The 67,594-nt window shown below is 53.6% G+C and overlaps 2 protein-coding genes across 2 annotated transcripts; both read left to right on the top strand.

The window, feature by feature from the left end:
- The first annotated feature begins 19,005 nt into the window (after nucleotides 1-19,005).
- Laptm5 (lysosomal protein transmembrane 5) lies at nucleotides 19,006-44,733 on the top strand. Its single transcript, XM_052718070.1, has 8 exons — nucleotides 19,006-19,144; nucleotides 35,578-35,671; nucleotides 36,078-36,154; nucleotides 38,270-38,398; nucleotides 39,084-39,206; nucleotides 40,361-40,456; nucleotides 41,334-41,426; nucleotides 43,394-44,733. The coding sequence occupies exons 1-8, from the start codon at nucleotides 19,058-19,060 to the stop codon at nucleotides 43,481-43,483; spliced, it is 789 nt and encodes a 262-aa protein (XP_052574030.1). The 5' UTR covers nucleotides 19,006-19,057; the 3' UTR covers nucleotides 43,484-44,733.
- An 8,693-nt stretch (nucleotides 44,734-53,426) lies between these two features.
- On the top strand, nucleotides 53,427-62,731 carry Matn1 (matrilin 1). The gene is made up of 8 exons (XM_052716548.1): nucleotides 53,427-53,550; nucleotides 54,852-55,198; nucleotides 57,401-57,623; nucleotides 58,816-58,941; nucleotides 59,391-59,807; nucleotides 60,375-60,527; nucleotides 61,693-61,773; nucleotides 62,335-62,731. Exons 1-8 carry the CDS (start codon nucleotides 53,442-53,444, stop codon nucleotides 62,382-62,384), a joined length of 1,506 nt encoding a protein of 501 aa, XP_052572508.1. The 5' UTR covers nucleotides 53,427-53,441; the 3' UTR covers nucleotides 62,385-62,731.
- The last annotated feature ends 4,863 nt before the right edge of the window (nucleotides 62,732-67,594 follow it).

Here is a 67,594-nt window from a genome sequence, read left to right as displayed (position 1 = left end):
TTCTGATCAAATAACACCCCCTTCCACATGTCTGTCCCCATTCCACCTGTCTGCTGTCTGTCCCTCGATGGAGACTGGGTGACTCCCACACCTGGAGCAGTTGTAAACCTGGGGCTTTAATGAAAGGAGCCAAGTTCCTGTTTCTGCTTCCCTTGGGTGTGTCCTGGGAAGAGGACCTGGTGGGTAGTTTCTGTGTTTGTGTTTCCAAGGCTCACCACACTGTGTCTACCAACGGCTGTGGCAGCTCACAGTTTGCAGCCACATGCGAGTCACCGATGGCTCCTGTCTCCTCTTTCTCCTTCTCCTTCCTCTGTTCCAAAACAAACAAAAACCCCACAAAAACCACAGGAGCCATCCTAATGGGTGGGATGCCGTATCTTATTCTGGTTTTGTTTGTGTTTCCCCGTGATTAATAATGATGGTGTGTGTTTTCTCAAGAGCATATTGATCTTTTTGTTGTTTTAAAATTATCATCTATTCTCCCCTGCTAGCATCTCTGCCACAACTACTACCACCACCAGCACCAGCACCGCCAGAACCAGCACCAGAACCAGCACCACCACCACCACCACCAGCACCACCACCTGGAAACTTGTTAGATGTGCTGAGCACGGTGGTACACATCTGTAATCCCAGAACTTAGGAATATTTCAAGTCTGGGGCTAATATGGGCAATATAGAAAGATCCCATCTCAGGCCCCTCTAGGAATGAACTGAAATGGACCCTCTGGGCATGTCATCTGAGAGACTGTATGCCACAAATCAGAGAGCCCCTGGTCTGGATGTTGTGCCAGGCGCTTCCCAGCATCACTTGACTGAAGACACTGTTATCCACACCTGGAAGATGAAAACGGAAGCTCAGAGAGGTGGAACCACTTGCCTAAAGACACACAGTTTGGCTCCCAACTGCCTTGTCTTCCCACTGCGTTTCCTTGGGATTTATCAGGTGCCTGGGTGAGGGTCCCTGAATGGCCAGCAGGGGGAGCACTTGACCTAGAAACTGAGCTGGGTTTGGAAGGCAAGTGTAGACATTCACAGCGAGGTTATTTCAACCACAGCCCTATTTCACAGGGGTGGGGACTGAGACACATGGTTCGTAGCTGGTGAGTGGTGGGTTTGAGATGTGTGTATGTGTAGCCAGGGTTTTGGGGGTTTGTGTAGCCCTGGCTGGCCTCAAATTCACCTGTAGCTGACGATGATCTTGAACCTCCGATCCACCTGCCTCCCTCCACCATCTGAATGCTGGGGTTGTAGGTGAGCACCCATGTGCCTCATTAGTCCAGGCTCTCAAGTCTCCTGAAGGGAGGTGGCAGTCTCAGAAGCAGGAGGGAAGGACTGTGGCACACAGCTGGAACTGGCGCCTTATTCCACACAGTCCCTGATTACAGAGAAAGTACCAGCCTGGGTCTTACACATAGTAGGCTTTGTCTCTAAGGAACCTGAGGGGCTTGCCAGATGGAAGGTGGCCGATAACCAGTGCACTCTAGCTGAAAAGCTGGTAGAGGTTGTGGGTATACCCCTACTCCACCCCCCCACCCCCCCACCTCCCCACCCCCCCACCCCACCATAGAGACTCTCAGTGTGAGGAGCCTTGAGTATGGGGGTGGAGGGGGCGCCTGTGAGGAGTGTAGGGGTGGAGGGGGCCCTGTGAGGGGTGTGGGGATGGAGGAGGCCCTGTGAGGGGTGTGGGAGTGGAAAGGGCCCTGTGAGGGGTGTGGGGGTGGAAGGTGGCCTGTGAGGGGTGTGGGGGTGGAGGATGGCCTGTGAGGGGTGTGGGGATGGAGGGGGCTCCTGTGAGGGGTGTGGGGCTGGAGGGGGCCCTGTGAGGGGTGTGGAGGTGGAGGGTGGCCTGTGAGGGGTGTGGGGGTGGAGGGGGCTCCTGTGAGGGGTGTGGGATGGAGGGGGCCCTGTGAGGGGTGTGGGATGGAGGGGGCCCTGTGAGGGGTATGGGGATGGAGGGGGCTCCTGTGAGGGGTGTGGGATGGAGGGGGCCCTGTGAGGGGTGTGGGGCTGGAGGGGCCTCCTGTGAGGGGTGTAGGGGTAGAGGGTGGCCTGTGAGGGGTGTGGGGGTGGAGGGGGCTCCTGTGAGGGGTATAGGGGATGGAGGGGGCTCCTGTGAGGGGTGTGGGATGGAGGGGGCCCTGTGAGGGGTGTGGGGATGGAGGGGGCTCCTGTGAGGGGTGTGGGGTGGAGGGGGCTCCTGTGAGGGGTGTAGGGGATGGAGGGGGCTCCTGTGAGGGGTGTGGGATGGAGGGGGCCCTGTGAGGGGTGTGGGGATGGAGGGGGCTCCTGTGAGGGGTATAGAGGTGGAGGGGGCTCCTGTGAGGGGTGTGGGGATAAAGGGGCCCTGTGAGAGGTGTGGGGATGGAAGGGGCCCTGTGAAGGGTGTGGGGTGGAGCCTCCCCACCCCACCATGCTCCTTCCTGGTGTTATCCTTGGAGTTGGGCTCTGGGGTTCATCTCAGGGCCTGAGATGGGCAGGGTTGGGTACACAAACACCAGGCACACTGGAGGCTGGGAACAAGGCTTTCCCTTAGCAGTGTACAAGGGCTTCCAAAAACAAGAGGGTGCATTCCTGCCTCCTGCTGCAGCTGCTAATTTATGGTAATCAGATGCATGAAAACCCCAAGTCCCCAGTGGTACCTGGGCCTAGGGAGGATGGAGCTGGGTAAAGAGAGGATGAAGTGGTCCTGTGTTTCTGAGGTGGCTCTGCTGGCCTTTACCTGGGCTCCAGGGCAGTCTGCTTCCCATGAACCTTTGCCATGTGAGGCCAGGGTAGGGGGCTCTTCCCTGGTGCCTGGATACTGAGGAAGATTGAGGGGCTGCTCTCTTGTCTGGTAGGAAAGGGCAAGGACTAGAGACCATATCCTAGCCAGGTCATGGACCTGTGTGAATTCACAGACTCCCCTTCCATGGCAGGGGTCACTGTGGCCACCTCAGGGGCACAGAAAAGACAGAGAAGCACTCGGGGCCAGCTTCCATGTTGGGTAGCCGGGGCTGAGAGCCTGTGATGGTCACGTGGCTGCTGTGGGGCTAGACAAGTGGTTCAACCACTCTACCTCAGTCTCCTCAAGTGAGGTGGGGACTGCTTCCTGCCACAGGATTTGAGGCCCTGAAGGACGTGTCACATGCGTCACATGCGGGGGCGGGGGGGGGGAAGAGCACTGTGGAGGAAGCTGGGACCTGTAGCAGCCCTGAAGCTCATCTGGAGTCTGGACTCATGTGTCAGGATGAACTCTCCTTCTCTGGCTCCTTCCAACCTGACGGGATTCTCCAGGCCTTCCCCTGTAGATGTAACCAACTTTCTTATAAAATAAGAAACACAGAACCAATGCAAAGAAGAAAGCCAAGAGGTCAGAGCTAAGAGCTAAAACCTTACCCTTCCTCCTGCAGTGGTCCTACCTCTCTGAACCAGAGCTACCCCTGTGTTAAAGTCTTTATATAGAGTTCCTGTTCTGCCTTCTCATTGGTTGTAAACCCAACCACATGACCACCTCCTCACGGCCTGTCTGTATAGGCCTCCAGGTTTTCCATGATTGATATTGAGATTAAAGGCGTGTGTATCCAATACTGGCTGTATCCCTGAACACACAGAGACTTACCCAGCTCTGCCTACCAAGTGCTGGAATTACAAGCGTACGCCACCACTGCCCTGCTTTCCTATGGCTTGCTAATAGCTCTGACCCCGGGCAACTTTATTTATTAACATACAAATAACATTTTAATACAAATAAAATATCACCATATTCCCCTCTGCGGGCTGTACTGTAGCAGCTTGGCCGGCTCTTCCCCTTCCATCCAGGGGTCCTGGGATGGCTTTTCCGTTGTGAGTGTGTGTGTTGCGTGTGTGTATGGATGGTGTGTAGAGTGTGTGTGTTGTGTGTATGTGTGTGTGGCACACTCTGCATGGTGGATGACGGCGCTCTGGTTCCTGTTTCCTCAGTTTGTCTGGGTGGGCTCAGCTACAGAAGGGGCTTCTCTCTGCCTCTCCCTCTGCCTCTCCCTCTGCATGTGTGAAGTCCTGGGGCCCAGGCCAGAGCAGTTCACTAATTGCCTGGGCCACTCCTTGACCTGTCTCAGCTGCTTGTGCTCATTCATTCAGGAACTGGTTTACTGGCCCCCACTACTCCTCACCTCCTAGAGCACTCTCCCTCTGCTCTCCCTCATCTCCTGGATCATGTTCCTCCCTCATCCCCTGGAGCACTCTCCCTCATCTCCTGGCTCATTCTCTCTCCACCATCCCTTGGAACATTCACTCTTTCCTAAATCCTGGAGCACTGTTCTCTCCCTCATCCCCTGAAGCATTCTCCCTTCCTCATCCCCTGGAGCACTTATCTCTTCCTCATCCCCTGGAGCACTCTTCTCCCTCATTCCCTGGAGCACTTATCTCTTCCTCATCCCCTGGAGCACTCTTCTCACTCATTCCCTGGAGCACTTATCTCTTCCTCATCCCCTGGAGCACTTCTCCCTTCCTCATCCCCTGGAGCACTCTCCCTCCCTCATCCCCTGGAGCACTCTCCCTCCCTCACTCCCTGGAACACTCTCCCTCATCCCCTGGAGCACTCTCTCTCCCTCATCCCCTGAGCACCCCCTCAATCTTCTGCCCTCTTCACTAATTTGTAGCCTTGCCCAGTCAGAGGCCATTCAGGTGGCCACTGGGGTGGCAGCTGCCCGTTAGTTTGTGTCTTTTCACAGGAAAAGACCACTGAGCCTCCTCCCTTGGCAGACATATCAGGAGGAGAATGATAAAGATGTCCGACTGTGAGGAGCTCAGGAAGGCTGAGGGAACAGTGTCAATCTTCAGAACTGTACCGGCCCGCCCTTACAGCATTGCTGAACCAAAGCCTGAGGCCTGAGGCTTGGTGCGTTTCCTCTTCTTGCTTATTATAACATCTGACTGCATGTGGGATCTCAGAGGCAGGGGCATGGCTCCCTTGGGCTTCTGGTCACATCAGAGATGGCTTTGGGATTGGATCCCATACTCAGGAAGAATTAATTTAAATTTTCCACGGAGGACTGCTGTCAGCTCTGGTCTCTGAGTTATTTTAGGACACCCTGGCTAGGGCACTGTGCCCTCTACTGAATAAACCAACCTCAACAAGTAGTCTTAGAGCCCCCCTTCTCCTGATGGCCCCTGTGGCTGGCAGGGGTCCAGGCTCAGCATACTGCCTACATTCCCTGGGCCCTACGTGCGGAGCACACGGGTGACCCAGCTGGCTCTTGGCTCTGTGGTCTCTGGGCTGAGCAGGGCATTTGTAGTCAGCGCGAACAGCCCAGGTCCCGCTTGCAAGGCCTCCAGAGCAGTGCTCCACAGGACCTGTGACACAGCCTGAGACCAGGAAGAGAAGCACTTTCCTGTCAGCTGCTCACACACACACAGCCCTTGTGACCCGGCAAAACAGCTCTGAATTTTCCACTGAGCCTCGCTTCAGCCCCTGTAGGGTTGGGTTGTAGGGTTGGCAGCGGGGGGCAGGGTCCAGGTTCCTGAGCACTCGCCCAATTCTCTACTGCTTTGTGTACCCCACCCCGCCCCAGACTCAAGTCCATCTGCCCATGGCCTGGTGTTCTTGTCTTCTGGGAGGCCCCCCCCCTCAGTGGACATGGCCTGAGAGTGAAGCTCCCTCCTGATAAGGTTTTCTCAGAGTATAGGGGTGTGTGTGTGTGTGTGTGAGAGAGAGAGAGAGAGACAGAGACAGAGACAGAGACAGAGACAGAGACAGAGAGACAGAGTGGCTCTAATGACATACAGGGCTAAAAGACACTCCCCCCCCCCCCCCCCCCCCCGCAGAAAGAGTGGCTGTGTCAGGAAGATGCAGGCATGCAAATTCTGCTAGCACAGCTCGTGGGTACCGTGGGTACCGCCCGGGGGGGCTGCTGCTTTTGCCTGTATCCCTTTTGAAGTGTAACCAGTGAGAACTCCACTTTCAAACTTAGGCATTGGGTGGGGGTGGGGGTGGGGGGATGGCGCTCTGTGCTCAGCTCTGAACTCACCTTTCCATGTTACGAGGGCAGCGGCAGTATAACACATCCAAGCCCAGAAGTGCTTTTAGGATGACCATACCGCCGCTGCCGATCTGGGAAGGAACCCACACTTGCCCTCCCTGCCTTGGGGTCCCCAGAGCCAGACAGGAGAACTGTCAGCTCTAAGGGGCTTAGGACCTCCAATCCGGGGGTCTCTCTAGCTCCTTGCAACCTTTTCTGGCATCCCTGGAACCCTGGCTCTGCAGAGGATGGGGGACCTTGATGGCTGGTTATGTTGGCATCCATATCTCTGCTGTGGCAGGGCAGGTTTGTTATTTTCTGTTTCTTTTTGGGGGGTTTCAATTTGAACTCAGGGTCTCATGAATGCTAAGCAAATGCTTTGCCACTGAACTATATCCTAGACTTGTTTTTACATGCTTTCTCTGTGTAACAGCTCTGTGTAACAACTTTGTAGACCAGGCTGGCCTCAAACTCACAGAGCTCTACCTGCCTTTGGCTCCCAAGGCTTGGGCTGATTTGATTTCCAAATGAGCCCTGCCATGCAGCCCATACATGCATGCTGGGTGTGAGTTACAAGAGTTGAGTTATGAAATGCAGCAGTAAAGGAAAATGGAAAAAAAAAAAAAGACAAAACCGGAAGTTTTATGAATGTGGTTGGTAGTTCTTTCTGTTTGAAAATAAACCAGATGCTCTCAGAGTGGTGGTGGCACAGGACTGTGCAGTCGCCCTCTGTGGATCTCTCCCCTCCCCCAACCTATGAGGCACTGTCTGTCCCTGACCCTGTTGCCCACTTTGGTCACATAGCCCAGAAAGCACAGGCTGGGGACCCATGGAGCAAACAACAGTCACTGTTGCGTCCCAGGAGCTGAGGCTCATCCTAGGTCTCTGGAGGGAGGAAGCTCAGATGCTCCTCCAGAGTAGAGTGGATAGGGGACCTGACTTGATCACATCTCAGAGGCTCTCTCTCTCTTTCTCTCTCCCTCCCCTCCCTACACACACACACACACACACACACACACACACACACACACACACACTTTCATTTTCTCTACTCCTTCTTTGGGGCATTTCTTCTCCCACCCTGCCCCGCCCCCTGATTCTGGGGACAGCTGTGGTGAGGCAGGGAACCCAGCATGGATCTTTTATCTCTCTGGTTCTGCTCTGGGGCTCTTAGAGGTTATGGACACCCCCTGGGGGGCCTTTTATTGCAAAGACCCCTGAAGCTGCCCGCTTTGACTTTCCGTGAATCTGCTCTGGCTAAGTCAGGGCCACAGGCTCTAAGTTTTTGTAATAGTTCTTTGAGGCAGGGTCTCACTATGTAGCCCTAGCTGGCCTGGAACTTTCTATCCAGACTTAGGTTCACCTTGAACTTGTGGTGAGCCTGATTGTGCCTCCAAGTACTAAGATTACAGGTGTGCACTACCACAACTGGTACAAAATCAAAATTCTTTAGAGTTTGGGAATGTGCATGTGATCGGTCAGGTATGAGACAATAGGGAGCGTCGGCGGCGTTCATAGTTAGACAGGGTTGAGATTAAAGTACTGTGTGTGGGTATGGGAAGCACAGCCCCGAAGGCCCTGTTGGCCTGCTGTCCTCTCCTGCCATACACGGCTCCCACACCTGTCGCTGGTGGACAGGAGGCCTGGCAGGGGCTGTGTGGCACATGGTGCTGGGTCTGACTTTCTTGTTTCCCTTCTGAGATTGTGTCTACCTTCTGCATACCCCTTGCCACCAACTCCTGCCTCATCCCTGTCCCCACCCCCACCCTGTAACCCAGCTCCTACTTCCCACTTTAAGGGGAAAAGGGGTTGGTTTCAGCTCACAGTTCAAGGGTACAGCCCATCATGGCAGGGAAGTTGAGTAGGCAGGGGATTTGAAGCAACTGGCCACATCACATTCCCAGTCAGGAAGCAGCGAGAGATGAACGTCTGTAGCTCTAGGCTCCCTGTCTCCACACACAGGCCAGGATCCCTGCTAGGGAATGGTGCCGCCCAGCGTGGGTGGGTCTTCCCACCTGAATGAATGAGATAACCCCCACAGGCCTGCACAGAAGAGTGACTATGCACTCTGTCAAGTTGACAAACTAGAGCTAACTTGACGACACTCAAACTGGCAGGGGGAAAAATGCATGTGCAGAGATGCTTTTTGCTTTAGTATTTTAAGTGCAAAAGATAGGAAGTAATCGCATTCCTGCTATGGTTTGAATGTGTCCCCCAAATGTTGGAAAATTAACACCCAAAGTCTGTGCTAATGGTATTTAGAAGTGGGGAGGGGCTCTTGGAGGGTTGGAGCCCCATGGTACAGTTAGTGGCTTTGTAAAAAGACTCCAGCTAATGGCCTGTCTTCCTCACAGGATAGCCTGTATGGCCCAAAGGAGGCGGTGCTTCTTGCCATTGTACATGACCTCTTCTAAGAAGTTGGAGACGGGTCACATGCCCCTTCTCCCTGCTCCTGCCTTGAGGTGGATTTGCTCCCGTTCAGATCAGAGGACGACTTCAGCTGTCTACTCCGTTCAATTTATATTTTAAATTCTGTTACCCATTTAATAGACTCACGTGGATTGGTCATAACAGAACGATCCTCTGTACCATCTTTCTCCAGCCTCCCCCCTTCCCTTACAACAACAGAAGATAGGCAATTTCACTGGCTCAGGGGTGTCTACCTGTGACACCGTGGCTTGAAAGAGCATTTGGCAGCCAGAACAAAGGGTGGCTCTGTCCCTTCTCATCACTGCTGACAAAATACGTGAGGGAGTCACCTGCTAGGACTAAGTCCAAGCAGAGGGCAGCAGGGAGGAAGGGCATGGGACGAGGGCTAGGGTCCACAGTACCCGAGGGACCCCTCAAAGCCCTGCTCCCTTCAGTGAGGCCCCCGCTGAATCCCACACTTCTCAGGAGCCCAGCAAATTTAGAATGCAGCCCTGGATGAACCACTGATGAGGAAGAGCCCCTTCCCACAGCCACCTCAGCACGGGGCCTTTGTGGGACATTTAAGTCCAAACCGTGAAAGATACTTAGCATTTTCCCTTACATTTTAAGTATTTATTTATTTAATATGTATGTGTGTGCATGTGTACGAGCGCTCACGTGCGTGTGCACACACATGCACATGCATGCCACAGTGTGGATGTGGAGATAAGGGGACAATCTGTAGGAGTCAGTTGTCTTCCATCATGATACGAAACTGGGGATTGAATTTAGGTTGTCAGGTTTTGTGACATGAATTTCTAAAGGTCTTTTAATAAAAAAAAAAACCCAGAGCCAGAACATTGGGGTAAATGCTGAAAGATCAGAGAGACAAAGGGACAAGCCACTGCCATGTCTTACCTCTAGGACTCCTCAGCCTGAAAAGCCTCTAGCTGAAAGGGATGCTTCTGCCCAAAAGCCTTTAGTTTTTGTCTCCTCAGCCTTATACACCTTTCTCCACCCAGCCATCACTTCCTGGGATTAAAGGCATGTGTGCTTCCCAGTACTGGGATTAAAGGAGTGTGCCATCACTGTATGGCTCTGTTTTCTCTCCTAGACTGAGTCAATCTCATGTAGTCCAGGGTGGCTTTGAACTCACAGAGATCCAGATTAAAGGTGTGTGCCACCACTGCCTGGCCTCTATGTTTAACCTAGTGGCTTGTTCTATTCTCTGATCTTCAGGCAAATTTTATTAGGGTACACAGTATATTACCACAAGGTTTGACGACAAGGGCCTTTTCCTGCTGAGTTATCTCTCAGGCTCAAAGACACTGCCCCTCACCCCATGCTCTGGGCCAGGAATATGCTAGATAAATGCTTGCTTTCTTTTCTATTGCTATGATAAAACACCATGACCAAAAGGAACCTGGGGAGGAAAGGGTTTATTTCAGCTTACACTTCCACATCACAGTCTATCACTGAGGGAAGTCAGGGCAGGAACCTGGAGGCAGAAACAGGCAGAATGTGGAGGAGTGATGCTTACTGGCTTGCTCCTTGTGCCTTGCTCACCTGCTTCCTTATAGCACTCAGGACCACCAGCCCGGGGGTGACACTTCCCACAGGGACCAGGGCCTTCCATATCCCACAGGCCATTCTGGAGGGGGCATTTTCCTAGTTGAGGTTCCCTCTTCCAAAATGACTCTGGCTTATGTCAAGTTCACGTAAAACTAGCCAGCACAGAGCTCTACCACTGGATCTACAGCCCCAGACCTTTTGTTCTTTTTTAAGACAGAGTCTCACTAAGTTGCCCAGGCTGAACTTGAACTCACTCTATAGCCCAGGCTAGCCTCCTGCCCCAGCTTCCTGTGGGCCTGGATCACCAGGTCTGGCTCAGCCCTACTCTTTGTTTTTGTTTTTTGAGACAAGGTTTCTCTGTGTAGTTTTGAGCCTTTCCTGGAACTCACTTTGTAACCTAGGCTGGCCTCGAACTCACAGAGATCTGCCTGACTCTGCCTCCCAAGTGCTGGGATTAAAGGCATGCGCCACCACCGCCGGCCTCAGCCCTACTCTTAATGTGGTTAAATGGAGCAATATGTTAATCTACTAAGCAAAGTCGTATGTATGAAGTACCCTCCCACGTGTGATCGTGGTGTCAACAAGAACGTCCTTGTCTGTTCATAAAAATCTCTAGAAAGTGGCAGAAGAATCCACTCAAGAGTGTTGTCCCAGGGAACAACACCATCACCCAGTGGTACATTATCTTTGTGGTACCTCTGAGTTTGTATTTCAGTCTGGTACCGTGTGCATCTGTAATTGATTCAGAAATCCATGTGGACCAAAGAGCTGAGGTGTAACTGTGTGTGGGAGATCGGCGTCCAGATGTCACCTGGGGCTTGTGGGGAGGCAGGGAGGCTGAGAACAACTGCACCCCACACAGGCCTTAGAATGCTTCCGTATTCAGCAGCGTGAGGCAGGCGAGTGGTATAGTGGGGATGTCTAGGATCCCATGCCTGAACCCCTGTTCTCACATTTCCTCTGTGATGCCGTCTGCCACTGTGACATAGGAACAGCCATCATCTCACAGGGGAATGTGAGATGATAAGTGTGAAAGGCCCACTGTCCCAGGGTCTCTTCTATGTGGTCCCTCCCCATCCCTGGACAGCATGTCTCCTCTGTATGGAGACACTGTGTAGAGCAGGGCCGGTGCCCCCTTCCCGGGCAAAATGCCAGGCCACAGATGCCATAGACAGCTAGGGTGGGTGGAAAATGACAGCCTCAGATAGGCTGTCTGGGAAATGGCATGCCTCTCCAACCACAACCACCCCCGCATTTCCCTCCAGTGTGAGGAGGCTTGGGGGGGGGGCAGGGGTACTAATGTCATTTTTGGCCTGTACCCCAGGTCCTCTTGGACATGATGCCCTGGAGGTGGAGACTGTTCCTAGGGAGAGGCCTGTGCCTGTGAGAGATTCACCAGGAGGCCTGACACCAGAAAACACTTGCTCTCGATGGTGCCAAATTGAGCCTGCAGACCATAGGGAGCCATTGAGAGCTCTTGAGCCAGACAGGGCTTGTTCAGAACCAGCTTTCGGGAGCACAACTGGCTGAGGGGACGGTGACAGGTTGGGGGAGGAGTGGGTCCTCACAGGCCACCTGCCCAGTCCAATTTCCCCAGCGTTTTTCTTAGTCGCCACAGTAATTCCGTAAGCAGGACAGGGTTATTGTCACCTCCTTCTTACCACCGAGAAAACAGGGCCCCAGGGAGGTGCCAACAGACACCAGGCTTTGTCATCCAGCTTGCCTGGGTAGAGGTAGGATAGGAAGGCAGGCTGTGCCCTCCCCAGGAGCTGCACCTGATTCTTCTCCAGGGAGGTATTTTTAGCGGGCTGGTGTCCTTTTGATTGTGCCTTTTACTAAGTGGAGGCCTTGGTACCTGTCTCGGGAGCCATTACTAAAGCTGAGACTGTGGTCCCCACTCATCCTTGTAGGGTTTCTGCTGGGTCCTGGCGGATGCCACCTGGGCCCTGCCAGAGCCCTGTTGACCTCTGTTGGTGGGGCTGGGACCTTTGGGCAGCCTGCAGGTAGAACCTTGTGTGGGTCACTGCTGTGTATCTAGAGCCCAGCCCCGGGCACACAGTAGGTACTCAGTAAAGACTGAGTGAGCACCCCGTCACCTAGTGATGACGACACAGGCCAGAAGAGCACATTCACGATGCCATCCTGGGTGAGGGCAAGACCAATTCCCTCAACAATGAGGTGGCCCGTATCCAGCCAGGATCTTGATACATGCCTGTGAATGGGGCTGAGTTGATCTGGGGATGGTGTAGCCCTTAGGTGGGACACAGGCTCTTGTTGGTTTATTGGTCAAAAGTTCCTAATTGATCACGTGTATGGTTGTGGCATGGTGGACTAGCTACTTGCTCTCTAGACACTGAAGTCCTTGGCCAGGGTCTAATAAGAGATCCCAAGCCCTCAACTCCCTGGGCCTAGCTCCTTCCTTGTCTAGACAGCTGAATGTGGTGGCCGGGAGGCTGCCCAGGGTGAGGTCTTCTCTCCATCAACCCTCAGCCTCGCTGCACATTGAGGTACAGGGACAGTTGATGTGGCTGGACCCTGATGGTGGCATGTGAGAGGGACTCAGAAGGCACAGGGCTTGGGTGAATGGAGAGAGAAAGTTGGAGGTGAAGACAGAGGAGGCTGAGGGCCAGCAATGGAAGCAAAAAGCATCCATCCCTAGAAGGGTGAGTTTGAGGTGTATCAAGTGTGCCGCGGTTACAGGACTATGTATGTGTGTGCATACGTGTGTGTGTGTGTGTGTGTGTGTGTGTGTGTGTGTGTGTGTGTGTGTGTGTGCGCACGCGCAAGCGCATACATCCTGCAGGGAGGTGGAGGCCCAGCAATGGCCTAGCAGGGGCTAGCTATAACTGAATACCCAGACTGTAGAGCTGGCTTCCTCAAAGCCTGGACCTGCAACCTGCCCAGGAGCTGAGCAAGGCCCTGCCAGAGAGAGGCCCAGTCACAATGGGGCTCTTCAGCCCGTGGCTTGCTGGCAGGAGCCAGATTTTTCATCACCTGACGAGATTTATTGGCGTCTCCAGAGAGCTGCCGGCCAGAGGTCTGGCAGGCAGCAGGGCCTCCTGCCTGTTTACCCAGAGCCAAGAAATCAGAGAGCAGCATCAGCTCCATCCTGCTGGAGGGCAGCCAGCTGTTGGGCACAGATGTGCAGAGGGATGGGTCCTGCCAAGCAGGAGGACCTCAGAGAAAATAGATTTGGGGGTGCTTGACCCTCCCTGACGTTACAGATGGGGAAGAAGCAGAGAAGTGACTATCCCAAAGTCACACATCACTTCTGGGCTCCAGTCAAGATCAGAAGCCAGGCTTGGGGGCAGTGAATTCAGACTGCTGAAATAGCCACGTAGATGGACATCTTTGTGGACGGTCTCCCTGAGAGCAGTGACCTTGGGAATTACTTTTCTCACGGCTTAGACAAAGTCAAGCACCTGACAAAGGAACCCAAGGGGAGAAGAGTTCATCTGGGCTCATGGCTTGAGAGTGTGGTCCATCGTGGCAGGGAAGATGTGGAGGCAGGGCTGTGAGACGACTGGTCATCTGCCATCAGGAAGCAGAGAGGACCCAGCGCTCAGCTTGCTTCCTCCTTACCGTTTGGTCCAGGACTCCAGTACACACCCCGCCTCTATTAGCCTAATCTAGCTAATCTCTCACACAAATGCCAGAGCCTTATCTCCTGGTCGGTTCTAGATCCTGTCACGCTAACTAGACTAACCCCCCCCCCCCCCCCCCCCCCCCCCCCCGTGTGTCATGTGGACGGCTCTGATGTGAGCAGCTAAAGCAGGCCGCGGTGCACGTGCTGGAGTCAGTTCTCTCCTTCCATCATGTGGGTCCCTGAGATGGAACTCAGGTCCGTCCGGTTTGGCAGCAAGCACCTTTACCCATTGAGCCGTCTCACTGGCCCTAAAACAAGCTGTTTGTTGAACTCCTGCAGGAAGTCAGAATACGTGGACAGTTTCTTTTTTCACAGTATAAAAATGTCCAGGCCTGAGCAGGCTTTTTGCTGCCACCAGGGACCTGGGCTCTGTCTCTGCCTTCCAAGTGTGATGTAGTTTTTGTCCTCCGATTCCAAAGGGGCTGCTGTTCCTCCAATCACAGCAGTTGCCTTTCTGGGGAGAAGGGAGTTCAGACAATGGTTAGAGGACCCCTGCTCATGGAAGCTGTGCTTTTTAAATCAGAAAAACTGTAGGTTTCCTAGAAGGGCCCGAACAGCAGGTTGTTTAAAACATAAATAGCCCTCTGCCTTGCATTTTTATTTTTAGCTTCTTTCAGGGGCAGGGCCTATTATTTTTGTTTAGTGGCCATTGTTGTTTTATTGCATTAAATGAAAATCCCCTTTGTGGGGGAAATGCCCTACGAGGTAATTCTTACTATAGGGTGAGTTACAGGTGCAACCTTAGTCATCTCTTAGGGGGGTGGGGTGGCAGTGTGTGTGTGTGTGTGTGTGTGTGTGTGTGTGTGTGTGTGTGTGTGTGTGTTGGGATGCAGTGTGACAATCTCACTCCCTAGGTCAGAGTTGGGAGAGAACAGGGTCTTTACCTCCAGGTCCAGGGCTCTGCTTCCCTCCCATAGCACGGGTCACACCCACACCCCCCACGTTGGGTCCTGGTGGGTGCTCAGAGCCAATCTTCAACCAAGGGCACCAGCTGGGCTGTTTGGATGATCTGCAATGGAGTCCCTGACAACCATGGAATGGCGAGCCTAAGGCCTCCTGTCTGCAGGGCCCCATGGAGGTCTCAACATGTGGGGGTGTGTAATTCTGCCTCCCGGGTAGCTGTGGCCTCTGTACTGCCTGCTGAGGAGCCCGGGGGATGGAGGGTTCAACACATAGCCTCAGAGCAGCGTCCTCTGAAAGCCTGGAACTCCCTGGAGACTTGGGCCAGGTCAGAGGCTGTGTTTGCCAGGGTGACTCTCAGAGGGCTGTGTCTCTCCAGCAGCACAGGGACGCAGGCAGGCCTGGGCCAGCACACTGGGTGGGGCTGAGAGAGCTCGGGTGCTCTCTGGCTTCTCATATTTCCTGTGACTCTACCCTGGGGCCTACAGGTCTCAGTTCCAAGCCCCAAAGGCAGAGGGGGATGAGGTCACAGGGCACCATCAACATCATACTTCTGAGCAGGCAGAAGGCCCCAGAGTGGCCAGCCACCCTTGGGTTAGAAGAGACCCCCAGAGCCTCCCAAAGCCGCCCACGTTGTCCCGGAGGAGGGCCTGTCTCCTAGAAGGTTCTGCTGCTGGGCTGTTGTGTATCCTGCCTCAGGCCCAGGTCAGCACCCCTCTGGCCTTCTTTTCCCAGCTGGGGCTGGGGGTGACTTTCATGGGAGGGCTCCATCAAGGACCAAACAGGTGGCAGTCAGAAGGTCCCACGTGGAGATGCGATAGCAGCCCAGCCGCACTGGGTTGGCTGAAAGGACCCAGACGCCCACACTCATTGTTGAAATGTGAAACCTGGTGGATCTGTGAGGGTTATTTTTACCTCCCAGCATGTGGGTGGAGAGGGGTGTTCTGAGCCGGTGCTGGCCCCACAGAGAAAGTGGCGGGCACTCCTCCTCCACGGAGGCAAAGGTCTGTTTAGACTGGAGTAGGCTGTGGCAAGTGACAGAGAAGGACCCCCAGCAGGAACTCCGTCTCCTCAGGAGAGATGATGTGTGAGGCTCTCAGACGTCTCACCAGATAGCACGTCTGCAAAGACAGTTTTACACTACTGATTTATCATATTTTTCAGCACTAGGGTCGGAACCCGGGGCCTCACATGCTACCCAAGCACCCTGTCACTGAGCTGAGCCCCCAGGCCTCTCTTTTTGAGAAAATGTCTCCCTAAGTTGCCCAGGCTAGCCCTGAACTCACTGTAGAACCCAGACAGATCTTGAACCTTTGATTCTCCTGCCTCAGCCTCCTGAGCAGCTGGGATCATAGATCTGCTCTGCCAGATCTGGTGCAAGGACGGTTTGGGGAGCAGATTGGAGCCTGCCCTCCGTTCCTTCTAATCTAGGTGACTGCAGGGAGTCTGAGCCACCCAGGGCTCCATTGGCCAGCAGGGAGCAAAGTTTCCGCCAACTATAGTGGTGGCCTGGAGGGTGCCTAGCAGAAGTCTGCGCTGCTGTCCTCTGCACATCCTAAATTGTCCCCTGGGAAGTCGGGTTGTCCTGATCACTGCTCTGTGCATGAAGAATCCTTCTCATTAGACCATCGAGGCCAAATCACAGTCACAGCCAGGAGTTGAGGGTTCCATGCATATGGATAGGGAGGGTGGCCTCCAAGGAGGGTGCACAGGGTGTTAGCATCCATCACTAAAGAGCAAGTCACCATGAATAACAGGAGTTTGTTGTCCTGTAGTCTGGAGGCTGGGAGTCCAGAATGGGTTCCCCATAGCTAAGCTCCAAGAACAGGAGCCCCCAGGTGCTGATCCCCTCTTCTGTCTCTTCCAGCTCCTAAAAGCAGCCTGCACTCCTTGGCTTACGGATCCATCCTCTTAGCCCTGTGGTGTCTTCCTGTTGCCTTCCTTCACTCACAGGGCCTGTGTGAGCCCTCTAAGACCATCTCCTGATTTCTAGGTCTGTAACCCGTCCCTCTCTGGAAGTCTCTTTGCCATGAAAAATAATTGCAAGTGCAGGTTTTGGGGTAACCAGGTGGGTGCTGGGAGGTGCTCTGTCCCACCAACAGCGGTGGCCTCGGGTAGAGTCTGATTTTGAAGATAATGGTCACCCACTCCTCAGGACAGCTGTCGGGAGGTCAGGCTCATTCAAGAGGGGACTGTGGTCTCCACTACAGAGTCACTAGCCTCTGGAGACTGGTGACCCAGGCAGGAGCAAGGGACTCCCTGGGACTCCAGGGCCCAGCAGGTAGACAGTGTAGAGAGTATGTGTATTTTTGGCAGTACTTGCAACCCAGCCCAAGATTTGGGATCCAGCAGACCAGGGCTCAAATCCCATCTGTGCCTCCTCCCAGCCCTCTGGCAGGGTGTAGATGGAGGTGGTGGGCGGGGCTGCCATGGAGGAAGCCAGTAGATGCTTCCGGTGACCTCATTTATTTCATCTGACACCTCTGCGGGGTGGAGACAGCAGCTCAGAGAGGCCAAGTTCTGTTCTTGAGATAGCACAGCAGCTGAGAGGTGCCAGGCTTTCCCAGGTCTTGGGATTTCAAGCCAGGCCATAGCTGCCACGTCATCATGCAGGCAAGACCTCCTTCCTGTGTCCTTTAAATTCACTGACCGCCTTTTAGTTTAACGTGTCTGTTTTAAAATGAAGCTTTATAAGCTCCCATAAGTGGGGAATCACAGAATTCATGGGCTGGTTATATATATTTTTATAAGGCACATTAAAATAATTTTATCACTATAAAAGCAAAAATGTCTGTCCACAGCTTTATATAAAGTGATGTCACACAGAGTAGGTACGCCTTATCCCTCTCCTTGGAATCGTCTCTGCACCTGTTTCTCCAGAGCATAGCAGTATTACCAGCTGTCCCTTGTCGTGATCTGTGTCCCCCTCCCCCACCTTTCCAGCCATCACATGTGGGTCCCCAGGGGCCTCTGGGGTCTTCCAGCATTGCACGGTTCTACTCCAGGCCCTCCACCCTGGTTCCTCTGTGGCTCTGGCCACCTAGCCAGAAGTTGTCGGGATTCGAACCCTGGCCACGAGTCCTCAATTCCTGTATCATTTTGATGTCAGGGCTCAGCCAGGCTTTTGAAGCAGAAGAAACATTTTCAAATGAGGTAGCAAAGGAATTGATTGGCCAGGTCTCCCAGGAGCTGGTGTGTGTGTGTGTGTGTGTGTGTGTGTGTGTGTAGGACAGACGTTGACGCTGGGTGTCTTTCTCAACGGCACTCTACCTTATTTTTGGAGGCAGGTTCTCTCACTGAACTCAGAGCTCACCTACTGAAGTACCGGTTGGGGCCACCTTGCCAAGCTTTTTACCTGTGGGCTGGGGATCTGAACTCAGGAACTCAGTGAAACAGTTTATCAATTAAGCGGTCTTTCCAGTCCTCACCCTGCCGGATTTTGTTGCCTTGATGGGGCAACCCTGTTCAAGATGGGGGGTGGGGTAGATGCTGAAGAGTCTTTTATAATTTCTTCTGGGGAAAAAAAAAATGATGAGCTGCTGTGGTATCCAATCCAAACTCTACAATGTCACAGGAGGCGGGGCTTCCCAGTGGCTCCTACCCGGCTCTCTGTTTGGGACTTTATGTCTCTTCCTTTATTGCAGCGAGGGTCCTTTATCCTCTGAGAAATCAGGGAAGAACCCCGAGCTTATTAATTCCAGCGTTTCCCTGGGAGTGAGGAAGAGTATGCAATCCCAGTTTTTTGTTTTAGGGGACCCCACAAAGCACATTCGGCCTGGGGTCTCCCAAATCACCTCCAGAGGTTACAGATTGCAAGAGGAAGAGCCTATTGCAGGGCCTGGCCCATGCTCATGCCACGGCTTTGCTTGGTGACAATTCCCTCCTTCAGAGCCCAGGATGAGGGGGAGGTGGAGGTGAGCGAGGACCTCAGCTCTGGGGATGGCTTCTAGAATCAGCTGGCCTCCATTCCAATCCCCATTCCTTTTCAGACTAGCTGGGCCGCAGCAAGCGAGTAACGTGCCTCAGTTTTTCCATCCATAGAATGGGAATAAGACTAGCACCTCCCTGGAATGGCCCAGGTGAGGAGCAAAGGGGCTCAGCCACATGGGGCCAGGAAGGGGCTGTTGACTGACAGTTGCTGTTTTTGCAGCCAGGCAGGTCTGGGTTTGAATCCTGCTATTAGAACTACTGTTTGATTTGGGACAAAGTCTTGACCTTTCTGGACGTCAGACTCTTTTTTTCTAGAAATGGGCTTCTCAGGGTGGCGTTTGCACCCAGGAAGCGGTGTGTGTAAGTGCTTGGCCCAGCCCTGGCACGGCACTGGTGCCCCTGGGGGTGGCAGATGCCCCAGGCAGGCTCTCTGAGGTCGGATGTGACCCTCCCCGCTCTCCACTGCAGCTGTTTCACCCCAGACATACAGACCTGGCCCCCTGCCGTCTGAGGGCAAGGCGGAAGTGAGGCGGGGAGCCGGCAGCTTCCTCTTTTTTTGCTCTGCTGTGAGCCCAGGACTCCTTGTCACTCAGAGCCTCGGAACAGGGGACCCTGCGCCATGGCCTCCCGTGCAGCGCCCGTCCGGCAGACATGCTGCTGCTTCCATGTCCGAGTGGCCACCACTGCCCTGGCCATCTACCACATAGTGAGTACCGGGGTGGCTGGGGAGTTCGTTGTATGTATGTGCGTGTGTGAGTGCGTGATGACCCACCGAGACCTCCCAACAGGTGGATTTCTACCTCTCACTTGTCTGTGGGACTCTGGACAAGCCCTGTGCTGCCCTGGGCCTCAGTAGCCTCCTGAGCATGGGAGCAGAATAGTGTCCCTAAGGTTGTAGGTATGCAAAGGGAAGGGCAGGCTGGAATTGCTCCCGGATGCCAGGTCCCACGAAAGCCTGGGTGCAGTGCTGTCTGGGCCCAATCCTAGGGCTGGGACCTGGGGTCACACCTTTGGGCTTCCAGTGGGATCCAGGGGACCCTCTTCCTCTCAGCTCACAGCTCAGTCAAGCCACTGCCTCCCCCCTTCAAGGACAGCTCAAGTGCTATGCTTTGGGGAACTGCCCAGTGCAGCCAGCATGACGTAGTGGCTCCTGTCATGCCATAGCGTGACCCTGGGCAAGTCACAGTCCCCAGGGATAAGTCTCTCCCTGTGGAGTGGCCCAAGGTCGGGGGTCTCTGTTCTAGTCTGCTCGGATCTACATCCCCGCCCCCAGCCCCTGGCCACACTCAGCGCCCAGAGACCCAGGCATCTTCCTGCTTCGCTGACTCAGACAGGGCCTGTGGCTAACTAAGAGCTCTCCTGGGCCTGGAAGTGCTTCCTCAAAATCAACCTAAATCCGTAGGCTGCTGAGCCTGGTGACATCCTGCTTCCGGCCACAGGCAGGGTGGCCGGGCAGGGGTAAGAACCTGCTCTGTCCCTAGGCTCTTGTGTATGCCTCCCTGCCCCCGGTTCCCAGCCTTTGCTGGGCAACCTTGGGTGACTTGTTTAACCTCTCTGAGCCTGTTTCCTTAGATCAAAAAATGAAGAAAAGGGTGATAAGAGCCATGTGATAGGGTGCTGTGCGGGTGAAGCTGGTAACTATAAAGCGTGAGCGATGCTGCGTAACACAGTCCACTGCCTTTTTCTGAGTGTGCCCTGACCTTGTCCATCTAGAGCAGCGGTTCTCAACCTTCCTAATGTTGCGACCCTTTAATACATATAGTCCCCGTGTCATGGTGACCCCCAAACTATAAAATTATTTTTGTTGCTACTTCATAACTGTAATTTTGCTACTAGCATGCATTGTAATGTTAATATTTTTTTTTGGAGCTAGGTGTTTGCCAAAGGGGTCATGACCCACAGGTTGAGAACAACTGGCCTGGAGACTGGCATCAGGGGGCACTCAGAGGGTGTCCCACACAGCCTCAGCCAGCACAGGAGCTGGTGGCACTCTGTCTCCTCATGAAGTCTTTCAGTTTCTGAGATGGTACAGCGTTCTGAGGAGGATGTGGCAAGGGTCTTATGCCAGCTGTTCGACCTTCTGGGAAAACCCAACTTGGGGCCTGCTTCCCTTTCTAAAGTGGGGACGGGGGGCTGTGGGCTGGGGGTTTCTAACTCAGATGTTGGCAGCGCGCTGAGGGGTCACTAAGTGGCTTCGGTGGGGTGGAGGGGTTTCCGGTAGCTGGGACCCCTGCTCCATCTGCTCCGGTGACTGTGCTCCTGCCTTTCAGAGAAGCATATCCTGTCTGATCGTCTGAATATCTCAGAATATATTAAACATATTTTTAAAAGAAACAAAAAACAAAAACCCAAAGATACCCCAGTAGGCTGTACTGTGTGACCATTGAGGTTTCTTCTTGTTCATGCCCATCCAAGCTCCTTGGCTATGGGTGGGTGAATGATGATGTCCTGTTTCCATAGAGACCCGGAGACTGTGGGCCAAGTGATCCGGGAAGGCTTCCTGGAAGGCACGCCGCAGGCGGGAGGGCAGAGTTTGGCTGTAGTATGGGTGGGGAAGTGTGGATGAGAAGCTGGGGTGCAAAGGTGAGGTGTGTCTGCTGCAGGGACCCCACTGAGACTGCCAGGGAGGTTGGGGCGGAGGAAGCCACAGGGCTTTATGTGCCGTTGAGCCTTTGAGCCTTTCCTCCGGCTCTCCGCTGCTATTTGGGGCTCAGTAGGTCTTTGCATTGTATGCCGATAGTCACCCCTGAGCCACCATCCAAGTCCCTAAGTGTGGGCCACGATTGTGCAGGGCTGCAGGACCACTGCTTGGGATGTGAATCATGCAGCGCTGTGGAATGTTCTAGAGCCACAAGGGGCAGAAGAGCAGAGGAGGAGCCTGGAAGACCGATACCCATCCCAGGGACTGGGTTAGGGTACACAGCTTATCTTACTGCCCCCTTGGCCAGAGACCCTTGTTTCTTCCCAGAAGAAAAGGGCTAGGGGGCTTTCCTTTGGTGTAGCAGATAGGTGGCAGGTGTGCCTACAGGACCTCAAACATCTGGATAGAAAACGAGAAGCCACTGCCAGATGTACCAGTCACTCATGCTGGCGTCATCTGGAGCCAGCCATGGGTGACATCTCTGTACGTTGCTAGCTATTTGCGGACTTGGCCCCTGTGGGGAGGGTTAAATTGGGCCACTGATGCTTGAGATAGGCCACGCTTCGTGGAACTGTAGGGGTGCAATTACGGGAAGATCCTACCTGGCCAACATGGTTTGGGGCCCAGATGCTCCAGGCTCCCAGGCTTGCACACAGGGAAGTGAGAGTGCCCCCTCCCCCTCCCGCTGGCCTCTTGAGTCCTGCCTTGGGTGTCCTAAGTTGGTGGCAGGAAACAAGGAGAGAGGAAGGAGGGGATCTCAGCAGACCTTTTGGTGGAGAAATCCCTGGGCTCTCCTCTGCTGTATTCCTGGGGTCTATTCCTGATACTAGTGTCGGGGAGCTGGGGGTCGGGGGAGGTTGGTGGCTGAGAAAGGAACGAGCTAAAACATGGAGCAAGTGGGCTGATGTAATGACTGGGCGGCCATTAGCGTGTGGACTGCATTTGCTTTATTTTAGTTTTCTTCTTTGAGACAAGGTCTTGCTATGAAGCCAAGCTGGCCCAGAACTCCCTCTCCTGCTTCAGCCTCCCCAGAGCTGTGTTGACAGACGGGTTCCACCATACCCTGTTCATGAGTTATTTTTCCCCCTTCCTCTCCTGTTTCTTTTCTTGTGGCACCAGGAAGGGATGGGAACCAGCGCCTCACCCACCGGCAGGGATCCATCCCCAGCCCCTCTTTTTTATTTTGACTCCGTGTCTTGCACGTTGCTCAGGCTGGCCGGGAACTTGCGTGCTTCCTCTCTCAGCCCTCAGAACATCTGGACTGCAGGCTTGTGCCACTGGGCCCAGCACATAGAATATTTTTTAAAGCAAGCATTTTGTTTTTAAGACAGTTTCTGACTTGGAGGAAACGGCAGATTCAGTGCTGAGAGCTCCCGAGCATGCCTCTCCTGTCCCCATGCCGCCTGTGTCTCACGTTAGTGGGACACACCTGTGACAACTGCCCGTCAGTACCCACTCACTGTGCTTTCTCTTTCTGTCCTCATCCTTTTTCTGTTTCAGAGTCCTTCTGGGACATATCACTGTGGGTGCCGTCCTTCGTGGGTTCCTCTGGGCAGCAGCAGGCTCTCAGGGTTCCTGAAGTCTCCTGGATTTGATGACTGGGATAGTTCTGAGGAGTTCTGTTGGGTATTTAGTGGCCGATGCCTCACTGGGAGTTGCCTGGTGGCCTGTCACAAAGAGTCCAGGCTCCTGTGCAGGGGGAGGGGGGACCATCGGTATGCCTAAGGCACTGGGCAGAGGGGTTGCACTGCCCACCTCTCTTATCACCACAGACGGTGGCATCAACCCCTTGGCGGGCATCTTCTCTCCAGAGTTTTCTTTTTAGACACACAAAGAACTGGGGCTTCCTCGTGGGACAGCCGTCAATTCCCACGTGCCATGCCATGTAAGTGGCCTACTGGTGTACTGGACAGGGACTCACAGATACATATGTGTCTGGTTAACAAGCCGGGCACAGCTTTAACATGTCGCTAGAGCACTGCTTTGTACACAGAAAACCACGTGGTACATCCTCCGCAGCGTGCAGCATGTAGACAAGCAGGAAAGGGACACCGGAACTCCTTCCTAGGCCCTGGCTGGGGTAGTTGGCCTGTCTGGGAGGCCCCTCTCCTCCTTCAGTCTTCTGGGACTCATTTTTCTCTCTTGTGATCTTTCAGGTGGCTTCCTCTTCCAGGAAGCCCTAGTGGCTTGCCTGCCTCAGAACTCCAGGCTTCCTTCTTGAACGTCATGTTGTGGGTAGTGAGTCAATATGTATCACTCACTGCAGACATGACCGAGCAGGCAGGTGTCTATCTTTGACACCTCGGTCTCAGTTTTCCCAGCTATTAACAGGCTGATGGTCTCTGTGCCAAGGGTGATTCTTTTGAGGTTTTCAGCTTGGTGGTCCTGGGTGACTCGAGATTGGCATGTGAGTGACTGTCCGTGGCTGGCAATGGGAACCAACCACAGAGGTCATTCCCCTTTTAAAAGCACAGGTGCTCAACAGGGATCTAAAAATCAGTTCCGTTGTTTCAGTGGGGCAAAGTCTCAACCAATGTCTGAAGGCCTGGCACCCTCTTACCGGATGCCCTGTGCTAGACAGAGGCAAGATCCAGCCGCCTCTGTGTGCCCTTCCTGCAGTGGAGAGGCCAGCAGGATTAGGCCAGGGTCCTGGCCCCTCCTGGGCATCATTTCGGGCATCTTTCTTGAGGGTCCTCCTGTCATGAGAGGGGCATGGCTAGGGAGGTGCTGGAGAACCTCTCCGCTGGGGGGAGGGAGCTGCACTGAGTTAGGGTTGGTTGCTGGCAGGACGTGGCTCCTCTGCTGTCACCTGGCATCAGTGACCCAAGAAGCCAGGCTTTTATTCTCAGCCTAGAGCAGTGGCCCAGAATAAGGGATAGTTCTGAGCTGGAGTCTCCCGGGAAACCCACCTGCCTTAGAAGGGTCTCAAGAAAGCAGCCTGTGATACATGGCTCTGATCCTATCCTGGGGAACCTCAGGACAGAGCCTCAGGTTCCCCCAGTTGCCTGGGGGAGTCAGTAACCTCAGTGTGAGCAGCAGCTGTCTCCACATGTACCCTCAATTCTTGAGAAGAGGAAACTGAGGCACAGGGAAGCCAAAAAGGGCTGCCGAGGGGACAGGCCAACTGGCTCATTAGATAAAGAACAAAAGACCTCGGTTCCTGATCCAGATGGAGGCGGAGGACACAGTGGTAGCCACGGGCTGTTGCACCCAGCAGCCATATTCTTTTTTTGTTTTTGTTGTTTTGTTTTTTTGAGACAAGGTTTTCCTGTGTAGCCCTGGCTGTCTTGGAACCCACTTTGTAAACCAGGCTGGCCCTGAACTCACAGAGATTCGCCTGCGTCTGCCTCCCAAGTGCTGGGATTAAAGGTGTACGCCACCACCGCCCGGCTAGCCGTGTTCTTAGACATGGAGCCCACATGTCAAGACCCCATTTCATCATTTCCTGCACCTTGGGGAAAGTGGGGATCCTGACAGAGTCTGCCTTGGAGGGCCTAGGGGAGGATGTAAGAGAGGGCATGTCAGCATTCAGGGAGAGGACCTGGCCATGCAGTAGGTGCCTAATAATTGCAGCTGTCAGAGCAGTCACTGCTGTTATTGGGGGTCTTGGTCCTGAAAATGGGCACACACGTTTGGGTTACTCAGGTATCGTGTCTTAATGTAGTAACAGGTTGGTGACATTTTTTATTTATAGAACAAGAACAAAGAAAGTCATAAATCAACAGACTTTCAAATGCATTGGTGGAAACACTTCTTTACAGCCAAGCAGGGAAGTCTCCGCCATGGGCCTCAGATGCTTATCTGGGACATTTTTAGCCTTTGTGTTGGTGGAGGCTTGGGGCCTGTTAGCACATTTTGAAAGGATTTACCCAACAGTCGCAAAGACTTAGGTTAAACACTGAGATGGGAAATAAATGGCCCTAAAGAGGGCCTCTATAAGCTGACTCCAGATCTGTAACATTCCAACTCTCCACAATCGTCGAATCTAATCGACCAGCCTTGTGCCTTCATGTGTTGTTTAGTGTTTTGAGGAGGTTTTTTTTTTTTTTTTTTTTTTTTTTTTCTGGTAAGTTCAGTTAACAAGATAAATAGGAAGTGGTGATGTGAGGAATTGCTTGGGGTGGATATACAGGAAGTTGAAGATGAGCGATCAGGCCATGGGCTGAGCCTGGAGAGCAGCTTCACATGGCTGCCCATGAAGGGAGATTAGTCAGGTGGACCCTCTCCCCATCCCCCTCCAGGACATCTCTGTCATCCTGTCCACTCCTTGACCTGGCCTTCCATTCCTGGCTCCTGTGTCTTTGGGCAGACCCCCTCCTGTCTTCCCTTCCGGTGGGCAGCCTTGCTGGGGAAGGGATCTCCAGATAGCTTGAACTAGCTGCCAGTGCTCTGGGAAGAGCATGTTCCGAGCCACGGTGGTGAACCGTGTCAAACGTCACCAACACCTCTCAGCTCTGCTGCTCTCTGGCCTCTGTGTGTGCGCTGACTTCTCCTGGAGGGCAGTCGTCAGCCATGCCCATCACTGTGTTCTCAGCCTGTCCCACACCTTCCTCAGCCACATACCTGCTGTCATTAACAGGGTGGGGGATCTCACTGTGTGATTGGATGACTTCCAACCCTGTTGACTAGGCGGGATGCCTCAGTTTCCTGGGTGGGGGCTCCCTTACCATCTGCTATGACTGAGCCCCTTCCCAGGGACATTCTCTTCCTCGAAGAATTCTTCTCTGAGCCCCCCATCATGTCCTCAGATCCTGCACGTTATGTCTCTGTGCTCTGCCTCTCGGGCTGGTGCAAAGGTTGACTCGGCCTGAATCATTTTTGATAAGTGCTGAGGGCCGGCATGCAGCAGGTGGCAGCTGATCCCTAGTGGCTTCGATTTTTATAAACCATTAACTCGGAACTTAGCCCTAGAAACCTACAGACTTCTCAACCCCAAATTGTGACCAACTCTCCCCTGAGGATGTTGTTCCCTGAGATGTCTCTCTGGTCACTGCCCGGCCCTGTGACTGCCTTGACTGTGTCTCATTGCTTGGAACTCTCCAAGGGCAGTATCTTCACGGCCTCAGACTCCTGAGCATCACCTTATCCCCCTTTGCTGCGTAGGGTCTCATAGTGGGATCCTCCTGGGTGTATTTATCTGTCGGCTCCCCTGCAAGGGAAGACAGTGCTTGTGACTTCAGGTTCGAGGCTTCTAGCTGCAGCTACTGGTAGCTTGTGTTTCTTTTTTTTTTGGTTTTTCGAGACAGGGTTTCTCTGTGTAGCTTTGTGCCTTTCCTGGAACTCACTTAGTAGCCCAGGCTGGCCTCGAACTCACAGAGATCCACCTGCCTCTGCCTCCCGAGTGCTGGGATTAAAGGCGTGCGCCACTACCGCCCGGCAGCTTGTGTTTCTTGCTCTGTGAGGATCAGCCCATCTTTTGGGGTCACCGACTTTTGTAGTAGATAGGTGTCTCCTCATTTTCTCCTCACAATGACTCTCTGAGGTGGGAGGATTCTGCTCTTTCCTCTATATTGGGGAAACTGAGGTACAGAGACGTTGAAATGGACTGGTGAGGGCCACATAGGACACTTGTGACTATACTGGAGTTCTCTTATGTTTCCCCCTTCCTTTCCTTTCCTTTCTTTCTCCCTCCCTCCCTCCTCCCCTTCTTCCCTTCCCTTCCTTCTTTCTTAGAGACAAGGTCTCATGTAGACCAGGCTGTCCTTGAATTCTCTACGTTCCCAAGGATAACCTAGAACTCTTGATCCTCCTGCTTTGCACCTCCCAGGTGCTGGGAGCACACCACCACATCCGGGACCTCTGAGCCCCTAGAGAGAGTCCAGGCAGTGGGGAGGGATAGTTAATCATACTGGGGCAGGGGTGGACCATCAGGCCTGGGGGAGGGGAGCCAGCTCTGGTAACTCTGGATGGTGAGGGAGCCAGCTGGGCTCAGTGGAGTGTGCAAGCAGGGTGAGGGTGTTGCAATGGCATCTGGAGGCTGAGGATGTGCAGAGGAGATAGTGTTTTGGGGGGTGTGACCCTACCCGGCCACCTTGATAAGCTGTGACAGGAAGGAGGGGAGGGGAGCTTCCTCTGGCTGCTGACCCCTCTGTCACTTCCGTGTCCTCACAGATGACTTGACCTGGGTTCCTCAGGGTGGGATAAGTACCTATCATAAAGTCCTAGTGTTCTGTAGCTTCTCAAGGTTCCAGGCCAACCAGCAGGACACAGGGCAGAGCTGATCTGACTGTGGGTCAATGACGGAAAGGTGTGGCTGGCACCAGGGACCCACTGTTGGTGAAGGGTGAGGACAGGCCTGGGCATGACTCTCCAGTTCATCATGAAGGGTTGCTAGGAAACTTCCCCCACTTCCTTTTTCTCCTTTTGATGAGTCGTTGATAGGGTGGCTCTTGAGGTACATCGGGTAGGGTTACCATCCGCAGAACCAAGAGGCATCAGGCTGCACCAGGGTCCTAGAACACGGCTTTGTCTGTAAATTAGGATCCTGGGAGAGGCCCGGAAAACTGTAGGTTTACAGCTGGAAAGGGAGGGTGGCCTTAAGCAGCTGCTCTTAATTGTTTTGGAAGTATTTTTTTATTAATCCTCCCCCTACCCTGTGTACAGACATTTTGTTTGCATGTATGTCTGTGCACTCTCAGGGGTCAGAAGAGGGCATCAGCCCCCCGGAACTGGAGTTACACATGGTTGTGAGCGGCTATGTGGATGCCGGGAACTGTCTTCTGGGGAGATGAAGCCGTCTTTCCCGTCCCACTATTTGGGAATCTTTGATCCTCAGCCGGTGAAAGGCTTCAAGCAGACTCTGATGTGAGGGACTTCTGTTCTTCCTATGTCCCCATACTTTCCCCTTTCTGTCCTGCCTTGTTTGAACCCAGAGTGAGAGGTCTGATGTCAGCAGCCCCGCCCACTATGATCACTGATGTCAGCAGCCCCGCCCACTATGATCACTGATGTCAGCAGCCCCGCCCACTATGATCACTGATGTCAGCAGCCCCGCCCACTATGATCACTGATGTCAGCAGCCCCGCCCATTATGATCACTGATGTCAGCAGCCCCGCCCACTATGATCATCACCATTGCATCTGAACATTGCCCTGTCATTTCCCATCCATATCATCAATGTCAGCGGCGGTATTTTTGTCACAGCCACCACGGCCGTCACTTACATGCCTCCCAGCATGCCCACTGGTGTTTCCTCCATCACCATCACCTGTGCCAGGCTGACTCCAGGAAAATGGTGCCGCCCCTCCTCATCAGCATGGCTGACACCTCCTTCTCACATCACTATGCCCGCCCCCTAGCCACTGGCCTGCCCCTCACACCCCTCCCATGTGGGTGTTCAGCCCTGCTCAAGCTGTATATCAACTCTGTGTCCACGTGCCCTGTGACCCGGCAGCAACCTTGGAGGGTGTTTGTCCTCATTTCAAAGCCCAGCGGGGTCAGTGGTTAACTCAGGGTGCAGAGCTCATAACCACAAAAGGTCACCTGTGTGGTGAGAGGAGGCTGGGTTGGGGACAGCAGGCTCAGTGACATCCATCTCTTTCGGAAATTATTGGGGTCCAGCCTCTTTAATTTCCTTCCCAGGGGCCCAGAAGAGACGCTCCTAATGGCGGGAGGGGGTAATCTGTGGAAAAATAACCTAAGTACACTGGGTTCTTTGGTCCATTTACCTTATTCCTCTGAGATTCAATTCTGTCTCCACAGCTTCAGTTCTGTACTCAGACTCAGCTCCTCTCTGTCCCCTCTCCTCCTGTCCTCTCCTAGCTCTAACTAAGCTCCTTTTGCCTCGTCTTCATTTCTCTCCATCTTGGTCCTCTCCTGGAACTGGCCTCTGTCTTCTCTGCACCCTGACTCCTACCATACTATGCAAAAACTTCCAAGGACCCTACAAGAGCTGTGATAGCCAGCTTCATGTGCAACCCCAAAGGGGAGTGACTAGAGGAGGTGGGGTCAGATAAGGCCTGGAATAAGTCAGAAAGGGAATTTATATGCTCAGAATATATTCTTGTAAGTGGTTAGGTGAGTCTATCATAAATGTGCACAAACTACAATCTTACAAGTGGTTAGGTAAATAAGTCTATCTATAGGTCATTAAAATAAAATGATACGTCTCGATTGTCCTGTGCCGCCATATATACTGGCAGGGCAGGATAACTTTACCAGGAGCTAGGAAACCTGTCTCAAAGCTACTTTGCACCTGGTATGCAAAAAACCCTTTGGTTCTGAGTCAATTTCTCTGGAATGCCATTTGGACTGAGAGAGAAAGGAGGGCCTGAGCTTCATTTGCACATGAAATAAAGCTATGCATCTACACATCGCCTGTCTCCTAAGCCTAGGAGACAGGTTGTCTCTGTAAGGGTGTTACCTTAGTTCAGCTCAGCAGCAGGTCTGAGAAGCTTATACTGTCTGCTGTTATGGCCTAGGAGTTATGGGCGCACAAGAAATTAATAGTAGGAAACAGCTGATATATTACAAGCCGGATAACATCAAATATTCCTTGATATTTGACTTCTCCTCCAGAAGGATTCCTTGACCCTTCAAGGTATAGCTCTATCATATACAGCTGAGTTCTTACTACATTCCTGAAGCTCATGACATATCTCCACTGTGGAGAGAGGACAGCATAGGTTCCCGGAACACTACCAGCCAGCCTCCTGCAGCCAGGTGGAGTGCAGGGTCAGTGAGAGGGGAGGCTAGGCCTGGAAATCCCCCCTTTCTGTCCTCTGTCCTCTCATGGCTGCCCTGAAAATGCTGATTGCTTCCCCGGAGCTTGATGCTCACTGAGGCGTGTGGTGGCTGAACAGTGTGGTGCAGCTGGAGGCTTTGTGAGTGGAAGGCCACTGATATGGGACCTTGCTCTGTCTGTTAGTTATTTGGCGGTGCTCTTACCCTGCGAGGAAATGTCACGAAACACGACAGAATCCACTAACAAGAGTTTTATTAAGATAAGAGAGACAGACAGGTGTGCTCAGGCCTGTGGAAGGACACGTGCATAAAGAAGGATGCCGGGAATATGGCGCTGGCTTATAAAGGCTGGGTGGCACACGCGTACACAGGTCCATGTGGCTATTCCACGCATGTGTGTTGAGTGCTTTTACGTAGCCATGCAAAGCCACGGGGTCCTGGTTACACCAGACGTTTTGACCCAGAAATGGCTATTTTGACCTGGAACTGGCTAGGCGGAAGTGTCTAGGTCCGCCGGACATGCCCAACGGTGGGGGCGTGTTGTGAATCTATTACTGTGGCCCTCCCATATTCCTCAGGTGGCCATGGAAGAGATCCTTCCCACGGTGAAAACTAGACGTGGGAGGGGCCAGGGAGAGGCCAGCGTCACAGGTGACACAGATGGTAAAGGAGTCTATGGGACACTAGATTCTGTAGCCAGGGGCCCTGGATAGTTCCCAGGGAGGAGGGAGGAGGCAGTGAACAGGTCCACCAGCCCTGAGAAGAGTCCTGGGGTTGGGAGCAGAGGCACAAGGCTCCATCCAATGTGGCCTGCAGAGCAGAACAGCCCCCTCCTCTCAGTCCTCATTGCCTGGGCTGTAAAACAGGCTCATTGTGTTTACTGGGCTATGGGCAATTGTAGGCCAAACTTGTGTTCAGGTCTGAGCACACAGTGGGGCCAGTAATGTAAGGAGTCACCATTCCCTCTCTTGGGGAGCACAGGATGGTGGGCTCTGAGGGTGCCTCCCTCCTGCTGAACTGACTCCTCGGTTGCCTCGCTGTGTGACCTTGGACTGGTATCTGCCCTCTCTGAGCCCCAGACTCTCAAATGGGAAGTGAGGACAACTCACCCCTCCCCCTCAGCAACATATTGAGTGGAGCTCCAAGGCGACAGAGAGCTGAACTGAAAGTTTTTATTTATTTATTTATTTATTTATTTATTTATTTATTTATTTATTTATTTGGCAGTGGGGAAACTCTCTGGGCCTAATACACACCCCTGCTGCTGATGTCAGGGAGGGCCCCTGGCCAACCTTTTTGAGGATTCCATAAGGCAGGGTGCAGGGCAAGCCTCAGCAGGGCCAGGAGGCCAAAGACACAGGGAGCCAAGGGGTGAAGACCAGCAGGCTGGTATACGTTTCTGGAGAACAGGTTGCTGGGAGGCCTTGGGCAAGCTCCACAGCCTCTGAGACTGGTCTGTGGAAGGGTCAGCGTATGAAAACTGACCCTGTCATGGCCCTTTCTGGCCACTTCCTGGGTCACTGGCTACTCCCAAGGGTTGTTGCTGGGACATGAGTGACAGTGTCCCTCAGAGTACAGGTCCAGGCTGAGGAGTCTGTGGGGGTAAGGATTATGAGGAACCATGTTTTCTGAAGTGGGGTAACATTTAAGGTGGTCCGCGGGGCTCCTAGATGCAGTGTTAGGGTACTTCTTTATTCATTGTGAGTCAGGGTCTCATGTAGCCCAGGCTGGAATGACTATATAACTTAGTGTGGATGACCCTGACCCTCCTGCCTCCACCTCTCAGGATGTGGGATCACAAAGCGCTGTACCACGCTGGATTTGTGGGGTGTCAGAGATCAATCCAGAGTGTCCTGCATGCTGGACAAGCACTGTCCGCTGTACCCCAGCTCCAACGTGAGGGTTTCTGAAGTTTGTACTGCCTCCTGTATTAATCTCTGGAAGGTCTTGGCGTACATCTACAATTTACAAGAACCCTGCACAGAGCATAGGAACGCAGACATATTCCAAAGGTTTCCCGGATGTTGTTATGTGGCCATGGTGACTACTCCCTCTGGGGTCTGGGCCAGCAGACCTGGCTCAGGGTGTTTGGAGGTGGCCGGGTGTTGGGACAGCATTGAAGACTTGGATGTTTATCTCCACCCTGCTCTTGCCTTGCTGTGTGACCTCAGGCAAGCCTCCTAGTCTCTCTGAACTTAGGAAATGAACAGAGAGACCTTATAATATGAGTGGACCCAGGGCTCATCCGGCAAAGGGAAGTTGGGATCGTCTCATTTTGAGTTACCTAGGAAAGTTCGTGGGCTCAGGTCTGGGGGGAAGCTGCAGCCCTTTCTCAGCACCCCCCACCCCTGTTGACCCTGCAGCCTCCCAGGGCGGCTGGCAGCCTTTTGGATGAAGCAGAGCCTTTGGATCCCTCCACGTCAGGCAGAGGAGCAGGTAGAAGGAGGATGTCAGTCAAGTTGCCCAGCCCAAGGCAGGCTCTGGCTTCTGCCCCTGCCAGGTCCTCCCTAGGGCTTTTCTAACGCCATACAGTCTGTGCCTCCTGCATCCTGTGACTGCCTTTTTATAGATGGGCAAATTCAGAGAGGTAAAGTGACTTTCTCAAGGACACACAGCAATCTGGGCCCAAATCCTGGAGTCATCTCTCCATCCATTTCCTATGCTGTCCTTTCTGAGTTCCGGAACTGGAGGTTCAGAACGACAGACTGGGACTAGTAGTATCTGTGCTAAAGTACAACCCTATCGGAGACTATGGGGGTCCAGCCTCTCGATAGTCCCCTCCCAGGGTCTGGGAAGAATCTACAACCAGCTGATAATTAATCTTTGATGAAAAGAAATGAATCTATGTACACAAAACTCCTTAGTCCATACACTTTATTATTCTGTGTCAGTTCTCTCTCTACAAGCTTCTACTCTGCTCTCATTTCAACTCCTTTCTTGCCTGATTTCTCTCTACATTTATCTGTTGTCCCCTCTAGGTTCTATCTTAATTCCTTCATCTAGTTCCGCCCCTTCTAGGTTCTCATCCATCTAGTTCTTTCCCATATCAGCTCCTCTCCCATCTCCTTCTCTCTCATCTGGGTCTTCCTCACCTAGTTCTTCCCCATCTGGCTCTTCCTCATCTTCCATCTCGTTCCTCTAGTCCTCTCCTCTAGCCCTTCAATCCAGTTTTTCCTCGTCTCAGTTTGTTCCTCTCAAGTTCTTACCCATCTAGTTCTTCCATTCTCTTTTCTCTTCTCCGTCCTCCCGTGCCCTGGGAGTCCCGGTATATATACACTTACAAGCAGTATTCCCTTAGCAGTGCAAAGCCAGGCTTCCAGGGTCAAACAGAGGGGTGATAAGAATCACATAGAGGGGCAGTAATTGTTAATTATCATTTGCAACCCCAAAGGAAGTGACTAATGGGGAAATGAATTAACTAAGGGTAAATTCAGGTAATATCTAAGAAGAGGGATCTTATGTACTCAACTATAATCTTAAACGTGATTGGAAGAAAATGTTAAGAATCTATACGTTGCTAGGTCAATGGGAGAAAATAAAACTGTCTTCTTTTTTCCTGTGGCTCCTCTGTCCAAGCTATCTGCTGTTTTTCTGTAGGGCGGGTGAAGGTATGCTCAGTCGCTAGGCAACCTGTGTACAGCTAGATGCCTCTGGTGATAGTTAAAGGGCGATCTGGAACTAGAGGTAAGGTTTGGGAAAGGAGGAAGTTAAGCTGAATTGGCACATCCTCCAGGCCTTCTCAAATGGGTAGTCTGGACACTTAAGTCTGTTCTTAGAGAGTACAGAGATATCTCTGATAAGGTACTTTCCTCCGTCTGGGGACGGTCCTGGCCGGATGCCACCAATGACAATAATTACAGAGAGACTTGAACTGGGATTCTGGCTGTGTGTAGCTGTCTCGCAGGTTATCAAAATATTCCTTTAGTAGAGGGGAAATGGTGCCCAATAAATGGTGGAAAAGCTACAATAGCACACAAGAAACTCACAGCAGGAAACGGCTGATAATCAAAAGCCAATACCACCAAGGCTCCTTGAGCCTCAGCCTGACCTCTGGAAGGCCCTTGGCTTCTTCCAGGTATTAGCTTTGTCATAATCAGCTGAAATCCTACTTTGTATATTTTTGCGGCTTGTAGCACAACCCCCATCCCCAAACCAACCAACCCACCTACCCACCCCACCCACCCACCCCCTGGAGTTAGCAAGGGGAAACAGATGGAGGGTGTCTCACTGCCTGTCCACTCAGTGTGACCTGCCACTTAGGAAGTCAACGCGAACCTAGGCTGTATTGATAGAGATAGGGCACCACACAAGGGAAGGAGGAGTCCTGATCTCAGTGTGGGGGGACTGTTCCTGGAGAACTAACCGAGTGTGTTGTAGTAGGGAAGGGGCACGGAACCCCTGGAGAGACACAGACACGCGGAAGGGTGTGAGGCCCCTGAGGTTGCTTGGCGTAGGGCTCTCTTCTGCTAGATGGCTGCTGAATAGACAAAAACGTGACCCCTGGCATCCTTTCACACTGCAGCTTTGGCAACTGGGACACCCAATACTTAGGCCTGTCAGAATCACCCCTTTTCTCGGTCCCACATGGTAAGGATCCCCAAGGGACAGGCTCCATCCATCCATCCGTCTGTCCGTCCATCCATCCATCCATCCGTCCATCCATCCATCCATCCGTCCGTCCGTCCATCCATCCATCCATCCATCCATCCATCCATCTGTCCATCCATCCACCCATCCATCCATCCATCCGTCCGTCCGTCCATCCATCTGTCCGTCTGTCCGTCCATCCATCCATCCGTCCATCCGTCCGTCTGTCCATCCGTCCGTCCATCCACCCACCCACCCACCCACCCGTCCGTCCGTCCGTCCATCCATCCATCCGTCCATCCGTCCATCCTTCCATCCATCCATCCATCCATCCATCCATCCATCCATCCATCCATCCGTCTGTCCATCCATCCACCCATCCATCCACCCATCCGTCCGTCCATCCATCCATCCATCCACCCATCCATCCATCCGTCCGTCCGTCCGTCCATCCACCCACCCACCCACCCGTCCGTCCGTCCGTCCATCCATCCACCCACCCATCCATCCATCCGTCCGTCCGTCTGTCCGTCTGTCCATCCATCCACCCATCCATCCATCCATCCTCTAAAGGCAACAGCCACATCAGCAAACAAACAGGAGACCCAGGCCTCCCCGCTGGAGCCGGCAGCCCAGGCCGTACCTGCTCCTGGTTGTGCAGACCGAGCTTTCTCACCCTGCCGTCAGTCGTCCTGTCTGGCTCCCCACAGCTCTAAGAGGCAGGTGTTATCAGCTCCTTTGTAGCTAGGAAAGCAGGGACCCTGGAGTTGTGGTGATTGGCAACCGCTTACCCAGGGCCTGGCGCTCCACAGTGCACCTTAGGCCTCTGCTGTCGGCCCATGGACTTGAATGAAGCTCCATGATGCTTGGGTGTAATGACCAAGGTCCCATGCCAGTCAGAGCCTGTTCTGGAAAGGGGATGCAGGGAGGTACCTGATCTTCAGCCTGTGAGGGGAAGCAGGGTGTTCCCTCTGAGTCTGCCCTGTACCTCCTCACAGGGGGTACCTAAGGTATGAACCCTACTTACAGATGAGGAAACAGAGGCACAGAGAGGTTAGGTCATCTGTCCACGGTCACACAGCAAAGAAGTGGAAGGGCCAGGATGAGGCACTGGAACTCCATATATTTACCCAGGATGCTCACAGGCTAGGCAAGCTGTCACTCCAGCCCCTTGACAGCACCTGCTTGGATGGCGGGCCTGGCTGACTGGTGCTCTGCTCTCTCCCAGGTCATGAGTGTCTTGCTGTTCATTGAGCATGTGGTGGAGGTGGCCCGCGGGAAGGTCTCCTGCAGGTTCTCCAAGACGCCATACCTCAGGATCGGTATGTCTGGGGACAGTGGTGGTTGGGAGGGGACCTGTGGGCAGTACATGATTTAGGGCACATGGACTGGGGTCTGTAGTCCTGCCATCTTTGCTGGACTCCTGTGCATCCCTGACTCTTTAGGAGCCTGGAGTATTTCATCTGTGAATGAGACTCTCCCCTGTTTATGCTAAGGGCTTTCTCAGGCTCTGAGGCTCAGACCATATTGGCCACTTCACATGTGTCCTGCCCACCAATCTCTCTCTCTGCCATTCATAGCCCTCATCTGGGTAAGGAGAACCAGCCTCCTACCCTGGTCTGGTCCCGGGCTTCCCTGCTCACACTCGTGGCCCCACGCTAGCAGTTCCCAGGTTCTGGTCCCCGGAACCCATACAGACTTTGCCTCAGCCTCTGCCCTGCCTTGCAGCCGACCTGCTCTCCAGCTTCCTGCTCATTGGAGTGCTCTTCGCCATCAGCATCAGCCTGCTGTTCGGAGTGGTCAAGGTAAGGCCTGCTGTCCTGAGTAACCCAAGATCTTCACATGTTTTTGTGGGGGAGATGCTGCTTCCCATGGGACTCCATAATCTGTCAGCTCTAGTCCCTTTCAGGATGTGACTTGACTGGGCTATGGGTGGGGGCTTCGGGGTGGTGGGGTACTCACAGGGGACCTGTGTTCTGGAGAGTGTGAGTGGGGTTGGGAGCTTTGAGATGAAAGAGGAAAGGGACAATAGTGTGGGTATAGGGAGACTGAAACTGGGCTTGTCCTTAGGGACAAGAGTCCACCCTCCCCCACCCCCGCCCTGCTCCCACGCAGAGGGACACTTGCTCATGAAATCCTGGGAATGTGTGGTTGCACTAGGGAAGGCAGACAGACCCAGAGAGAGAGTTGGGGTGACATGGGGGAACCTGACACAGATTGAGTCAGGGTGTGGCTTCACTTTCTGCAAAAGAGAAGACATCTGGGGCTCAGCAGTTAAGAGCAGTGGCTGCTCTTCCAGAGGACCTGGGTTCAATTCCCAGCACCCACATGGCAGCTCATAACTGTCTGTAACTCCAGTGCCAGGGGACCTGACACCTTCACACCAATGCACATAAAATAAATGTAAATAAATAATTAAAAAAAAAAAGAGGAGCCATCTGCCCCATGACTCTCAGGGAGGTAGGAAACTGACCTTGTCACTTGGCCACCTGGAGAGAGTCCTGCCTTGTAGATGGTGGGGATGCTGGTTAGGCAGAGGTGGTGGCCTAATGCTGGCCTGGAGTGTCTGACTCCCTGGACACCCCTTCTGTGTCTGAGAACCTCATCTCCCGGGAGTGTCCTCACGGTGTGGTGTGCCTACAGGGGATGGTGCAGAAACCCACACTGTCCAGCTAAAAATGCAGAGCAGGGGTCCCTGAAGACTCAAACAGGGTTCCTCTGTCACCTCTGTGTGGGTTAGACAACCATGAGACCCCCCAGGATACCACCTTTTCTGTTACTTTGCCCCCCAATGGGGCATATATGCATAGGTGCTGGGTTCCCACCAGTGGAGGGGCCCACCTCTTCGGGCCTCTTTCCATGGCCTGTCACATGTGGCCTTGACTACCCAGAGGAAGATGGCTACTACAAAGGACAGGCTCCTCCCCCTGCAGGCCCCTCCCCCTGTAGGCTCCTCCCCCTGGGCCTTTACCTGCTGATGCCTCTGTGTCTGGCCCCGTGCTCTGTTCCTTCATCTAACAAATTCTGGATCTAGCCGCTATCTCCTTCCAGGATGTCCTGTCGGTTCCCTTCTCTGTAGACCGGACCCCTTGTGGCTCCATAAGGAAGAAATGATGAGTCAGGTTCTGCTCTTGGAGTCTGCCATCAGCTTCCATTGCTGGGGTGAAAATACCCGAGAGAAGCATGTAGAAGGAGGGTTCGTTTCGGCTCGTGTTCCCAGCCCACGGTGTGCTGGCTCTCTTTCTCTGGGTGTGAGATGAGGCAGAACATCACCGTGGGGAGGAAAGGCCCGTATGGCTGACAAAGCCGCTCACTTCGTGGTGGCCAGGAAGGAGGGAGGGGAGAAGAGGGGTCATGGGTGAATCCAGAGCACACCCCAGTGACCTTCAACCTCTAATCAGGCCACACCCCCTAGTTCCAACCATTTCTCCATGCTATCATCTCATACCCCTTTGCTGAGCTCAGTTGGTAGAGGGCTTGCGCAGAATGCACAAGGCCCTGGGTTCAGTCCTCAGCACTGCACAGACAGGGCATGATGGTGCATACCTGCAGTCTAAGCACTCTGGAGGTGGAGGCAGGAGACTTAGGAGTTCAAGGTCATCCCTGGATACAAAGGGAGTTTGAGGCCAGCCTAGAATGTATGAGATCATGTCTTAAAAAAACCAAAAGAGAGACAAACAAAAACCTATAACAGAGCCCCTGTATATGGAGCTGGTTTGCTGGTGTCCTCTGAGACACCAAGATACCCCTCTCCCAGTCCCCAGAGTGTGACTCACAGGAAGGTGTGTGGACAAGGCCTCGTCACAGGTCTGGTAGCATCAGTGATAGCCAAGGGACAGAACAAGATGCATGGGGACAGGGGCAGCACTGTGGAGTGTTGGCATGTCAGGTGTACCTGACGGGATGCACCTGCCTTCTAGAACCGGGAGAAGTACCTGATACCCTTCCTGTCCCTTCAAATCATGGACTTCCTGCTGTGCCTGCTCACACTGCTGGGTTCCTACATCGAGTTGCCAGCCTACCTGAAGCTTGCCACCCGGCCCCGGCCCGTGAGTACCTGTGTGAATGACCTCCCCTGGGCAGGCTGGCCAAGGCAGGGTCCTTTTCCTCCTTGATATCCTTTAACAAGGCCCCTAGTCCTGCACACCATTCCCAGGCTCCTTCCTTTGCAGGCTGTACCTCGTGCCTTAGGACCAAATGAGGGTGACGTGGGGTTGGAACCTGGTGTGCAGTGCTACCACAGGGCAACAGCCCCAGCCTCAGATGACAGTAATACGTATCCAGGCCTTAGAGCCTGGTGGGATGGCTATTTACACTGGTCATGTGTGGGTTACCCCAGAGAAAAGGGGGTGGTGCCCTTTCAGGATTCAGCCTTAGTCTAATTCCTCTTTTGGAATCAAACGAGATGGATGGATGGTTAAGACCAAGGAATGAAGGAATGGAGGGAAACTGTGATGGCCCTAGCCGGCCACAACACACACAGCTCTGTCGTTCTTGCTTTTCACAACCCCCCAACTCCGGTCCCTGAAGGGCTGGGCTGCTGGAAGGTGGGAGGGCGGAGGAGTCAGAAAACCCCCGTTGTGATCCCAGCTCTGCACACACCCTGATGTGAGCATCGCACATCTCTTTCTCTAAGCACAGTTGATGAGGGGATGGCTGGTGGGTAGTCTCCCAAGGGAGGGCCACTCTGTGCCCTGCTCCTGGGGCCTCATGCTTCCTCTTGGTCCTCCTAAGGGTCCCTCGAAGGTCCCCTTGATGACCCTGCAGCTGCTCGACTTCTGTCTGAGCATTCTGACCCTGTGCAGCACCTACATGGAAGTACCCACCTACCTTAACTTCAAGTCCATGAACCACATGGTGAGTCTCGGTGGAAGACCAGGCCACATCCTGGCTGTGCAGCCTGGGGCAAGGTGTCCCCCTGACTCCGGGGAGGGGTCATGGTCGGAGACTGAGTTTCCTGGGGGGACGACTCAGGTGTGAATGGCATATTGGGGAAGCAACTGTCAGACAGAAACTTCTAGGGTGAAAAGAGGCCTGGCCACAGTGAGTCATAACCTCCTGCCTTGGCAGCTGCATTATAGGAATGACCACAAGTGTCCACTGCTGCCTGACTCACTGTCCCTAAGCACGGTGGCCTAAAATAACACGTTATGTCACGGTTCTGAGGACCAGGAACTGTGCGGTGGCTGGTTAGGTGGTTCAGTTGGTGGCAGCTAGCATGGTACTGGGCTGGAGTCAAGGGATCTGCTCCCCAGGGGTTCTTGCATCAGCACTGATGCCTTACAGGTTCCTCACAGTGCAGACCTTAAGTAGGGCAGCCTGAGCATCCTCAGGGCATGGCTTCTGGCTCCTCAGTGGAGGGATCGAGAAGGAGAAAGGGAGGCATCAATAGGGATGTCTTCATTCTGATTTCAGGCTGGCTACCCCTGAAAGCTCACATCTGCTCCCAATTGAGTCTAGCCCCCCCACTCCAAGGAAGAGACCAGTGTTCCTTAGTTCAGAAGAAGGAGTATCAAAGAACATGTGGGGAGCCAGGTGTAGTGGTGTTTGCCTGTAATCCCAGCACTTGGGAGGCTGAGGCAGGAGGATTGCTGTGAGTCTGAGACCAGCCTGGGCTACATAGCAAGACTGTTTCAACAAACAAGACAGGCAGACAGGATGTGTGGGCATATCTGCTCCTTCCCCAGAGGTGGTGCCTCTCATACCTGGTGTCAAGCAAGTTGGTCCCAGCTGGAGCTACCCTGGTGGTGGTGGGTGTGACACCTGCCAGGTGTCAGAGGACTAGGTGGCTCCTAGCAGCTAAAGCCATCTGATGAGGCTATGAGGTGGTTCCCAGCCTGGGAAACACCAGCTACACTCATTTCCCCTGGGGCTCCTGAGTTGGGAGCTGCCAAGGTGGAGTGTGTGTATGTGTGTATGTGTGTGTGTGTGTGTGTACCTGTGACCCTGACTGGTCGGGGGGACTACAGTCCTGAGGGCTGAGGTCTTGATGAGGCTCTATATCGTTGCAGAATTATCTCCCGAGCCAGGAAGGCATGCCCCACAGCCAGTTCGTCAACATGATGATCATCTTCTCAGTGGCCTTTGTCACTGTGCTCATCCTGAAGGTGAGTGCCCCCCACCCCCCGATTCTGTGAGCATGGTAAAGGCTGTGCAGTGGCTCAGGTTCCCCATAATGGACTGTGAGGAAGCAGGATGAGGTGTGCATGTGGTCCCCTCCTCCTTCTCCCTAGCCCTCCTGCCTCAGCTCCTCTGTCTTGGCTTGGAATCCTTGGGGGACATTCTGCTCAGAGGCTGTGGGTCTGTGAAGCCACGTGCACTCAGCTACCTGGGCCTAACATGTAGCTCTTCATGACACTGGCCCAATGTGCTGTCCCAGGTTAGACCTCAGCCCTATAGGCTGAGGCTACACACATTGTCCTGTGCTGTTTAAAAAAAAAAACAAAAACAGCGTATCAGAGACTTTTGTTTTGTTTTTGAGACAGGGTCGAGGCTGGCCTCAAACTTACTTACCATGTAGCCCAGGCTGACTTTGAACTCCTAATCCTCCTGCCTCCACTTTCCAAGTGCTGGGATCACTGGCGTGTGCCCTCATTCTTAGCTCAGAGGCAGTTTTGAAGAGGATTTACCCATCACTGTGCTGTTTCAAGATGGGTGGAGCCCTTTGGATAGTGAGTTCTCCATCACTGAAATGGCTGAGTAGGGTGTGCCTGGCTGTGTCCAGGCAGGCTGCAGGGCAGATCAGAAGCCTGGAAATCCTTGCTGCATAGTGGTGGTGGGCATCAGGATGGGCAGTCTCTGGGGCATGCCAAGCTGGCATGTGAGAAAGCCCAAAGCCAGAGTGGGAGGGGAGTCTGAGCAGTTGTTTGGGTCTTGTGGGGTGATCGAGTGGTAGCTCCCTGGGGCCATTGAACATCTATCCAGAGCCTCCCAGGCAGGAGCAGGAGGGTGGACAGAGCACAGTCTAAACAGGCTCTTTTCCAGGTCTACATGTTCAAGTGTGTGTTGAGATGCTACAGATTCATAAAGTACATGAATTCGGCCGCAGAGAACAGCAGTTCCAAGATGTTCCTCAAGGTGAGCCTGGTGGAGGGTCAGATATCAGGGTTACCACTCTCTTGCTGTGCCACTTGGGGCCAGTTCCTTTCCCTCTCCGGGCCTCAGTACTTGTAAGAAGATTGTTGGAACAGAACAAATGAAAACAGCATCAGTCTGATGGTCTAAGATTCCATCCATCTACCCACCTATCTACCAATCCATCATCCAGCCATCTACCCACCTACCAGTCCATCATCCAGCCATCTACCCACCTATCCACCCACTCATCCATCTATTAATTTATCCATCTATCTACCTACTCATCCATAATCACCCATCCAACCATTATACATCGTATTTACCCATACATTCATCCAACCATTGTCTATTCATCTATCCATCATCTATCCATCCATCTACCCACCTACCAATCCATCATCCAGCCATCCAACCGTTATACATCATATATTTATCCATCCATCCATCAGTCTATCAATCCATCCAACCATTGTCTAACCATCTATCCATCATCCATTCATCCATCTACCTGCCTAACCATTCATCATTCATCTACCTACTTACCCATCCATTCATCATCCATCCATCTACCTACCTACCCATCCATCATCCAACCATCAATCTACTTATCCACTCACCCATCCATTCATCACCCAGACATCTACCCACCTATCCACCCACTCATCCATCTATTCATTCATCCATCTATCCATCTTCTCATCCATCCATCTACCCACCTACTCATCCATCACCCATCATCCAACCATTATACATCCATACATTTACTCATTTTATAACTTATCCATCCATCCATCCATCCATCCATCCATCCATCCATCCATCTTTCTACCTACCCACACACTTATCCATCTACCCATCTATCAAACTATCGTCCATCCCATATATCTACTCATTCATTCAACCACCCATCTAACTATCAATCATTCATCCACCCACCACCCACTCATCCATCTACCCATCCACCCATTCACTCACCACTCACCATCCACCCACCCAACCAACCAGTCTCCATTTTTTATCCATCATCTATCCACCTACTATCCTTTCATCCTTCCTCCTTCCTTTACCGCCTCTTGTTCCTTTGGTCTTGTACCCAATCCTAGAGGGTAGAGGACATTGAGATGCCACCTCTGTCTTAGGGCTGTGCACAGTCTGGAGTATGAAACGCAGGGACCTTGAACATTGAGCTGGCACACCAGTGCATTAGAGAATGCTTCCTGGAGGAGGTGACCTCTGGTAGGGGGACAGGAAATAGAGTGCCTGGAGGCAGCTGACTGTGAAGTGATAGAAAATTGCAGGTGCGCTAAGTGTTGGGAGCTCAATTTCTTTGAACAGTGGAAACTGCTTTAGTTAATACATTTTTGGTTGCAGGTAGCAGAGACATAAATCCTGTTGATTTAAGTCCCAAAAGGGATTTAGTAGCCTGTAGCACTTAAAAGTCCAGTATAGGTGTAGCTGAGTCCTGATCTTGGGGTTTGATCCCTATCTTTTGACTCTCTTCTCCTCAGTCTTGGCTCCAATTTCAGGCAGACCTTCCCGATAGTGGCAAAATAGCTGCCAGACCCCATACACTGGCATCCTACCCTTTTAGTCACCCCAGCAGCAAGAGCAGTATATCTGACTGGACCAGCTTGGGTCACTTGACTTTCCCGAGTCAGAGGACTATAGCCAGGGGGATAGTATTCGACTTTGAGTGACTCATCCTAGGTGACATGTCTACCTCCTGGATGGGAGCTCGTTCTTTTGAGAGCATTTGGATGGAGAATGTTCATCAAACCCCTGGGGTATGGAGGCCGAACGGGCCGAGGCAGGTGCATCCCCTGTGGGAATAGGAAGCATACCCAGGTCTCACAGGCATGCAAGCCTCTGTCATCATCATTTTGATGGATGTGTGTGTCAGCAGGGGAGGGTCCCTGCACCCCTGGTTAGACTTGACGGTGCTCAGCTATCTCCTCTGTCTCTCCCAGGTGGCTCTGCCATCCTATGAGGAAGCCTTGTCTCTACCCACTAAGAATCCAGAGGGAGACCTTGCACCACCACCATACTCAGAAGTGTGACCCCACCAGGCCTCAGCCCTTGGGCTGGGAGAGGTGGAGCTTCCTTCTCCTGCTTCTTCACTTTGGTGGCTGCTGTGACCTACTACAGGACAATCTGCTTGTGCACCCCTCTTACTGACTTCTCCTCCTGGGGACCCCTCACTCACGACAGAGTCACCCCTGGGCTAAATGACCCTTTGAGTCTCAGTACACTCAGCCTAACAGCTCATCTTGTCCCCCCATCAGCAATGACTCTTGTTCGGAGCACAGTCGTGGCAAATTTGGTAGGGTGAGTTTGGTTAACAGCTACCAGCTTGATCTTTTTAGCCAGGCAGTCAGCACTGCAGGGGCAGCAGGAAAAGAATTTGAGCAGGCAACAGTTCCAGGTATCCACTTACATGCAGCTCTCAGGTTACAGGGAACTTTATGATCGTGGTGCCCATTTGCCAAAGTATGCATATAAAACAATTCCTTCAAACAGGTTGTTTAAACAGATAGCAATTCAGCCAACTGTTGTCACTAGGATTTATGATAAAATCCAATAAAAAACTGGATTCAAACAGAAGGAAAAGAAAAAGAAATGGAGTTCCTCCCACATTCCCTTCAGTGCACCCTGTGGGCGGGCACCCAGCCTCTGCTTGAGTTCCCCTAGCAGCTGGAGGCTGGGGAATCCAACAAACAATCCAGCAGCTGCCCTGTCCATTCTGCTGGGCGTGGGAAATAACGGTTGCTTCTGTTCTAAACAGTCCCTTCCCATGAGCCACCACTCTTGATGGCAAGCTGTCCTCACCTTCAGTCAACTGCTGGCTCTGTTCCCCCACGGCCACACAGTGGTGAGGTCCCTGCAAGGGTCATCTTAGCCACAGGCAGGGTTAGAATCTGGTTATCATACCATCCCAACAGCTAGATTGATCCAGCCTGTTTTGACCGAGGCTCTGCTCAGGCAATGGCAGGCTTGGAGTCAGCTGCTCTGTGGGTAGCAGTCAATCAACATGGCTGGCTGCCCAGTTGGGGCAGGCTAGCCCACGGGGGGTGAAAAGCCAGCTAAGAGGCTTGTGTTCCATGATGGCAGCGGGGAGGGTAGGTCCATGCCCCTCTGCTGGCTTTCCCATCGCTAGGGGTTGTGCTGAAGATTAATCCTATTGTTAGGGATCTACACCCTGTCTGTGGTGCTGCGGCGCTGAGAGAGGGCTGAGAGAGGTTCCCACTGCACCTGTGTTATTGCTTGTGTGTGACTTGGAATAGGGGCCAATAAAGCAGCTGCAAGCTTTGCCCTGGCTCCTGTGGTTCTTGACAGATGGTGTAGGAACAGAGGACCTCTGGCCTCCAGCCTGCACTATCCCAGCACATGCGTACACAGTACTTCTGCCCATCCCCTGGGCCCTGCCCAGCTTGTCAGTATCACTCCCTGCCCGAAGTTGTTTCTGACCACAGGTCACTGTGTGAACATCCTCACATCTCTCTGGTCCAGGGGAAACTCTGTTCACAAGGAGAGAGATGGCCTCCAGCCAGGGCCTGTTCTGGAGGCTGGGAACTCACAGGCTAGGGCTGGGAGATGGATCCATAAACTGTGGTCATCACCCAGTGCCATGGGGGAAAGTCCATGACCTCAGAGTCCTGAGGATGAAGCTTCTTAGGGGATGTTTCACCAAAGGGAGTGAAGAACAGGTTGTGCTAAGTAAAGGCTGGTCCAGGCCACAGTTGCAGAATGTGCAGGGCCACCATGGTGTGGGGAGGGCTGGGCTTAGTGTTCCACCAGCTGAGAGGAGAGGAGGCAAGCATAGCCCCTTGCATGGCAGGACCCTTTGCTTGCTCACTTTGGCCAGTCTCCTCCTGAAGAGCAACCATGGATGAAGATGGATGTGAAGCTTCAGTGAACCCATTTTACCCAGTGTTCCCAAATGTGGCCCTGATGGTTCTTAGGTCTCACCACAGAGGGAAAAGTCCAGGGAATTTGGGTTTCAAGTATGGCTAGATCCAGGACTGATTCTTTCTCTTTCAGTATCTCCTGCTTTCCCTGCTGGGGCTGCTGGGCAGTGAAGGGACTTCAGGAGATGCCAGGGTAGTTTGAGTCGGAGATCTGTCACCAAGAGAGACCAGATGCCTGGCCTGGTGGCATACTTGAGGACTGAGGCAAGAGGATCTCAAGTTATTTACGCTAGCCTGAGCTGCATAGTGATACCCTGTCTCAAAAAACCAAGTGCTGGGGCCATAACTCAGTAAGAGAGTGCTTCCCAAGCATGCACAAGGTTCTGGGTTCAATCCCCAGCACCGCATAAAAACAAAATCAAAGGCTGAAGACCCTAGCCTTAGAAGCTGTCGGGCTCCCTGGAGATGGAAGATTTCACTGTGTATTCTATTTGCTTTTTATCAGAATCCCCACGCAACAGATAACGTGTGACTCTAATACCAATGTAAAAGGAGCTTCAGAGAGGTCCAGAGACACCAAGTGACTTTCCTAAGGCCCCACAGCATTTGGGTTAGATGGAGACCTTTTATTTTCAGTCCCAAGTAAGGGTTGTTGGGATGGGCCCCCTTACCATGACCCCAAGTTTCCCCAGTAAGTAGAGGATGGGGCACGATCAGAGGTCACTTTGAATCCTATCACCACGGGTCCAGCGGGCCAAACTGGATCCCAAAGACCAGGAGGTGTCTGGGTGTACTTCTGCCTCCCCACTCCCTGCCCCCAGTGCTGGCCAGGAGTCCTGGTGCTGAGCTGTGTGGTGGGATTGTGCCCTGTGGTCAGGCAGTGGGGAGGGGGCAGCCTAGGGACAGGAAATAGCTGGGTTTGGGGAAGTCCATGTGGCCAGCCAAGTCAAGCGAGCTGTGGTCGCCTGGGCAGCCTGTGTAGGGGCCTCTCAATGCTCTACTTGAGGCTCAGACAGGGGCTCTTTGATGGGGAATGGGGACCCCCAGGGGCTGCCTGAGTGGGAGGCCAGGAGGAAGCCAGTTGGGAGAGGGGCTGTTGCAGGGCGGGCAAGATGGTAGCTGCTGCCAGGCCATGAAGCAGGAGAGCAGAGGTTTCTTGGAGACTATGACAGTGGTAGACTGATTGCCTGGGCCCTTCTGTGTTCCATCTCCATACGGAGGACGAGACACAGGCAGGCCTTGCCCATGATCCACAGGTGACTTCAGGCTGGTGCCCACTCTACCCTGGACCTCCAGGGTGACTATTGCCCAGCATCTACTACGTAAATCCAGGGGGTGGAGAAGTGTGTGTCCTCTGTGGATATGTGGGTGGAGTGTTAGGTGAGAGTGTCCTCCAGGTAGATGGAGATGCCACATATTAGTGGAACATAGTGCTAGGTGCTGGCCTCCCTGCATACTTCCCGCCTCATCTAGCACTTGGCTTCCAGCTGCGGCCCAAGACCATGTGACGTCACATTTGGCTCTTCATCCCACAGAGGCAGTGTTCTAGCTGCTGGCATGGCAGGGTATCCATCACATTTTTTGTAGGTCCTGGATGTCAAATAGCTCTGCAAGTGAGTGGGACTATGGCCTGTGACAGTAGACTAGCTGCTCCTTTTTGTGGCCTCTGCTTGACTTTGGGGTGATTATGAATTCCATTCAATAGGACTGCTTTTGACAGCAATTCCAATTTGTAATAGAACTGAGGCTGGCAAGCATAGGGAATAGCTTGCCACCTGGGACTCCACTTGGTTTGGACTATGCACCCGACCCTCTTCTCAAACATGTACTTGGTAATCTAAGACCACACCTGTTGCACGAGTCCTCTGTATAGTTTTGGTGCTTGTCCTGGATCTTGCTCTGTAGACCAGGCTGGCCTTGAACTCAGAGAGATCTGCCTGGCTCTGCCTCCCAAGTGCTGGGATTAAAGGCGTGCGACACCACCACCTGGCCTAAATGGTCTTATAATAATAATAATCCGGAGCCAGATATCAGAGTGAAAGCTGAAAGATCAGAGAAACAGAGCAAGTCACAGCCACTACCTCTTACCTCACCAACTCCTCAGCCTGACAGACCTGACAGAGCCTGCAAGAATGTGACTTCCTGTCTCCTCCTGCCTTACATTCCTTCCTCTGCCCTGCCATATCACTTCCTGTCTCAACCTTCCTAGTGCTGAGATTAAAGGTGTGTGTCCCAAGTGCTGGAATTGAAGGTGTGCGCCACCACTGCCTGGCCTCTATGGCTAACTCTGTGGCTGGCTCTGTCCTCTGATCTTCAGGCAAGTTTTATTTCCTAGATTATAAACAATATATCACCACACATACCTGCATTGAGCTGCACATTCACCCAGTTCCAAAAGACAGAATATATTTCCTTCCAAACAGTCATCAATAACTCCCCATTTTATGTCCCAGCGAGATGGCTTAGCAGGTAGAGATGTTTGTCACCGAAGCTGACAACCTGAGTTTGATCCCAGGACCTACATGGTAGAAGGAGAAAACTGACTTCTGAAAGTTGCTCTCTGACTTACACACACACACACACACACACACACACACACACACACACACACACATACACACACACACATACACACACACACACACACACACACACACACACAGGAATGTGTGTGCCTACACACACATACACACACACATGCACACACACACACACACACACACACACATCGCCGCCGCTGCCGCCGCCACCACCACCAAAAAACACCCACAGAAAAATACTTCCTTTTGTGGATAGTTTCTATCCAAATATGTTCCCAGATATATTTGACACTGAACTGATGCGGACACGACTGGTTTCGGGTGCATGCTCAGTAAGACAAACTGCATCCTCTGGTAAAAGACCTTATTTGCCATCTTATGCTGAGTGTAATTGGGCATGCATATGATTAAAATCAAATGCACCACAGGGGAGGGACAAGCATGGTGGGAAAATGTTACAGAACCCAAACCCGTCAATCAACATGGAGAATCACTCTTGCTAAGCCCCTAGCAACCAGCTCATCTTTCCCTTGAAGTCCAGAAAGGGCAGCCCTAACCAATAACCAGGGCCCTTCAGTATTCTCTCACTGGGGCAGCCTGCGGCTCACTTGCAGCAAACCTACCTGTCCTGTCTCTTTGCTCTTGGATAAAGTTTCCTTGCTGCTTTGCAATCGCTGTGAGCCTTTATTTCTGTTCCTTGAAAGAACCTGGAAACACCCAGTCCAGACACCGACCACAGGTGACAGAACCATTTTAAACATCAGAAGAGCAGGCTGAGAGCTTGGCCTGGGGCTCGCCATGGGCCTTTGGTGACAGCAGAACCTCTGTGGAGTGGAAACCAGCATCTGGGTGCAGCTGGGTAGGTCTCTGCAGCCACAGGCACATGTGCATCCCTGGCTGCCTGGGCTCCTGGGGACCGGTGCCCAAGGCCAGGCCCTTCCGCAGGATCCTGGAGGATGTCTGCCTAGGGAGCTGTCAAGTATTTCCCAGCAGGCAAGACTGGCCAGCATGAGGGAGCCACAGCTGGACACGAGCACCCAGCCTGTCTGCAGGATAGGGCAATGGTCACTCCAGGGGCCCAGATGGTCCAGCAGAGCAGTCAACCCCGGCATCCTCTGGCCCACGTGCTACCTCTCCAGCAGGATGGGTTGTGCAGCCACTCTTGGATGTCCTGGTCTAGATGACCTTTGGGTTTCTTCAGAGCCCAAGGTGTGAGGTATTACATCACTTAGCTGACCAGGAAGCCTGATTTTTTTTTTTAATTTTTTTTAAGACACAGTCTCACTTGCTTGCCCAGGCTTGTATCAAACTCTATTCAAGCAAGCCTCTTTTTCCAAGGCCACAACTACACGTGACTGCTAGTGCTTCTGGCTGTTTGGATTCTGATCTGAGTGTGACCTGGGCCCCCAGATACCTTTTCACCCAGAAGAATGGATTGATTATTTTTCCAATTGCTGTGACAAAATACCCTGAAAAAAGCCACTTAAGGAGGAGATGAGGTGTTATGGCTCATAGCTGGAGGCACGAAGCCGTGGTGGCAGGAGTTCCAGGTGACTGGTTGTATTGTGTCAGCAGTCAGGAAACAGTGATAAAATGCTAGTTCTCAGCCCCATTTCTCTGTTTTACTCAGTCCTGGACCCCAGCCCACGCGGCTGCCCACGTTTAGGGTGAGTCCCGCCACCTCAATTAACCTAATCAAGATAAACCCTCAAGGCACGCTCCGAGCTAACCTAACCTAGACATCCCTCACAGGTGTGCCCCGAGGCCTGTCTCCCAGGTGACCCTAGATTCCCCTCAAGCTGACAATCAATGTTAGTCATTGTTGCCACCCCCCCCATGTGTCCATGCTATACTCTGGGACACCAGGAAGTCAGGTGACATGTGCTCCTTGTCTGAGACATATGCCCAGTGTCTGAGGACAGAACTTGGACTTAGCAGGCCATCACAATGAGCAGCGGTGGGGCAGGCCATTGCAGGGACAAAGCCTGTGCCAAGCCATGGTGACCCTGGGCGAGCTCGTCACTGCCTCCTCATCTCCGCTGGCCGACACAAAAAGGTATCGAATAAGAAGCATCCACGCAGACCTCACTGCTCTTCCTTCTCACTCTGTGACAGGAACTTGAAGACCTCAGCTTCACAGAGGGCCAGGGGACATGGAGTCTCGGGAAGTCACCACAGCGGGTACGCAAACGGGACAGGGCATCAAGCCCAGCTCTATGCAATTCTCAAGTGATTCCTTCTAGTCAGGATCCCTGCAAGCCTGGCCTGCCAGGCCATGGCACACGGCAAGATGGTTCTGGGTGATATGCAAATGAGGAAGCTAGATTTAATTAGTCTGAATTTATATGAATGGAGTAAACATACAAACCGCGCCTCAAACCAGCTATTTCACGGCTATTATTTTATTAGGAGGAGGGAGTTCTAAACTACGAGTTGGTTTAGAGTTAAAGAGGTTATATATGCTGGGAGGCGGCTCGATGGGTAAAGTGCTTGACATGCGAGCATGAGGACCCGAGTTCAAATCCCCAGCACCCATATAGAAGTGGGGGCATAGTGGTGTGTGCGTGTAACCTGTAACCCCAGGACTGGGAGTGAGATGCAGAGACAGGTGGGTTCCCTGGGGCTTGCTGTCCAAGCCAGTCTAGATGGATTGGTGAGCTCCAGGTTCACTGAGAGAAATCCTTGTGTCTTAGTCACTGTTCTATTGCTGTGAAGAGACTCCATGACCAAGGCAACTCGTATAAAGAAAACATTTAATTGGGGGCTTGCTTACGGTTTCAGTTTTAGTCCATTATCATGGTGGGGAGCAGGATGTCACACAGGCACACAAGATGTTGAAGAAGCAGTCGAGAGTTACAGAGAGGGAGAGAGAGAGAGAGAGAGAGAGGGGGGGGGGAAGGGAGGGAAAGAGAGAGAGAGAGAGGGAGAGGGGAGAGAGAGAGAGAGAGAGAGAGAGAGAGAGAGAGAGAGAGAGAGAGAGAGAGAGACTGGGGCTTGTTGTAGGCTTTTGAAACTTCAAAGCCCCCCCCCAGGACACATTTCCTCCAACAAGACCATACCTCCTAATCCTTCTAATCCTTTCAAACAGTTTCACTCCCTGGTGACTAAGCATTCAAATAGATGAACCTATGGCAGCCATTCTTATTCAAACCACCACACCCAGTCTCAAAATCTAAGGTGGACCGTGATAGAGGAAGGACACCTGATGCTGAATTCGATCTTCCATATTACACACACACACACACACACACACACACACACACACACACACACACACACACACACACACAGATTAGGTAACTCCCGAAGGTGGTGGCTCACACCTGTGAGCTCAGCACTTGGAAAGCTGAGGCAGGGGGATTGCTGTGAGCTGGAGGCCATCCTGCACTATAGGGTGGGACTCTGTCTCAGAAAAATTAGAGAAAAGTAATGAAGGTTTGTTTTGGGGTTGAACAACACAGTCAGTGATGGGCAGTGGGTAATGCAGAAGGGGCCAGGCTTCCTGGTCTGAGACAGGAGGCAGTACACTGTTGGAGGGAAGTCCTTCGAGCACCGGAGAGGGAGTCCTGAGGCCTGGCTTGGGCAGCGGCAAGCACTTTCTCCCTGAGCCACATTAGGCATCTTAGATTTCTGGGAGGCCGTGGGGGTGTGGAAATGGAGCTCACACAGTTCCTGATTTTGAGGCCAGGGAAAATGTCTCACATTTTTAAAACACAAATATTTCTTTTTCTGCCCTCAATGTATATGCTGAACTTCCAGGTGCCCCCAGCTGTCGGCCCCATGGTGGCATGTGAAAGCCTCCCTTCTCTGGGCAGCCGCATCATTCCTGAAAGCCTACCTGTGGCGTATTTTGGGACTCTTGTTCACTAGAGGAGCAGCACAGAGAAGGCGCCTGTGCGCTCCCGGGGGCACAGACCGGCCATTCAGAAGGGAGCTGAAAGGCCGGCTTCATACGCCCAGCTGGGCGCAGCAACAGGCTCTGTCCCCTGAGCCACAGGATGGTGCTGGCTCAAACTCTCCCTGTCCACCCTGCCAGGAGCCAGAGCTGCACCTCTCAATGAGGCCACCATCACAGCCACCATTGCTGCTCCTCATGTGACCTAGATGGGACCCCATTCATTACTACATAAGTTAACTAACTTCTTCATTTTCTTGTCACGGTCCCTGGGCCTTGGGGATGGGAAGGGCACTGAGACAGAAAGGACCCCCATGCCAGGGTGGCAAAGACAACCACACAGCACAGAAAGAATATTTGCTGCAATTTCTGGGTACTGTGCAGCCACTCTGGAGAAGAGAGACACCCCCCCCCCCCCAAGCAGTGGAAGGGAGGTGTCAGCCACCCAGAGACCTCTGGGTTTGCAGAGGACTGAGAACTAGGGACTGACGAAACCAAATGGGAGAAGGTAAAGGGAGTGATTTTCTTTAACATAGACACCCAGGGGAAGATGTCTTGACTCTGCTCTTGAACCTGCTGGGTGGCTTCAGGCTAGTCATTGAACCTCTCTGGGCCTCAGCTTTGGCGTATGGAAAGTGGGCTGATAGACTGCCTGACAGGTGTGTGGGCACACACAGGAGAGTGACAGGAGTGATCATCACCACCAGTGTGAGGGATGACGCCATGGTTGCTGAAGATGTAACTGTGGACTAGGTCAGTTATGCCTGGGGATCTTCTAAACCAGTCTGTACCCTTTCCCTTCCAGAGTGAAGGGCATAGTGCACAGTGAAGTGTAACAGTGGCAATCCCCTGCCTCATCTTCCTCCGCTGTCTTCTCATTGCCTCCTCATGTGATCCCACACACGGCTGGCTTTGTTGTGAGTGTTACCAAAGATAGTTCAGCCAATCCCTCAGCCTCTCTAGCTAGCTCTGCTAGACAGCACTGGCACTGTCCCTACCCCCAGAAGAGGGGTGAGGCACAGACGATGCAGTAAGCTGCCCGAGGTCACGCAGCGGATGATCCGGCTCCCATATCTGCCATTAGCTACTATCCCCCGCCCCGCCCCGCTGCCTTGCACATGCTAAGCATGGCCATGCTAGTTGCAATTAATCTGGGAGAATTGTGCTGGGATGGAGTTAGTGAGAAGACAGTGCTGGGCAGTGGCGCTACTCAGCCCAGCGGTCTTTGGAGAGACTTGGCTCAGCAGGAGAGATGGTGTGTGTACGGAGAGGTGACTAGGAAGCACGTTTAGTGAGGAAACCGGGCTTAGGATTGTGGGTGGGGAGGACTTAGGTGTGGAATGAGGGGCAGTGCAGGGCTAGGGCCTGAGTCCAACAGACTCAAGTGTCCCTGGGTGGTAGGTCCAAGTCAGCCCGGGCTCTGGCCAAGGCAGCCTCCCCCCGACCCCCCACCTGAGATTTCCTGAATTCCAGCTGTGGCTTGAGTTGCTTCTGCAGGCAAAGGGGCTCTTGTGGCCAACTGCTCCCACCCCCCCTCTCCAGGCACACACACCTCCATTCAGCCTGGCCCCGCCCCCGGGGTTGGGGCAGGGGTGCTGTCCCCTGCCCAGTGGGTTGATAAGACGGCTCCCTCTGGCCCCTCTGGTGCGCCACTGCTGTCCCTGTTGCCGCAACCATGAAAGTCACCCCTGGCCCAGTCTTTGCACTCTGTAGCCTGCTGCTGCTGCTGCTGCTGCTGCTGCTACATGTCCCTGATAGCCTTGGCCTCGTCCCTCAGTCCAGAGGTAAGGGGACCATGGATGATGGGGACACTGGATCCATGGCCCTTGACAAATGGCAGGAGACAGAGACAGATGGAGGCCAAGTGGGAATCAGGGTTTGGGGGTGTCGGTGCAGGAAGGGCAGTGGAGATAATGGTGTTAGTGAGGGCTGGAGCAAGTGACCCTTAGGGTTGGTTACACATGCTGCAGGGACCAGGAACCTCCAAAGAGCCAGCCAGAGCCTGGAGCGGTACCAGGCCCAGGGCTCCGTGAGTGCAGATCTGGAGACCAGGTGTCTGTTTAGCTTCTACAGCCTTTCTGGGGCTGGGCTCTCAGGGCCTGTGCTCTGGCAGCCCTCAGATGCTCAGTCACTCCAGTACAGATGGGGAACGGAGGCCGTAGGATGAAGACCTGCTTCAGCTTGTGCCGTGAGATAGCCCCAGAACCACTAGGGGTCAGGCCCTGGGATATGGCCAGCTCTGTCTCTGGACCCCAGTTCACCCATTTGGAGGCTGAGCTGGCAGGGGGCAGATTGTCAGGTGCAGAGAACCCATGGCACATCTTTCATTTTTTTTTTTTTTTTTTTGTGTGTGTGTGTCCACAGAGAATGGGCTTGTTTCCGTGTGTTGGGGCAGGGCAGGGCAGGTAGAGCGTCACAGCCCATCTCAGCTGCAGGACCAGGACAGCTGGTCCTCAGCTTCATCTCCCTCTGCACAGATGGGAAATGGGATTTAAAAAGTGCTGCCCCTGCCCTGGGGTCACAGAGCAGTTGAGTCAGCGGCTGAACCCAGGCCCCCCTCCCTCCACCGCTGGCACCTCCCAGTCACTGGTGCTGCCTTGGGGTCTAAGAGACACTGTTCCAGGGGGTGCCTTGGGGCCCACCTGGCCAGGGCGACAAGGTGGTGCCAGGAATTCCTTGTCCCGGGAGGAAAGTGACTCCGAATTTGCTGATGACAAGAGGCTGTGCAGATGGGTACCATGTTGGCTCTTAAGTCGTGCCCACCCAGGAGGCCCCTCCGTGTCCTCCTTCCTAACCTTTTGCCAGCAAGTCCCGCTGGCCTCCACACACCTTTGCTTGTTCTTGGAGGATCCTGTGAAGAGGTGCCATCAGCATGCTGCTCAGATGAGGGAGGCTCAAGAGGGATGTGTGGCTGAGGACCGGAGGGGTCTCCATCTTCCCCCAAACAGGCTGAGGGGCGTGCCTGAGACATACACTGAGCTGAGAAGCTAGCTGGACCACCGAGGCCCACCCTGGACTCCCTGGAGCCTGAGGCCACTCCTCTGACATCTCCCACTCTCTGCTTTCTTCTCCCTGCCCTTCCCAGGGCACCTCTGCAGGACACGACCCACGGACCTGGTGTTTGTCGTTGATAGTTCTCGCAGCGTGAGACCCGTGGAGTTTGAGAAGGTGAAGGTGTTCCTGTCTCAGGTCATCGAGTCACTGGATGTGGGACCCAATGCCACGCGGGTGGGCTTGGTCAACTACGCCAGCACTGTCAAGCCTGAGTTCCCACTTCGGGCCCACGGCTCCAAGGCCTCGCTGTTGCAAGCTGTGCGCCGCATCCAGCCGCTGTCCACGGGTACCATGACTGGCCTGGCCCTGCAATTCGCCATCACCAAGGCCTTGAGTGATGCTGAGGGTGGACGGACCAGATCTCCTGACATCAGCAAGGTATGGAGCCCTAGATGATGGGAGTAGGAATCGGGGCTGATGCCATAGAGTTCTCCAGGCCTTTCCGTTCGGAGCATCGCCTGGTGTCTCCCCGTCGGTCAGCTGTTTTAGAGATGGAAGGTTATCACAAGCATCATCCTGTGGAAACGGCAGAGCTAGGGTTGGGATATTCCTTGAAGGAGAGAAAAGCAGGCCAGGTACTTATGCTCTGGAGAAGGCAAGGACTCTGCAGTCTCGCCGTCCCATACCGGCACTGTCACTCTGAATATGCTACTTTTAAGCACAGTGCCTCAGTTTCCCCACCTATGAAACTGAGTAATGATAACCTCTCTTGCAGCTTGGCTCAGCAAGGTGCCTGGTACCCAGTGTACCCCACACGGCACCAGTGTACTATGCTTGGGAAGGTGAGACAGTCCTCTGGGTCCCCGTCATGGAGGGTCCAGGAGTGTGCTGAGCAGTACACAGGTTCTCCACCCACATTGCCCTTTCTCTGAGTCTGTCCCCATCCCAGCTCTTGTTGGCCTGAGAAGTCACCATTTCCCCGCCCCGGGGCCCTGGCCCAGGGAGTAGCCCCTCCTCACTCCTTTCTGTACCCCACTTACTAGCTCGCTGTAGACCAATGCCTGAAGCTGATGATTCCATTTCACACACAGGGAAAACAGGGTACAGAATGCTCCAGCAACGTGTACAAATTCTCAGTGTCAGAAGTGTCCAGTGGCTGACACACAACCCTCACCATCCCCAGCCCCCAGAGAAGTGTCAGCAGACGGCTGCTGGTCTAATCTGTGGTGCTGCTCAAATAATTTAGCATCAAGTACTGGGCAGGGGCCATGGTCATACTTAGAGGATGGGGTAGCTCCAGGCAATGCTGATGGAGAGAGATGATGACCTGTGCCACTTGCTGCCTGCACATCTCTAGAGTACACTGGTTCCCCCAGATCAGACTAGAGGCCGGAGTGGGCAGGTGCGGACAACACTCCCCCAGCAGGTCCCAGGGAGGCTGCTGGGGGCAGACACCTGGTGGGACCTTTAGAAGTCTCAAGGTTGGGCAGAGGCTCAGCAACTAAAAACCACAGGGGGCTGGGTGGGGTGTGACAACTCAGAGTCACAGCTAGGCTTCCGCTCCAGGTCCCTGAGGGGAGGAATGTGCCGCATCACTTCCCAGGGGACTCTGTGCTGGTTCTAAAATAGTGGTTGACTCTTAGGGGCTACTGCTGGTGAGTCATCTCACTCACCCCGGTCCCATGCCTTTCTGCAGAGGCAGAGACCCCGGGTAAGCAAAGAGAGCTGCAGGGAAGGAACCCCACTTCTGGCCCAAGCCTGCCCTAACTGCTTTACAGCCAGGCACGAGGACACTGCCAGGCTGGGGCCCCTCTTCCTTGGGTACCGAGCAAAGGCCTGCGGGAGGGGAGTAGTCGGCAGTCTTTGCTTCTCTGGGAAGGGTAGGTGTCATCCTGGGTAGTGGAGGAGGACAAAAGGACATTTCCTTCAGTGGGTTGGTTCTCTGGATTGGGGCGGGTGTGTGTGTGTGTGAAAGGTGTGTGTGTGTGAAAGGTGTGTGTGTGTGTGAAAGGTGTGTGTGTGTGTGTGTGTGTGTGTGTGTGTGTGTGTGTGTGTGTGTGAGAAAGGAGCCCAGCTACATCCTGGAGGCGCCCCATCCTCATTCATGAACCTCGGCTTCCCTCTGGTGGTCATTATGCGAAAATGCACGGGGCTAGCTCCTTGCCTAGGTAATTTCACCCACGCTGATCTCCGGGACCTCAGGGAGATCAGAGGCCACAGTCACCAGGTCGTGGTTCTCAGCAGCTGGAGGCCCCAGAAAGCTTGAGTGTGAGGAAGACACCTGGCCCTGTTTGTAGAGTTCCTGTTTACAGAGTCTCAGGAGGTGGGACCCCCGGACCCCAGAGCTTCCTACCTGATGGAGAAGGCTCCAGAGGCTGGAGTCGGAAGGGAGACACCTCAGCCCTCATCTCCCACAGTCAGAAGAAGCCTGCAGCCTCTGTGGCTAGTGGGACCTCTTTCCTGGTGTGTGTGTGTGTGTGTGTGTGTGTGTGTGTGTGTGTGTGTGTGTGTGATGGCTGCCGCCAGCCCTGTGCTCCTGAGCGAATTGCAGTGCTTCTCAGACCCCCGGCTCCTCTGTCTTGAGGGTTTTCTGGAGCCGGCCCTCACATGCCCCCGCCACTCCCCCACCCCCGCGTGCAGGTTGTCATCGTGGTGACTGATGGGAGACCCCAGGACAGCGTGCGGGACGTGTCTGCGCGCGCTCGGGCCAGCGGCATCGAGCTGTTCGCTATCGGTGTGGGTCGCGTGGACAAGGCCACGCTGCGACAGATCGCCAGCGAGCCGCAGGACGAGCACGTGGATTACGTGGAGAGCTACAATGTCATCGAGAAGCTGGCCAAGAAGTTCCAGGAGGCCTTCTGCGGTGAGCGGCCGGGAGGGGCGGGGCCGATCAGGCCTGGGGGCGGGGCCTGGCCCGAGAGGTTGGATAGAAGGAGGGTTAAGAGTCAACACAGGGGTTGACTAACTCTGGGGACCACAGGACCGGATCGAGCCAGTCTCAGAGCCCGGCCTGGGATGGTGGAGTTGAGGTGAAGAAAGGGTGGAGACAGGGAATAAGCGTGGGAGGGCGGGTCTGGGGGCAGAGCATAGTAGACTGCCGAGTGGGCATGGGGGGGCGGGGCTAGTCCTAGGGGTGGGACTGGGACAGGGTGACAGGTTAGGGACAGGTGAGACCAGAGAGCCGGGCTGGGTATTGTCAAAGACTCAGGGGTGAGGCCTCCACGACTTAGGAGTGGAATCCAGAATAGGCTGAGGGTGGGTAATGAACCCAGGCTGGACCAATAATAGAGGGTTTCAGATTCTGCAAGGTCCCCAGCCTGCAGTTCAGGAGCCTTTTTATAGGATGATCTTGCAGGGACCAAGGGTGGGCTTGAACCCATTAGGGGAGCATTTTAAAAACAAAACAACAAAACAAAACAAAATAAAAAAAACCCTAACCTACCTGGTAGATCTTGGTACCAAAGGTTTCCATGATGCAGGAGGGTGCAGGGGCCTGGGAAGGTTTGGAGTCCTTTGTGGAGGGGAGGTGGGCTTTTGTCTACAGATTTCTTGGGGGATGTGACTGGTCAGAAGGCGCAGAGTTGGACCAGGGATGAGGCTGGGACCCCCTTTTCCCCGTGTGTGTAATGGGGCTCAGAGCACATTCCTTACCTGACCTAAGTGGGTCATGCAGGGCACAGCACTAGCTCCCAGCATGCAACAGAATTTTAATTGTGGGAGTTGTGCATTGAGCGTACTGCTGTGTGAGTTGTAGATACACAGCCACAGCAGTGGACAGAACACCCGAGGGGGCCTGCTCCCGTGGCCTCTGCCATCGCAGGGGCCTTGACTTCTTCTTGGCAGCGTTATCCCCTTCTTGGGGGATCTTACTCTGGCTGCAGCATACCACGCTGGGTTGAGAGTGTGGGATCTGGACTCTATCCAGTTTGGGGTGCGTGTGTCTCAGTTCCCTCGAATGTGCGGGGGGCCGGTCTTCACGGGCAGGGAGGAGCATTTTGGCTGAGAAGTGCAAGCATTTGTGAGTGTGATATCTGAGCCTCCCCTTGTCTCCCCAGTGGTGTCAGACCTGTGTGCCACAGGGGACCACGATTGTGAGCAGGTGTGCATCAGTTCTCCAGGCTCCTACACCTGTGCCTGCCATGAAGGCTTCACCCTGAACAGTGATGGCAAGACGTGCAATGGTCAGTGGTTGGACCCGGGCAAGCCCTGGGAAGGGAGGTGGGAGAGGGCTTTGGCTGCACCCCAGGAGACCCATCTGAGGCATTGTACCCTCTGCTTCTGGGCCAGTCTACAAAGTAGACAGATGCCTTCTCGAGCTTGTTAACCATGAGAGGTTCTCTCCCGACTTCCGACTCTCTCACCGCACCAGGCAGGGTGTGTTGAGGTAGGGCGAGGCAGAGATCCTGAGGTGACATCTTGGGGCCACCAGTTTTTGAGCTGCCGGATCTACCAGCTGTTTCTGACGCTGTAAAATGGGGCCGGGAACTCTGGCTTTGTAGAGGGAGTCTTGAGATACAAAGAGGGGTGACCCTTGAGTCCAGAGCTTGCACACGGTGGAGTGCCCAGCTGCTGACGGGCACGGGTGAACATGTCCCCAAGCTGCATCCCCTGGTCACTGTGCCCTCCTCAGTCTGCAGTGGTGGCGGCGGTGGCTCGGCCACCGACCTGGTCTTCCTCATTGATGGATCCAAGAGTGTGCGTCCTGAGAACTTTGAGCTGGTGAAGAAGTTCATCAATCAGATTGTGGACACCCTGGACGTGTCGGACAGGCTGGCCCAGGTGGGGCTGGTTCAGTACTCAAGCTCTATACGCCAGGAGTTCCCGCTTGGCCGCTTCCACACCAAGAAGGACATCAAGGCGGCTGTGAGGAACATGTCCTACATGGAGAAGGGCACCATGACTGGCGCTGCCCTGAAGTATCTCATAGATAATTCCTTCACTGTGTCCAGCGGGGCAAGGCCTGGAGCCCAGAAGGTGGGCATTGTCTTCACCGACGGCCGGAGCCAGGACTACATTAATGACGCTGCCAGGAAGGCCAAGGACCTTGGTATGTGCTGTCTGCCTGGCTTCTGGACCCCACTGATGGCCAGGGACACCCATAGGCACAGCTCTACTGTAGCTTGCCTCAATGGCTTCTGATTAATGTTTTAAACCCAGGTCATTTCAAATAGGGAGGTGTTTGTTAGGTCAAGTCTCATACCGATGATAGAACTGAGGCCCTGGAGGACCGAGTGGCTTGTCTTATGGTCCTTTTGTTGCTGAGACTTACAACTTTCCCAACAGAATTTGGTTCCCAAGAATGGGAACTGTTGGAAAACAACTCCACTTTGAGACAGGCTATACCATTTTAATTAAATGAGGAAAATAAGAACCACTAGACAGATATTTTGAGGGCCAGATAGCGCTCGCATCACAGACATGAACAGGGACACACAGCAGAAGCTCAGACAACATAGCAGATTTATTTGTTCTTGGTACAGGCATTGCACCTGCAATTCCAGCAGCTGCCACCAGGAGGTGCCATTGTGCAGGCAGTCTAGGCATTCCTCAGGAGGCCGAGTCATCTGCCTGCGGGCCCTGGAGGCCAGCCTTCTGTGTTTGGTTCCTCTGACAGGCTTTAAGATGTTTGCGGTGGGCGTGGGCAATGCTGTGGAGGATGAGCTGAGGGAGATCGCCTCTGAGCCCGTGGCAGACCACTACTTCTACACAGCTGACTTCAAGACCATCAACCAGATCGGCAAGAAGTTGCAGAAGAAAATCTGTGTGGGTAAGTGAGGCCAGGGGCCATCCAAGGGAGGCGCTCTGCGGGGAAATGAGTCACCCTGGATCTGAGTGTGGCGTGGGTAAGGCAGAGTGGCACACTGGTGGCAGCATCAGCAGTGGGCTGGCTAGCTTGCTGCTGGCTGAGACATACTAGTCCCCCGTCTTTGGCCAGTGCTGTTCTCAGTGCTCTGCACATCTGTTATTTGCCACATTTGGTAGGAAGATCACGATCCTGTTTTGTAGCCAGGAAAGCTAAGGCGGGAGGGGTGGGGCCGCTGTTGATTGCTGGAGCTAGGACTGAACCTTCCTGCCTCTCTCGATGTCTTGGCCCACGGTCCGATCCTTGCGGTGAGAAGTCTGGGCTCCTGGACAATGGAGAAAACCTAGCTGGTGATGTTTGCAAGCATGAGGACCTGATTTCTATCCCACAAACCTATCTAAAAATCAAACCAAACCAAAACAAACACAGCCAGAAGGCTGGAGTGGTTAAGAGCACAGGCTGCTCTTTCCAGTGGACCTGGCTTGGACTCCCAGCACCCACATGGTGGCTCACAACTGTCTGTAACTACAGTTCCAGGGCATCTGATGCCTTCTTCTGGCCTCGGAGGACATCACATGGATGTAGTACATATACATACATGCAGGCAAAACACTCACATACATAAAGAATACATTAAAAAAGCTGGGTATGGCATGCTTGTAATCCGCATCTAAGGAGGCAGAGCCAGGCAGATCCCTGGGACTTGCTGGCTAGTCAGCCTAACCTTCGTGGTGAGCTTCAAGCCAGAGTAAGACTTGGTCTCAAAAAATTAGACAGATGGCAATACCTAACATATGTACATGCATGCACATAGGAACACACACACACACACACACACACACACACACACACACACTCCAGATGTCAGACCCAGATGTGCCTTCAGCTAAGATGACTTGATTATCCCCACATAGCAGGTACTCAACCGAGTCCCCTATCAGGGCTCTGAGGACAACTACAGCTCACTCTTCATCACTCCTGGGGGTACCATCTAGGGTCCCCGATGTCCTCCTGCTATTCTGGTCCCCCTCACACCCCCAAGTCTCCCATGTGTCAGCCCCAGCAGTGACTGGCCGCCCTCCCTCCCACCGCTCAGCAGTGTCCACCCTCCCTCTTCTTTCTGCTGCAGAGGAAGACCCGTGTGCTTGTGAGTCCATAGTGAGGTTTGAGGCCAAGGTGGAGGATCTGCTGCAGGCACTGACCAGGAAGCATATCCTTGCTCAGGCTGTAGAGGGCAGGGGTGGGGAGGGCTGGAGAAGCATAGAGGGCCAGGATGCTGGGGGCATGACCACAGACAGTCTGGTTCTAGATAGAGGCTTGGGGCAGCCTCCTCCTGCTAAGGCCTGGATTCTGGCTAAAAAGGTTGGCACCTGACTGGTAATGGGCCTTGTCAAGCTCAGAGGCTCCCGTATGGCAGGGAAACTGAGGCAGAAGCCAAGTTCTAGGGATGGGACACAGAATTCTGGACCTACTCCCCAAATATGGAGCTCATGGGCTCACTTCTCAGGCACCCGGTGACATGGTAAACCCCAGCCTTTACTCAGAGGCAGAGCCAGTCCTGACAGCTGGCCCGTCTCAACCAGTGCATGGTAGGAATTCCCCAGGATTAAGCCTGAGAATGATCACAGATGAGTACTCCTGGGATTTGGTGGAGAGGGAGGGAGGGAGGGAGAGAAAGTCCTGGATGTAGCTCCTGGGGGAAGCCAGAAGTGGGGTTAGGTCATTACTCCCAGCTCCGACCACCTGCGCCTGCCCTTAACTCCAAGTCCACTGGAAGCAGTGAGCAAGCGCCTGGCTGTCCTGGAGAACAGAATCATCTAACAGCTCCTGTGGTCTTGCCACCTCCCACCCATCACATGGCTCACAATCCTGGGAATGTCCTCTGTAGCTGGAGTTAGTCTGGCTTTGATGCCTTAGTGAGGTAGCCTGGGGAGAACGGCTGTAGGTCTCCCCAACCTCTGGCGTCCTGGGGCTGGGAGCAGGAAGGACGGACGCATGCTTGTACCTGCTGGGAGTGCATGACGATGTCTGTGAGTATGTGTGTGCCTGGGCACACTCATGTGTGTCTGGGAGCAGGGACGTGTGTGCACAGGTGAAAATGTAGAGAATGAGTGTGTGTGAGACTGTGTGTGCATTTTTTTCCAACCAAAAGCTTAATATATTCCTGTTTTTCCTCCAGTTACTTCTTTAGCCTTTCTTGACTCTGAGTGATTTTTCTGTTCCTTGAGGAGAAACAATTCAGTGTGGTTCACTGTATACCCTGGATGGGATTAGAGGTGGTGACTGGGGACCAGGGGGAAGGATGATGCAGGTGCACATGCTGGGGTTGCTGTGATGAGGCGGTTGTGGGGACAGAGGCATGGTGCTGGTGAAGCTGACAGTGGTCACACCAAGACCAGATCAGCTCATGCCCTGCCTGCTCATCTTCACAATCATCCCCGTGGTCTCAGTCTATACCCCCAGTAACCAGCCAGAAAAGGCTGGTTCCCCCACTTAATGGAGGGGAAAGCTGAGTGATAATGAGACTTCTGTCTGTGGACTGGCTCTTGCATCAGGACCCCAAGACAGCAAAAGAACACGGTGCCACAGGGGTGGGAAGTGGTACCAGTTAGGAATCATCTGTTTGGGCATTCATTTTTCAGGTATCAAGTGTGTACACAGCCTCCATGTCAGGCGGGAGGGAGAGGGTGGCCTTGAGAGAGACTCAGTGAGGCAGAGTCTTCCCATCACCTTGGCCCTACCTGGAGAAGAGTGTGGCTTTAGGTGGTGCCTGGGTCTGTGTCTCTCTGGGTTTTCTGGGAACCCCGGGTTGGGTCCATTTGAGTGGGGAGATGGGGAGGTCCCCTGAGCCTGGGTTGGCCTGGGCCCCTTTATGATTTCTGCTGCCTTGGAAGCTCCATCTTCTTGTGTGTGCCCACTGCTCTGCAATGACAGCAGCAGCCCCTGAACAGACAACCACTCCCAATCCTTTGTGCTCCCCGTCGGCCCTTCCTGAGCTCTGCCAGCTGCACTCTGAGCTCCAGTCCTCTCCTCTCTGACCTGGAGGGTTCCTCCTTTAGACCCCTGGCTCCCATACCACTCAGCTCCCTGGTGACACGATAAGACCCATCACTGCTTTGAGTCTCCAGCCATGGAAAGGAAATCTGAGCCCTGTAGCCTGGCCTCCCGACAATGTGGGGGACATTCTCCAGTCTCAGCAACACTGCTGAGCTTGCTACCGTGGCTCACTAGTCTGCACAGGCTGGGCTACCTGGGCCTCTGGCATGGGCCAGGAACCTCCCCCAGCCTGGACATTTGGCTTGCCCCATGTCTGTTCCTCATAAGGAACTCAGTCCACTGGGGTCGTTCTGACATGATGCCTGTGCCCAGGGCTTCCAGAGACCAACGGCTGGGTGCTGAACCAGCAGTTTCTCTGGGACAGCCTCGTCTGTGTTCTTCGAAGCACCGCTCTGAAGGTCGCAGAGCTGAGATGGCAGAGAGAAGGGGCATGGAGGTTTTCAGGACAGTGGCCGTCTCTGTCACTTAGCCATGCGACAGTGCAGTGGCCTTAGGCCAGGCCTTCATCTAGGTGCTGGGGAAAGAACCAGCAGGCTGGTTGGCCACACTGCAGCCTTGCTTTGCTGAGGTTGTGTGATCCTGGACCAGTTGTGGGTCTTGGGTCCTCCTCAGTGAAATGGAGAGATGGCCCAGGCCCTTTTCAAGGACCCCCAACTGAAGCAAATTGAGTAGAGAAGCACCCATGAACACTGTGCCGGGCATGGAGTGGCTACCAGGCTCTGAGTGTCCACGAGCTGTCTCCCAGGGAGGTGAGGATGGAGGGTTTAGGGTCCCAGGGTGTGAACCACTGCCCTCCCTCCCAGGTCCCTGGCTCAAAGAGACTCTAGCATCCTTGACTGTCCACTGAGGTCCCATGACATCTCACAAGAGGCCTATGTCTAGGGCTCCCAGAGAGTCAAGGGCTGGGTAAACATGGGGCAGGACCTGCTGGGCACACGTGGGTTTATAGGGATTGGGTGAGAAAGCCTTGGAGGCCAGGCAGAGTCCTTTGAGGACACAGGATATGAGGCACACGAGGGGAAGGGTGGAGGTCAGCAGGGGTACAGGGCTTTGGGGGAAGGAGAGCTGAGTAGCCAGGTTCAATAGTCTATTCTTTAGTGCTCGGCTCATTCATGCACGCCTGAGTTCATTTCGCATTAAAGAAGGCAGAGTGCACACCAGGTACTGGGGATAAAATGGAAAATGCCCCATGGCCTCTGCTAGTCTGCACTTACTATGCAGGGAATGACCACAGGCAGCAGAAAGGACCACGTGGAGATTCCAACCAGCACTGTAGCGTGGGGGAGCTGGCTGTGGCAGGGGTCAGTGGCTCCAGTGGCTGGTGAAGCCTGGGGCTGGGGAAGGCATCCTGGCAAAGGCCGGGCTCAGCAATGGATATAGAGGGGCAGGGGAGGTGGGAAGAAGATGTTGAGGGGCAGAGAGAGGCATGTGGGGAGTCCTGGGATGGGAAGGCAGGCCTGCAGTAAACACCACAGTACCAGGGAGTAGCTAGGGGCTGGGAAGAAGCCCCGAGTAAACACCACAGTACCAGGGAGTAGCCAGGGACTGGGAAGAAGTCATGAGTAAACGCCACAGTACCAGGGAGTAGCCAGGGGCTGAGAAGAAGCCCTGAGTAAATGCCACAGCTCCAGGGAGTAGCTAGGGCCAGGGAAGAAGCATGAGAGATTGTGTAGGGTCCATGAACTGGTTTTGAACTTTGGGCTTAATCTAGAGGGCGGTGGGAAGCCTTGAAGACTTTTAGGTGAAGGGGAGACACCTCCAGGTCCCCCTTGTACAAGTATGAGTTGGTATGTCTCCCCCAAACACTAGATGGGGTTGGAGGTGGAAGGGACCAGCATCCATGTCACATCTCCAGGGAAGGGCAGTGACTTTGAAGCTGGCCCTGCTGGATCCCAGGCAGGTTGTTGGCAGAAGGCATTGAGACCTTTGGGCTGGGTTTGGACCTTTGCCTGCTGGGAAGCTGCTGCAGGTCTTCCCTAGACCCCAGGAGGCAGTGTCCTCTCTCTGGGACACATGGGACTCATCCAGGTGAGTGCAGCAGTTGGAAGTCCTACTGGTTTACCCTATGCCAACATAGGAACTGACTTTGCCCCACTCCCCCCACCCCCCCGACAATGAACATCACTCCTCAGCACACAAGATGAGCTCAGCAGAACAGGGGCCACTGTTCGCCCATCATCGTTCTGGAAGCCAGCAGGCTCACAGCTGGGCTAGGCAGTCCTTCGAGGAGCAGGGCCCCATGCCTGAGGGCCAGGGTGCTGGCAGTGGGTGAGGACCCCACCAAGCAGGCTGCAGGGTAGAGAAGAAGACACACTCAGGGAAACTGACAAGGCCCAGTGCCAGGGAGTGACCACAGAGCAGGGGCAGTAGAGGCATGAGACAGGGGCTTCCCCGGGTGTGAGGAGGCTTCGGCTGCCCCCACCCAGTCAGCCCTTGCTACAGACACAGCAAACGGAGTGTGTGTGAGTGCATGCATACCTGCGTGCGTGCGTGCGTGCGTGCGTGCGTGCGTGTGTGTGTGTGTGTGTGTGTGTGTGTGTGTGTACTGGTAATGGGCTGCTCCAGGAGGAACAGTTCTGCATCAGGAGAGTATGGGATGCAGATGGGGGAAGCAGCTGGCCAGTTTCTCAGGAGACAGCCTCGGGCACTAGAGGATTGAACAGATGACCAAGGCCCTGGATTGCTGGTGACAAGGACTTCATCTGAGAAAGTACCTGGTGTGTGTGGGGGGGTCCATGCCCGAAGGCCCTATGTTCAGTGATGTTATTGGGCCCCACTTCTCTTTGTCCTTGGCTCTGGTCTCCACCCTGACTGGCCACCTCCTGCACGGGCAGGCCTCTCCCCAAGATGCAGACAGCTCTGCAGCTCACATCCTTCAAGCTCCAAGTTCACAGGCTTGGGCTTCATTGGCTCTGACTGGGCACCTGGCCTGTCCTTGACCAATCGCTGTGGCCGGGAACTCCATGCTCTGACAAGCCAACCAGGCCCGGGACTCTGTTCATCCACAGAGTGGGGAGAAGAAGTTGGGGGTCAGGGGCACAAGGTCACCTCAGGACTGAGGAGCTAGGCAGTGGTTCCACCAGAAAGAGGGCCGTCACCACTCGCCAAGGCTGGGGACTTGGAGGGCAGAAGCCACGGATGTCCCTGCTGGGTGGGGATGGGGACCCTGTGTGGCTCACTCCCTTTGTGGTGTTTCGAGCACCCGTCTTCCCACCTCAGGTTCTGAGGAGTAGAGGGGCAGCTTCTTGGGGTTTTCCTTCTCTAAAGCCCGGCACTGACTCATCTCCCTTCTCCCCAAGTCTGCCATATGTCCATAACACCCACCTTTTCCTTGTCTCTCTTCAGTCTAGATTTGGTTAATCTAAGGCTATACACAAACCTCAGAAATACAGACCCCAAGCGACTTGCAGGCTTTATCTAAGGGAAGCGCATTCCCTCTAATTCTGTTTTCCTGAATTTCACATAGACACACAGGACTAAACTAATCAGTATTTTCTTTAAAAAAAAAACTCTTTCTTTCCTTGGGTTCTAGCTACAGTGGGATCTCCTGGCCCTGGAGCACGTGGCTCATCGGGGTTCGATGAGAAGTCTTGTTTTCACAAATGCAACTGGTCACAGGATTTGGCAGGGAGGAGGACTCTTTTGTGTGTCTCCTCTTTTTAATTACATGGTTTCCCCCTAGACTAACAACTTTTGAAATGAAAGGAATGGGTGCAGGGTCCCAGTCCCACATCTGTTTCAGATGCTCGTGAGATTAACACACACACAAAATAGGAGCCTTGGGTCAGACAGAATGCAGTTGGTGGATGGCTTTCCTAGTTGCACACCAAGCCCTGGGTTCATCTCTAGCACCGACTACAATCCGAGTGTGATGACAAGTGTGTGCAATTCTAGTAGCTGGGAGGCAGAGGCAGGAAGATTTGGTGTTCAAGGTCATCCTTGGCTACATAGCAACTTTGAGGCTTGGGGTGGAA

The sequence above is a fragment of the Peromyscus californicus genome, unplaced genomic scaffold, assembly GCF_007827085.1.
Source record: "Peromyscus californicus insignis strain IS unplaced genomic scaffold, ASM782708v3 Scaffold_5__1_contigs__length_169319896, whole genome shotgun sequence".
In the NCBI taxonomy this organism is placed as follows: Eukaryota; Metazoa; Chordata; class Mammalia; order Rodentia; family Cricetidae; genus Peromyscus; species Peromyscus californicus.
This window is presented reverse-complemented; position numbering and strand designations above follow the sequence as displayed.

Bases quoted from the DNA above. Each gene is read 5' to 3' on its own strand.
- Laptm5 (XM_052718070.1), top strand. From the start codon at position 19,058: ATGGCCTCCCGTGCAGCGCCCGTCCGGCAGACATGCTGCTGCTTCCAT. The intron at 35,672-36,077 runs GTATGTCTGGGG...CCTGCCTTGCAG, and splicing joins GACGCCATACCTCAGGATCG to CCGACCTGCTCTCCAGCTTC. The intron at 39,207-40,360 runs GTGAGTCTCGGT...ATATCGTTGCAG, and splicing joins TCAAGTCCATGAACCACATG to AATTATCTCCCGAGCCAGGA.
- Matn1 (XM_052716548.1), top strand. From the start codon at position 53,442: ATGAAAGTCACCCCTGGCCCAGTCTTTGCACTCTGTAGCCTGCTGCTG. The intron at 57,624-58,815 runs GTGAGCGGCCGG...TTGTCTCCCCAG, and splicing joins GTTCCAGGAGGCCTTCTGCG to TGGTGTCAGACCTGTGTGCC. The intron at 60,528-61,692 runs GTAAGTGAGGCC...TTTCTGCTGCAG, and splicing joins GCAGAAGAAAATCTGTGTGG to AGGAAGACCCGTGTGCTTGT.